The sequence below is a fragment of the Microtus oregoni genome, unplaced genomic scaffold (assembly GCF_018167655.1).
Source record: "Microtus oregoni isolate MIOR12 unplaced genomic scaffold, Mior012 000012F_ref0000307, whole genome shotgun sequence".
In the NCBI taxonomy this organism is placed as follows: domain Eukaryota; kingdom Metazoa; phylum Chordata; class Mammalia; order Rodentia; family Cricetidae; genus Microtus; species Microtus oregoni.
In genome coordinates this window covers 46,828,328-46,891,728 of record NW_024543071.1, presented here as the reverse complement: position 1 = coordinate 46,891,728, position 63,401 = coordinate 46,828,328, and the positions used below count along the sequence as shown (strand labels likewise).

The 63,401-nt window shown below is 39.9% G+C and overlaps 2 protein-coding genes across 2 annotated transcripts; both read left to right on the top strand.

Moving 5' to 3' along the window:
- Positions 1–26,370: 26,370 nt before the first annotated feature.
- On the top strand, positions 26,371–45,449 carry LOC121454608 (membrane-spanning 4-domains subfamily A member 4A-like). The gene is made up of 7 exons (XM_041662022.1): positions 26,371–26,528; positions 32,004–32,166; positions 37,574–37,702; positions 39,511–39,567; positions 40,910–41,068; positions 43,232–43,333; positions 45,123–45,449. Exons 2-7 carry the CDS (start codon positions 32,020–32,022, stop codon positions 45,183–45,185), a joined length of 657 nt encoding a protein of 218 aa, XP_041517956.1. The 5' UTR covers positions 26,371–26,528; positions 32,004–32,019; the 3' UTR covers positions 45,186–45,449.
- Positions 45,450–51,295: 5,846 nt separating this feature from the next.
- Positions 51,296–61,767, top strand: LOC121454645 (membrane-spanning 4-domains subfamily A member 4D-like). The gene is made up of 6 exons (XM_041662064.1): positions 51,296–51,430; positions 53,205–53,327; positions 55,333–55,389; positions 57,107–57,223; positions 59,682–59,783; positions 61,424–61,767. The coding sequence occupies exons 1-6, from the start codon at positions 51,296–51,298 to the stop codon at positions 61,550–61,552; spliced, it is 663 nt and encodes a 220-aa protein (XP_041517998.1). The 3' UTR covers positions 61,553–61,767.
- Positions 61,768–63,401: the final 1,634 nt, after the last annotated feature.

The following is a 63,401-nucleotide window of genomic DNA, read 5'->3' as shown; positions in this document are numbered from 1 at the left end:
AAAAAACAACTGGTGTGTGTGTGTGTGTGTGTGTGTGTGTGTGTGTGTGTGTGTGTGTCTAGACCTGGCATTACTAGGCATCTGCAGCATTCTGTGACAATGTGACACAAATCTTAAACTGTCATGTCAGCCACCACATAACTCAACACAAGGTGCTGGCACATGTTGCTGCTGGTTGGCCCCAGCCTGCAGGCAGCAGCGGGAAGCCACATTTCTGTAAGCTGTGACCCACTTGAGAGTCTGTGGGACTAGGAAGCTGTGTCTGGCTCCTTGTTTGTGTGTTTGGAACTTTTCTTTTAAAGATTTCTCAGGTCCTATGTGGAACTACTTGCCCCCGTGTTGGACGACATATGTTTTGAGTCTTTCCCTGCCCCACCAGCCAGCACCCAAATAATGACACAGAGGCTTCTTATTAATTACAAAAACTCAGCCTTAACTTAAGCTTGTTTCTAACTTGCTCTTAATGTAGCCCATGTCTATGACTCTACATGCTGCCGGTGGCTTGTGGCTTTTATCTATCCTCCTGCATGTCCTGCTTCCTCTGCGTCTGGCTGGTGACTTCCCCTTTCTACTTCCTAGAGCTCTCTCTGTCCAGAAGTCTTGACTATACCTCCTGCCTAGCTATTGGCCATTTAGCTTTTTATTAAACCAATCACAGTGGCATATCTTTACACAGTGTAATCAAATATCTCACAATATTAAATCATTAAATTTTATTTTATCCATGGATATGGAAAATCATTATTTTGGTTATTTATTTTGTGTTTTTCTTTTCCTTGGGTGCATGGAGTTTCCTTTTGTAAATTGCCATCTAATAACAAGAAATGTAGAATTGGTTCCCTCTAGAAGTAAGGGTCAGTATCGCAGGCAGAAAATTTAAAACAAGCTTTCTGCCTTTTAACATTCATATGTAAATGATTCTTAACAACACTGGGAATAACAGAGTTCTTGTTTGGGTTCAGGCTTCACCCCAGCCCCTGGCATTCAAACATCCAAAAAGTTTGGAATGTTCAGGTGGAAGTTCCATCCCAAGCCTCCTCCCCTGGGAGTTGCCTCAGTCCAGACTCCACCCCTGAGAAAGCCTGCCAAATGATGACCCCTCCCCAGAGATGCTCAAGACCACTCCCACAGGGCATTTAAACTGCGCCCCAGAGAACAAATGTGGGGTTTTCCAGTCTTCCTTTCCCAGCTTTTCTCTGCGGGACTAGAAAGCCATCTGGGAGCATTGTTATCCATTAAACCTGGGCTTTTCTAATTCGGTTTGATTTGGTCTGATTTGGATTACTGTGTTGGTGGACAGGTTTATCAGGGTGCGAAAACTTTTCATTTGGAGGTCCCACCGAGAAAGCTGTTTCTCCCACTGGCCTGGGGCCATGTGTTGGGAAAACACCCTTCTGCCCACACCTGCTCTCTGCTAGGCTAAGATTGGCTTTGCCAGGATAAGTTCTGAGTCCCAAGTCATTGCCTTAGAGGCCCAAGGCCTCATGCAATTTTTTAGCTGTCCTGTGAAAGATGCAGCCGCACCAGGCTCCCGACCAGTTACCAGGACAAGGACCTGCGTTATCCCATGGGAGGAGAGCCTGCCTTGTCCTGTGGGATCCCTTATTCAGGAGACATCCTGTTCAAGGTATTTCTCACATTCCTCTGGTTTTTTGACCTAAAATCTACCATAATGGACACATTGCGCTAGGCTATGTGTCCAGACATAAACTTGCTAAATAGAAACCTGATCCCCAAATGCCCTTGGGCTTCCTTTTGCAAAATCTTTTAAATTGGGGATATTTGACACTATATGTCCCTTGCTACCTAAAGATTTTTGCTGGCATGAACAAGTAAATAAACCCCACATATGCCCATGGCCTGGCTACTGTGCTCCCGCTTTTCCTCCCTAACCCCTCCCTGCTTCTCTCACCCTTTGCTGTTTGTCTGCATTCCTGGCACGATTCCCCTGTACTCCCACTCTGAGCTGCATGGGTGTTCCGTCCTTGTGTTTCTGTTCTCCCTCACAGCATCTGCTGAGCTGGCTCTCAGTGGGATCACCTGTGTGCTCACCCGGCTTCTGCAGCCTACGCCAGGATTTTTAAGTTGGCCAGCTGACGCAGTTTCCTGAAAAGAAGTTTTGTTCATCTGCCTGTTAATATATGTGTGTAAATAATGTGGCTACAGTATGCGTGTTTTGTGTCTGTGTGTGTATATGTGCTTGTTTTAAAATCCGGAAAACTTGTAACCCCAGATTACAATAGCTCTGGGAAAATGCAGACAAGTGGACAGCTGCCATTACTGGTTGTGGTCAAAGTCGAAACCTCAGCGCCATCTTCCGTAAGAGTACCCACACGTGCTGAACCTACCAAGGAGACATTCTGCCTCTAATATACTTCGGCTTACTAAGATATTCCTTCTAATCTTCTTACCTCTACTAGCATTAGTAAGTTGTAACTGATTGGGTAAACTATATGTCTAAATTTAACTTATGTCTAATTTGAATATACCTGACAGGTAATGGTACCCTGATTCTCAAGTGCGTTTATAGATCTGAGAGTATAGCATTTAACAAAAGAGTTTCTTGTGACAGAGAGACATGCCAGCTCCTGCAGCATCCTTTAGCTCCTCCAAGAAGATGCGTGGTTACAGAAGACCTTCTGCCTGGAGGCTTGCCTTTGGATATGGCAAAGCCACCCACACAGCAAAAAAGTTGCCTTCCACCTCATCAGCTTCCTGGACACTACACGGGGATTGATCATCTCATCCTGTCAAGACAGGTAGACTGAACCCTACCCCCACAGAAAAATCTTCGGGCCTCCTAGGCTCAGCAGTTAAAAGCAAGTACTGCTTCTAAGACTGGTATTTGCCGAAGACTATGGAGAGACTTCTGATTGCCTGCCAAGCTAAAAATAGCTGTTTCGTTTCCGCTTATTTAGTTATCCCTCTTAGATCTGTCTGATGGCATTTGATGGCTTAAGGTACTAGTATTTTGTACTTGATTTGTTAAGTTTCCTGCTAAAAATACAGACATGTCTGCCTCTTTCACAGGCTTCATAGTCCAAAATTAACAGGTTTCATACATATCTTCAGAGGTACAGAGTTTCCAATTTCCTTTAATTGTCTTCTAAAATGTTCATGCCTTTTTAACCTAAAGCCATAATCTGTTGCTATGACACCAAAATGTAAATCTGTTCCAGCTGTCTTATTGACTATATAAACATTCAATAATAGACCATACTCCTCCATATCAGATATGCAACTGACATACAAGGATTAAGAATGCAACTATTAAAATAGGAGAAAATAGGAGTTGGGAGGGTGGCTAAGTAGTTAAAGACACTTGTTTTCACAGAGGGCCAGAGTTCCATTCCCAGCACCAGCATCAAGTGGCTCACAACTGCCTTTAAATCTGGATCAGAAGGATGTAACTCCCTCTTCTGCTTCTGGGCATTTACACTCACATGGCACGCACACATTTACACATAAGTTAAAACTAAATTAATTTTTATTATTTTCTACTATTCCAGGAAGAAGATAACCCTAGTATTGGTGTTTTCTGGGTCTGGGTCTTCAGAGCATACTTTTGACAGAGAATCTCTAGATATATAACTGTGATTTCCCATCTCATCATTCAGCCTTCCTCAGTTGTCCTGGGCATGCTCCAACCCTGACAGCAAGATACCTGAAGGGACCCTGCAGCACATCTGTAATTGCCGTGACTGAATGGGCACAAACAGCACCCAGCTGGGCCTAGGTTTCACCACTGCCCCAGACTGACCACGCATGTGACAGACAGCATCACATCTTCTCCTTTGGAACTTGCACTCCAGCCTCTTTCTGCTGATCTTGCAATGGGAGCAGTGTTGCATGCCTTGCTCCAGCTTCCTCAGCTCTAATGACTTCCACATCTTGACTGTTACCCTCAGGGCCCACTTAGAGCCTTTCTCTGTGGATCGTCCTTTCTGGCATTTTAAGATACACCACCATTTGTTTACCTTATATTTACTATCATTTTCTTTCAAATCAATAGACTTAGACTGCAGACACCTGATGCCCCCTGCCCAAGCATGTGATTAAAGTTAATGTCAACAGTGATGTTTATTGTATCCACATCGAGAAGATAAGCATGATGTCTAACCCTATAGACCAAGTGCATGCACACCTTCCCTCCCAGAAGTCACTCAGTTCTATCACCCACATGTATGAGGCTTCATCCTAGGAAGTTCAGTGCCTTACTCTATGTCTGCAGAATTCAGCCAACTTGAAGGCAGTTCTCCAAGTAATAGAATGAGGAAAGCATACACAAAGCACTGTATGGCACAGGAAAACTCTTATCTCTTCCCCCTCTCTCCCATCACCATACATAGGTACAATAAGCATCTACAAGATCACTTACACAACTTTCTCATGCACTCTTGTTAGGTCAAACAAGGAGAGTAATACATGGTACAAATCATGTGCCCTAATTCTTTATAACTTTGATAATATGGCATTTCATCTTTCTGTTTTGTGTGCCCATGTGTACTCATGTACACACACGATCGGAGTGCTACCACATATAAGTGTTCACCCCAATACCCCAAAGTTCAGAGACTATATGCTTTTCTGCACCCTTCATGAATTGTTGTTGTCTTTACAGCAATTACCCAGCAGATGGTAGCAAAGCACCTTGGTACCGAACAGTCATTTCTACTTTATTCATACAAGGAAAGAGAGAAACTAGAGGCCTGAGTGTCCATCCAGATAAGATAGTACACGGGCAAGAGACTGTTTAGTTTTACCTGAGGTCCAAGGACAATATACATCAGGACTGGGTGAGGAATGGGTGGAGTCTGTTCATTAGCTTTTTCTGTCACCTCTTCCACAGGGCTCCATGAGCCCCGAGGGGAGGGATTTGATGGAGACATCCCTTTTATGACCGACTGTTTCAAGATATCTCACTCTCTGCAAAACGTCTGGCTATGGGTCTCTGTATTTGTTCCCATCTGCTGCAGGAAGAAGCCTTTCTGATGATGGCCAAGCAAGGCCCTGAATATAGCAGGAGGTCATTAGGAATCATATGTATATTAGAAACGTGGCATTATGTTTTATTCTAGTTCTCTGGGCTACATAGGTTCTGGTTCTTGATTACTCAAGCAGTGTTGGGTATGGGGTTCATCTTGTGAAGTGGGCCTTAAGTCAAATCAGATATTGATTAATCAACAAAGGAAGCTCTCGCGAGCTTTGTGCCACCATTGTCCAAGAACACCTCGCATACACAGAACACCATTGTCAATCAGAAGTTTTGTGGCTGGCATGGTTTTACTTTTCTTCTTTGTCATCCTGCAGAGTACTTTTCTGTACCAAAGACATTAAAATGTAGGGTTGAAGGTTCTATGTCGGCACCAGCTCAACTTGTCTGTGTTCAATGTGTTGCATAGTTCGTTGCCTTCCATTCTTCTACACGTGGACATCCAGTTTAACTAGCACCATTTGTTGAAGATGCTATCTTTCGCAGTGTGTATTTCCAGCTTCTTTATCAAAAATCAGGTGTGTGAATTTGTGTCTGAGTCTCCAAAGGATTTCATTAATCAGCTTTTCTGTTTTTGTGCCAATGCTATGCTATTTTTATTACTATAGCTTTGTAGCCATTTTTATCACTATGGCTTTATTGCTATAGCTTTTTTTTATTACTATCATTTTGTCTTTCTCTGAGATAAGGAATGGTGATGCCTCCAGCAGATATTTTATTATTTATGATTGTTTTAGCTACTTTTGGGTTTTGTGTGTGTGTTTTTCTGTATGAAGCTGAAAATTGTCCTTTTGGATCTATGAATTGAGTTAGAATTTTGATGGAGGTTGCATTGAATATGTAGATTGTTTTTGTAGGATGGCTATTTTTACAATACTAATCCTACTGATCCATGAGCATGGGAGATCTTTCTGTCATCTGACATCTCCTTCAATTTCTTTCTTCAGTGCTCTAAAATTTTTATAATACAAGTCCTTTACTTGCTTGTTTAGAGTTAGCCCCAAGAGAGTTGAAATACCTTGGTGGAAGGTATTGCTTCCCTGATTTTCTTCTCAGTCCATTTGTATATAGGAAGACTACTGATTTTTTTTTTGGGGGGGAGGTAATTTTGTGTTCACCTACTTTGCTGATAGTGCCTATCAGCTTTAGGAAATTTTTAGGGTCACTTATTATACTATCATATCATATGCAAATAAAGATACTTTGACTTCTTCCTTTCCAATTTGTAGTATTCCCTTGATCTCATTCAGTTGTTGTATGAGTTTAGCTAATACTTCAAGTTATACTATATTGAAAAGCTATGAAGAGAGTAGACAATCTTGTTTTGTTCCTGATTTTAGTGGTGTTGCTTTGAGTTTCTTTCTATCTAAGATGATGTTATCTATGAGTTTCCTGTAACTGCCTTTTGCTATAGAATATCATTTTAAGATGTATTACATTTGTTTATACTGTGGAACATTTACTAAATGATGCAAAGATGTGTTGCATTCTTTTATGTTGTATTTGTTCAACTCTGCAAAGCTGTGTTACTTTGCCTGTCTAAAACACTTGATTGGTCTAATAAAGAGCTGAACGGCCCAGCTGTAGCAAGGAAGAGAAAGGATAGGTGAGGCCGGCAGGCAGAGAGAATAAATAGGAGAAGAAATCTGGGGAGAAAGAGATCAAGGAGCAAAAAAAGGAGGAGAGGAGGATACGAGGGGCCAGCCACACAGCCAAACACAAAGAAAGAAGTAAAAAGAAGGTATAAAGAAATAGAGAAAGATATAAAGCCCAGAGACAAATGATAGACGGGATAATTTAAGAAAAGTTGGCTAGAAACAAGTGAAGACAAGGCCAGATAAAAAACGAACAAGATTCTATGTGTGATTTATTTGGGAGCTAGGTGGTGGGTCCCCAAAAGAGCAAAGAGTCAAAAGAGTAAAACAAAAATGAAAACAAACAAGAAAAAAACCCAAGAAAACAACCTACAACAGTCTTAATTATGAAAAAGCATATCTCTTGTATCTCTAATCTCCCCAGGACTTTTATAATGAAGTGGTATTAGATTTTGTCAAGGCCTTTTTTGCATCTAATAAGATAGTCATTTGGTTTTATCTTTGATTTGGTTATATGGTGGATTATGTTTATCAATTTACGTTATGTTAAGCGATTCTTGCCTCCCTGGGATGAAGTTTGCTTGGTAATGATGGATGATCTTCATATGTTTTTGGATTCAGTTTGAAAGTATGTTATTGAGAATTTTTGGATCTATGTGCATGAGGAAATATGATCTGTAATTCTTTTTCTTTGTTGGATCTTTATGTGGTTTAGTTTATATGGCTTGGGTCCTGTGCCCTCATAAGCTGGGAATATTCCTTCTATTTTATTTTGTGGAATAATTTGGAATGAACTCTTCTTTCTGTAGAATTCTGCACTAACACCATCTAGCCTTGGGCTTCTTTTTTGTTTAGTAGAATTTTAATTACTACTTCTGTTTCACTATGGGTTATAGGTTTGCTTAAACTGCTTATCTGATACTTTTTTAAATTTGATAATTGGTATATATCAGGAAAATGATTCTTTCTTTTAGATTTTCCAATGTGGTGGAGTGCAGCCTTTTAAAGCATGTCCTAATGACTCTGGATTTCCTCAGTGTGTGTGTTACCCTTTCATCTCTAGTTTTGTTAATGTGGATATTTTTTCTCTGCCTTTAACTTACATTGGCCAAGGTTTTGTCAATTTAATGATTTTCTCAAAGAACCAAGACTTTGTTTCATTAATTCTTTTTTTTTTTTTCCATTTCAAGACAGGGTTTCTCTGTAACTTTGAGCCTGAATTGGAACTCATTCTGTAGACCAGGCTGGCCTCATTCTCACAGAGATAAACCTACCCCTGCTTCCTGAGTGCTGGGATTAAAGGCATGGGCCACCATTGCCTGAGTGTGTTGTTTGTTTGTTTGTTTTGTTTTTCTATTTTATTGATTACAGCCTGAGTATGTACTGTTATCTACTTATTTTTTAGTGCAATTTCTTGTTTTTGTTCTAGAGCTTTCAAGTGTGCTTTTAAGTTTCTAGTATGAGATCTCTTCAATTTTTTAAGTAGGCACTTGGTGTTATGAACTTACTTCTTCCAATAGTCTTCATTGTGTCCTATAAGTTTGGGTATGTTGTGTTTTAATTTTCATTGAGTTCTAGAAAGTCTTTCATTTATGTGTTGATCTATTTTTCTTCCTACACTGAGTAGTTAGGTTTCCATGAGTTTAAAGCTTGTTGTTGTAGATGACCTGCTTTAATTTGCATCTGAGCATCTATAAATGTCTTTTACATCTATTTGATTTGTACATCAGTTAGTTTTGGCATTTAAATCTTTCTGGTCAAATAGAATGCAGAGAGTTATTTCAATTGTCTCGCATCCGTTGAGACTCGCTTTGTTTCCAAATATGTGGTCAATTTTGTAGAAAATTCTATGTGGTGTTGAGAAGAAGGTATATTCTTTTGTATTTGGGTGAAATGTTCTGTAAATATCTGCTAGGTACATTTGCTTTATAACTCCAGTTAGATCCAGCATTTCTCTGTTTAGTTTTTTTCCTGGATGACCTGTCTATTGGTATGATTTGGGTATTGAAGTCTCCCACTATCAGTGTGTGAGGGTCAATATGTGATTTAAGCTGTAGAAGTGTTTGGTGCCCTTGTGTATGGGGAACAGATGTTAAGAATTGCAATGTCCTCTTGGTAGATTTTTTTCCTTTGATGAGTATTTAATGTTTTTTTTTATCTCTTCTGATTAGTTTTGATTTGAAGTCTATTTTGTCAGGTATTAAAATGGCTACTTCAGCTTATTTCTTATGTTCATTTTTCTTGGAATATATTCCCAACTGCTTACCCGGAGGTGATATCTATTCTTGATGTTGTGTGTTTCTTACATGTGTGAGAAAGATGGATCCTGTTTTCACATCCATTCTGTTAGGATGTGCCTTTTTATTGGGGAAATTAAGACACTTAATGTTGAGAGATATCAAGGACCGATGGTAATTGATTCCTGTCATAGTTGTGTGTTTATTCTTCCCTTCTTTTGATTTGCTGGTCAGTGATTATTTATTCCTTTTGTTTCCTTGGGTATGATTAACCTCTTTAGGTTGGAGTTTCCCTTCTAGCATCTTTCATTGAGTAAATTTATACATAGATATTGCTTAAATTTGGTTTTTATCATAGAATGTCTTATTTTCTCCATCTATTGTAATTAAAGGTTTTCCTTGGTATATTAGACTAAGCTGGCAATTGTGGTCTCCTAGATTCTGCAGAACATCTTTCTAGACCCTTCTGGCTTTTAGAGTCTCCATTGAGAACTAATTGGCTTGCCTTTATATATTACTTGGTCTTTTTCCTTTACAGTTCTAAATAATTTTTCTTTGTTCTGTATGTTTAGTGTTTTGAATATTATGTGTCTAGGGGACTTTCTTTTCTGGTCACATCTTTTTGTTGTTATGTAAGCTTCTTGTGTCTTTATAGGTATGTCCTTCTTTAGGTTAGGGAAAATTTTCTATGATTTTGTTGAAAATATTTTCTGGGCTTTTGGCCTGGATTTCTTCTCCTTCTTCTATTACTATTATTCTTAGATTTGGTCTTTTAGTCTTTTCATTGTATCCCAAATTTTCAGGATGGTGTGTGTGTGTGTGTGTGTGTGTGCGTGTGTGTGTGTGTGTGTGTATGTTTTCTTTGAGGTCCCCATTTCTTGTGTCTTCAATGGCTCAGATTCACTCTTCCATCTCTTGTATTCTGTTGGTAAAGTTTGCCTCTGTGGTTCTTTTTTGAGTTCCTAAATTTTTCATTTCCAGGTTTCCCACAATTTGAATTTCCTTATTTTAGGCCTTGAGCTGTTTTGTTCATTTCCTTTCACTGTTTGTTTGTATTTTCATAGATGTCTTTAAGGGATTTATTTTCTCTTTAAAGACCCCTGTCATATCCATAAAGGCTTTTTGTTTGTTTGTTCTTGTTTTTAGAGACAGAATTTCTCTGTGTAGCTTTGGAGCCTGTCCTGGAGCTTGACCTACAGCCCAGGCTGACCTTGAACTTACCGAGATCCACCTGCCTCTGCTGGGGATAAAGGTGTGTACCACCACTGCCCAGCTCATAAAGGCTATTTTAAGGTCTTTGTCTTGTGCTTCAGCTATGTTGTAATTCTCAGACCCACTGTGGTAGGGCTGCTTGGACTACTGAAGACATATTATCCTGGCAGTTATTGTGTTTTTATAATGGCATCTGTTTATACTGGTATTGGGTTTGAAAAGATTGTAATTCGAGGTGCTGATATCTGGTCTTGTCTTTATTGGGTGGATGTTTTGTTTCTTACTTTATATTGCCCTCTCTTATTCTTAGCAGGGAATGGTGGCTGTGTGTTTCCGGGTAGGGAATTCTTTTGGAATCCTGATCATTTATGGCCACTGGGGTTCTGGGTACAGTGAATTATGTATTAGGAGCTGACGTTTCAGAATGGGGATGGGCTAGAAGGGATGTCTCTGGGAGTCTACTAGATGGAAGAAAGCAGGATATTCTGCCTGATCTGCTTAGTCCCCTGGGAATGGGGGCAGAGAATGAGAAGAGGCTACAGCAGGTAGACAGGTGACGAGCTTGTGAGGAGACTGGGGGATTAGATTGGGAGGAAAGGATGGAGAGTGAAAGTCTGAAGTTTGCCTACATGCTTTTGTTGGCCTGCTAGCTTCTCTAGCAGGTTTAGTTGATAGGTTCTCATTGACTGCTTCCTGGAATTGGGGCCTGGGAAAAAGAGATGCCTTGGGGGAAATAAAGGTTGAAGGGAAAGATCTGTATGATCCCCCAGAGCTGGGGAAGGGGAGCAGAGGAGGCAGTATGAGGTGGTCTGCTAGAGAGCAGGGAATGAGATTAGGAGGTCAGATTTGAAGGACTGGAGGGAGAAGTGAAGATCTTCAGTAAGCCTACCTGTTTTCCTGACCAGAGTGGCTTTTGGGTTTCCAGGGAATATCTGTTGGAGTTGGAGACTGGGATAAAGCAATGAGCGAGCAGTGGTGATGATGGTTTGGAGGAGGAGATCTGTGTGATCCATTGGATGCGGGGGTGGGTATGTCTCTTGAGTGTGCTTATATGTGTATGTATTTAGGGTTGATCAGTTACAACTGGATAACCTATCAGGGAGCTTGGTCTTAGAGAAGACTGAACCTCTCTCAGCAACCACTGATAGCCTGTAGCCTTTATCTATGGGTGGGGTCTTGTGAAATTTCCCCTATCCACTTTGGTATGTCATCTGGTAATGTCTTTTTAGCCTTGTTCAGGTACTCATAACGTAGAAATTTCATGGGTACAGCTTTCCTGTCATGTCTAGAACTATCTAGCAGAAAGTGTCTTGGTCCTCTGATTCTTTTAATTTTCTGTTCCTTCTTCCATAATGTTCCCTAAGCCTTCCGTATAGGGACTGGGTTATAGATATATTAGCTTATGTTTTGTACATTACATCCAGTTGTTCTCTGCAGTTTGACCAGTTGTAGTTTTCTGTAACAGCTTCCATGTACTGCAGCAAGTAGCTTCTCTGTTGAGGGATGAGAGCTTCATCTACATAGAAGAATAAGAATATGTATTTAGAATGCAGTCAGAAATGACGCTGCTTTAAAATTTTTAAAGTTGATTTTCTATAAGCTTGAAAAGTGATAATCATCTTTATTGCCAATAACCAAATACTTCCTTGTGTTATTCACTAATTCTTATTGTTTCACAGAATAATTTTTGCTAAGTCAGTTGCATGGCAGAACATTTATGATTTACACTGTTTTACACCGCATTAGCCAACAGTGAACATACCAGAGAGAGAGAGAGAGAGAGAGAGAGAGAGAGAGAGACAGAGAGAGAGACAGAGAGAGAGACAGAGAGAGAGACAGAGAGAGAGACAGAGAGAGAGACGGAGAGAGAGTTGTTCAATCTGGCATGAGACAAATGCACCTGAGTGTAGAACCAGAAAACCTAGGATCAAGTACTAGAGCCTATATATTTTTGCCTTTTAAGTGCATTTCCTGAAGAGAGGAAATGTCCTCAAGGCCCTTGGTTAAGCTTTGAATTACATATATCTTCTCCTTTTCCTTTAGATACAAATCTAGCCATGAGGAAAGTCATTGAGAAGTTGTTCTCTCTCTCTCTCTCTCTCTCTCTCTCTCTCTCTCTCTCTCTCTCATGCATATACACACACACACACACACACACACACACACACACACTGAGACTCAGTTGTGTCTGAAAGATGCTAACAAATGCTATGAATAAAGAAGAATGGATGGAAAGAGAGGGAGGAGTTACATCCACACACACACACACACACACACACACACACACACACACTGAGACTCAGTTGTGTCTGAAAGATGCTAACAAATGCTATGAATAAAGAAGAATGGATGGAAAGAGAGGGAGGAGTTAGAGATCTCCATACATCCTTTCTTACATTACACTATGATAAATTATGGTCTGAGGAAAGAGAGTGACTTGTGTGCTAGGAAGACAATGAGTGTTTGTGACCAATCCACTGTGCCTGACTCTTTTTGTTTTCTGTTTCCTTTCCGTATACCTGACATTAATGTGAGCCACAGGAAGGAGGTGGTGGGCAAGAATATGTGCTCTGAATCCTCAGTCAACCTCTGGTGCTCTGGGAAGTTTTCATGAGAGGCATGAAGACATGAAGCCTTGGCTCTGGGCAGAGGACTTCTCACATTTGGGGAGAATGTTACAGATAGATTAATTAAGTTCATTGAAACTCGGTTTTAAAGGTATTGCTTATGTTCAAAGGAGCTTGTGAGAACACTCGAGAATGAGCAAACACTTAGTACAGATATTATCAAACTACGTATGATGATGACAGATACAGCTGCAACCTCAAATTCAAGGACTGATTTTGATTCCTTCCACCTCCATCCCATTCTGAACTCTAGGTGAAGATAGGGGAATTTGCTTGGTAAAAGTAGGGGGTTTTGTCTCTTATTTACCCCTGTTCCCTTTCTCTTCTTTAATGTTCTTATGGCATGGGTGCTAGACACTGAATTCTGGTCCTCTGTAAGAGCATCAAGTGCTGCTATGAACATAGTTGAGCACATGTCCTTGTGGCATGATTGAGCATCCTTTGGATATATACCCAAAAGTAGTATTACTGGGTCTTGAGGAAGGTTGTTTCCTAATTTTCTGAGATATCACCACACTGACATCCATAGGGGCTGTACCAGCTTGCACTCCCACCATCAGTGCAGGAGTGTTCCCTTTTCCCCACAACCTCTCCAGCATAAGTTGTCATCAGTGGTTTTGATCTTGGCCATTCTTTCAGGTGTCAGATGGAATCTCAGAGTTGTTTTGATTTGCATTTCTCTGATGGCTAAGGATGTTGGGCATTTCCTTATGTGTCTTTCAGCCATTTTAGATTCCTCTGTTGAGAGTTCTCTGTTTAGGTCTGTACTCCATTTTTATTAGATTATTTGTTCTTTTGATGACCAATTTCTTGAGTTCTTTGTATGTTTTGGAGATCTTGGACACTCTTCTGAGCATGTCACTGTGCAATTCCACGTCCATAATCACTACAATCTGCCACCACTGTGTCAGCGAAGAATCTGGGGCTTCAAAGTGTAAAAACAGGAGCTAGGAACCAATCTGTCTTCAGAACAGGACACCCACAAGCCTGACCACTCTGTTATTCTGACCTCTTTTTCTTCCCCTTTTGTGACCACAGAGTAGGGTATCTACACAGTTCACTACAGTCGCCCATGTTGAATTCTTTCTAATGGATTTAGAGTGGCAATTGTGGTATCCCTCAGGCTCTGACAGGTGGGTGCCACCCAAAGGAGCTTCTGTTCAATTCTGAGAACTAGGATGGCATTTCCTTTAATCACCTTCCCACTTTGTCATCTGTGAAATATCACCTTTTTCTCTTTGATGTTGTACGGCTGCACCAGTTGCTTGTTTCTGTTAGCTTTGCCTTACGCACTTTCCACATTATATGAAACCTATAAAAATGTCTTCACAAGAGTTTAGTTTTTTTCTGGTTTCCTGTTTTTCCTATAGGTACTTTAATATTTTTGTTATGCATCTTTCACATTCTTTCTTAATGATGGTCCTCTGAGATGTTTTATATATCAGGATGACCCCATTTTGCTAACTTAATCAAGAGTCTCTATTCTTAAAAAGTCAAGCACACACTAGCAATTTAAATATTTGCATAATTTATTTATAAAATTGTTTTTACTAGTCATCTTGCTTCGTTTCTAACAGCTTTAATTAGTTTTTAGTTCGTTTTCGATGTTTGTCATATAAGTTTCACTCATATTTAAATAGTAGCAACTTCAAACATTTAGTTAAAACCTTTTCTTTAATCTTTGCAGAATAGCACATGGGATCTCTCCATTTTAATACTGATTTTAATTTTAATATAACACATTGACTATTTCCCTTTAATTATTTAGTTATGATAAAGGGCTTCAGATCAAGACAATATGCCCACACAGCATGATTAATGTTATTCTTCATCTAAGTTTAAATGAATAACAATTTTGAATAATAATGAGGGTTTAATTAGCATAGTAAGTAACTGTATCAAGTGGCCTATAACTTTTTCCTTAATTTCTTTTTAAAAGATTTATCTTATTATTTTTAATTTGTGTGTTGATGTGTATCTGTGGATACATATCTGCACGGCTGTAGAAGCCAGAAAAGGGCAGATATGGGTCTACTGACATGTCTGTTGGGAACTGAATTCTGGTCCTCTGCAAGAGTAGCAAACCCTCTTAACTGTTGGGTAAACCTCTCAAATCCCACCCTGAGTTTCATAAATTTCAATAGGATGTCCACATAATAAATATTTGTATCATCAGTATAGCAAAAGACCATGCTAACTTGTGAAGAGAGAAGCTTTGTAGTTATCCACTTCCCCTAACTCTTTTATTTATTTTTTGCTTCCTCTTTCATAGTGTTCTCCGAATCTTGGGAGAAGGGCATATGATACAGACAGCCCATTTAGAGTTTGACAGTCTTCAGTTCCATTTTCTTTGCACACTGAAAAGTTGTGGGTCTTTGTCAATCACTGTCTAATAAAAAAAGATGCTTCTCTGATACGGACTGAGACATGAACCCTTTTCTCTTTGTGGTAGAACTACAGTTAGAAGAACAAAGAACACAAAGTTGGGTAGGTAGAGGGAGGGAGTGGATCTGGGGGAAGTGGGGAGAGGAGGTGAATACATTGTATGAAATTCTGAAAGAACTAACAAAATGAAGAATGAAGAAAGGGTTTTTCCCCCCCTAAACTCCCAGTCATCAGTCCATTATGATGGGGATGGTCTATCTCTGACCACACTTCCTGCACACAGTCATGTGAAGCAAACTGTTGACTCTGTGGTTGGGAGGTCGGAGAGGAGGAAAGATGCTAGTTGCACTACCCGTGGTCTCAGACATCTCACTAAAGCCACTGTAGCACAAATTCTTTTTTTATTAAATTTATTTTTTTATTTACATTACAATTTATAACAGTAGCAAAATTACAGTTACGATGACGCAACAAAGATAATTTTGTGGTTGGGGTCACCACAATATGAGGAACTATATTAAAGGGTAACAAGATTTTTTTCCTTTTTTTTTTATTGAGAAAAGGAGAAAAAAAAAACAAGTTTCCACCTCCTCCCAGCCTCCCATTTCCCTCCCCCTCCTCCCACCCTTCTCCCCCTCCCCCCACTCCTTTCCCCCTCCCTCTCCAGTCCAAAGAGCAGTCAGGGTTTTCTGCCCTGTGGTAAGTCCTAGGTCCTCCCCTCTCCGTCCATATCGAGGAAGGTGAACATCCAAACTGGCTATGCTCCCACAAAGCCAACATATTGAGCAGGATCAAAACCCCATGCCATTGTCCTTTGTGTCTCATCAGCCCTCATTGTTCGCCATGTTCAGAGAGTCCGGTTTTATCCCATGCTTTTTCAGTCACAGTCCAGTTGGCCTTGGTGAGCTCCCAATAGATCAGCTCCACTGTCTCAGTGGGTGGGTGCACCCCTCATGGTCCCTCATGTTCTCCCTCCTTCTGCTCCTCATTGGGACCTTGGGAGCTCAGTCCAGTGCTCCAGTGTATTTATTTATTAAAGATTTCTATCTCTTCCCCGACACCGCCTCCCATTTCCCTCCCCCTCCCCCAATTAAGTCCCCCCCCCCCCTCAGCCCTAAGAGCAATCAGGGTTCCCTGCCCTGTGGGAAGTCCAAGGAACCCCCACCTCCATCCAGGTCTAGTAAGTTGAGCATCCAAACTGCCTAGGCTCCCACAAAGCCAGTATGTGCAATAGGATCAGAAACCCATTGCCATTGTTCTTGAGTTCTCAGTAGTCCTCATTGTCCGCTATGTTCAGAGAGTCCGGTTTTATCCCAGGCTTTTTCAGACCCAGGCCAGCTGGTCTTGGTGAGTTCCCAATAGAACATCCCCATTGTCTCAGTGTGTGGGTGCACCCCTTGCGGTCCTGAGTTCCTTGCTCGTGCTCTCTCTCCTTCTGCTCCTGATTTGGACCTTGAGATTTACGTCCGGTGCTCCAATGTGGGTCTCTGTCTCTGTCTCCTTTCATCGCCTGATGAGGGTTAATATTCAGGAGGATGCCTAAATGTTTTTCTTTGGGTTCTCCTTATTTAGCTTCTCTAGGATCACTAAATTATAGGCTCAATGTCCTTTGTTTGTGGCTAGAAACCAAATATGAGTGAGTACATCCCATGCTCCTCTTTTTGGGTCTGGCTTACCTCACTCAGGATAGTGTTTTCTATTTCCATCCATTTGCATGCAAAATTCAAGAAGCCCTTGTTTTTTACTGCTGAGTAGTACTCTAATATGTATATATTCCATACTTTCTTCATCCATTCTTCCATCGAAGGGCATCTAGGTTGTTTCCAGGTTCTGGCTATTACAAACAATGCTGCTATGAACATCGTAGAGCATATACTTTTGTTGTATGATAAGGCCTCTCTTGGGTATATTCCCAAGAGTGGTATTGCTGGGTCTAGGGGTAAGTTGATCCCGAATTTCCTGAGAAACCATCACACTTCTTTCCAAAGTGGTTGCACAAGTTTGCATTCCCACCAGCAATGGATGAGTGTACCCCTTTCTCCACAACTTCTCCAGCAAAGGCTATCATTGGTGTTTTTTATTTTAGCCATTTTACATACCTTATTCCAGTTCCCACTCCCTCCCCGCTCTTATCCCACTTTCCTCCCACTCCAGCCCCCACCAACTCCTCAGAGAGGGTAAAGTTTCCCAATGGGGAGTCAACAAAGTCTGACCCATCACTTTGAGGCAGAACTGAGACCCTCCCCCCTATATCTAGGCTGAGCAAGGTATGCCTCCAAAAAGAATGGGCTCCAAAACAAGCTCATATTATCACTCCTCCCTCTCTGGACTGGTCTCTGGAAGCTTGGCCCAGTGCCTAGCTGTGGATCTCTGCATCTCATCCCATCAGTTGCTGGATGAAGGCTCTATGATGACAATTAAGGTAGTCATCAGTCTGATTACAGGGCAAGGCCAGTTCTCTGCACTCTCTCAACTATTATTTAGGGTCTTAGATTTCTAAGAATTTCCCTAGTGCCAGGTTTCTCACTAGTCCCATAACAACTCCCTTAATCAAGACATCTCTTTCCTTGCTCTCCCTCTCTGTCCTTTCCCCATCTCAACCATTCTGTTCTACTCCTCAACCCATCTCAACCCCATGTTCTCCTCCTCCCTCTCCTTTTCCCCTCCTTCTGCTCTTCCTTCTCCCCTCTATACTTGAAATTTTCTCAGGAGATCTTGTCTAATTCCCCCTCCCAGGGGAATCCATGTATGTCTCTGTTAGTGTTCTTGTTACCTAGCTTCTCTGGGATCAAGGTCTATGGGCTGGTTACCCTTTGCTTTACATCTAATATCCACTTATAAGTGAGTACATACCATGTTTGTCTTTCTGGGTCTGAGTTATTTCACTCAGGATGTTTTTTTCTAGTTCCATCCATTTGCATGCAAATTTTAAGATGTCATTGTTTTTTTGCTGCCAAGTAGTACTCTATTGTGTAAATATACCACATTTTTTTTTCCCATTCTTCAGTTGAGGAGTTTCTAGGATGTTTCCAGGTTCTGGCTATTACAAATGATGCTGCTATGAACACAGTTGAGCAAATGTCCTTGTGGTACGAGTATGCATTCTTTGGCTATATGCCTAAGAGTGATTTTGCTGGGTCTTGTGGTAGTTTGATTCCCAATTTTCTGAGAAACTGCTATACTGATTTCCAAAGTGGCTGTATAAGTTTGTACTCCCACCAGCAATGGAGGAGTGTTCCCCTTACTCTGCTTCCTCTCCAACATAAGCTATTATTGATGTTTTTTATCTTAGCCATTGTGACTTGTATAAGACGGTATCTCAGACTCATTTTGATTTGCATTTCCCCGAGGACTAAGGATGTTGAGCAATTCCTTAAGTGTCTTTCAGCCATTTGTAATTCATCTGTTGAGAATTCTGTTTAGATCCATATTTTTGTTGTATTATTTAGTATTTTGATCTCTATTTTCTTGAGTTCTTTATGTATTTTGGAGATTGGTCCTCTGTCTGATGTGGGGTTGGTGCTCTGTAGGCTGCTGCTTTGTCTTATTGTTTGTATCTTTTGACTTTCAGAAGCTTCTCAGTTTCTGGAGGTCCCATTTATTAATTGTTTTTCTCAGGGTCTGTGGTACTGGGGTTACATTTAGGAAGTGGTCTCCTGTGCCAGTGCATTGAAGGCTACTTTCCCACTCTCTCTTCTATGGGGTTCACTGTGGCTGGATTTATGTCTTTGATCCATTTGGACTTGAGTTTTGTCCACGTAGCACGAATTCTAATTGGTCTAATAAAAGCCCAGAGTGAGATATCAGAGGGTGAAAACAGAGAGATCAGAGAAACAGTGCAGCTAGCCACTAGAGAATTCTTACCTCTACCAATGCTCCTACCAAAGGGGTGATGATGTCTTTAGGAAACCTCAGACTGCATGCATGCTCAGATTGCATCCTCAGACTGACTGCTCCAGACTGCTGCCTCAGACTGCACTGAGTTCCTGTCTCCTCCCAGCTTATATTTTCTCTGCCCAGCCATATCACTCCTGTCTTCACCTCTCTAGTGCTGGGATTAAAGGTGGGATCACCTGTATGTGAGCTCTGTTTCTCTTTTAGACAGATTCAATCTTATGTAACCCAGTGTAACCTTGAACTCACAGAGATCCATCTGCCATTCTTTTGCTCTCTTATGTAGAAACTAAGATTTTACTTTGACATCAGGGAACAAACACATTGAATTTTTTCCGTTGACATTAGGGAACAAAAGTATCAATTTTTTTTTCAATCCTTTCCAAAAATTCTCATGATTTGTGCTTGTTTGATAGAAACTTACTGAGAAGTGGCTCACTCATAGAGGTGGTATACATCCTATCCAGAGGCCCCACCTACTCTTTATTTATATCATAATGGATAAAGAACAAAGGACATCCCCCTCCCCCCTGAGTACAGATCAGGGAGGAGTTCACATCCTAGAAGTTTACACAAAGTGCTGGACTTTGTTTCTTTTTACCATAATTGTTCCTGACAACTTAAGAAATGTTAGTGGTCAAACTCCTTTATCAGCTCATGCACACTCATCTGTCCCCGAGACAGCCAGCAGATTCTCATGGCTGCCAGAAATAAATAACATTACACACAGAGTTATAGAAGTGGAAATGGGAAGAGACCCGAAAGTAGGTCATAGCAAAATATGTCAGGTGTCCCAGGCATTGCAGGTCCAGTATGAAGAAGTGACTAGGAAAATCAGAGAGTTGGTCTCTAGTCTTGTTTCGCACAAAACCAGGGATAGATATTACTCAAAGCCAATAATAAAATGATAATGGTGTGATGAGACCATTGCACTAACTTACATCAATTTGTGACTCTTTGCTTCTTTGGGGCACTCAGGCAGTGCCATATCCCATGCCCCTGCTAACCTGTCCCTTGGAGGAGGCTGATGAAATAGTTGTAAGCTTCCTTCCTGATTTCATGGTTCCTGGGGCAATACAGACCACACTGCTTCCTGAAAACACAAAATATTTTCCTGATGTGTACAGGCTGTTGAACATATAAACTCAGGTAGTTGTGACTGCATGTACAAGACTCATACAAGATCAAACCAAGAAAAATTCCATCATGGAAGTGGGAGGGGCTTATGAAGTCTCACCTGTAGCACAAATAATAAAAAATCAGAGACAGATATTGGGGTTCAGCCTAAAACTCTGAAAAGCAAAGCAGTCAAACCACTAGAGAAGTCTTACCTCTACCAAGGCTGGACCACTGCTGACTAAGCAGCAGAGCCTCTCTCTCCTCCCACTTTATATTCCCTCTAGTGTTGGGATTAAATGTGTGTGACTCCCTAGCACTGGGATTAAAAGTGTGAGCCACTACCACCTGGATTTGTTTCTACATTGATCTTACGTAGCCCAGAGTGGCCTTGAACTCACAGAGATCCATCTGTCTCGTCACCCAAATCCTAGGATTGAAGTTATGTGCCACCACTGCCTGACATCTAGTGGCTTAGCATGGCCCTTCTGATCTTCAGGGAGCTTTATTTATTAAAATACAAATGAAATATCACTACACCTGAGGAGCTATTGGCAGTTGATGGCTTCTAGGGAACAAGGATCACTTTTCTTCAGGTCTGAGTACTCTGAGAGGCTATCTATCCACCCTCCAGAACAATCTACTGTACACATAGACAGTACCAAGTGGACTCAGTGGGTTTAAAAAGAGAAAAATGTAAGAAGTTTAGAGGGAAAAGTGATAGGAGAGTTATGGAAGAATTGGAGGAGTGTGGCAAAGGGCAATGGATTGAATAAAAATGCATGCATATTAAGAAATTCTCAAACAACAGAAAATTTGAAACTAGACATTACCAAGCAGGATGCATTATTGCTAAGGCCCAGAAAATGATACTCTGAAATCTGGTGCCGTGGGCATTCTGAAGTAGACAAACTGTTTTAGAATTTGGGTCTCTTTGTCCCACCTGTTTCCCTTTATCTGAATCATGTCTGACTTGTTTCGTCTTCCTTAGAAACACAGGAAACACTTAGCTGACCACGGATTTCCTCTTCCCAGAAGGAAAACAGTTCTTGTGAAATCTTGTTAGCCAGCAAACATGAAGTGAAAATCAAGCGTCACATCTGGAGACGAGCAGAACTTGTCTTTTCTTTGACCCATCTATCTCCCCTGAAAGTCAAGACGTCAATCTGACCTCCACCCTCCATGTTCTCTCTCGCTTGTGGAGAGTATGTGGATTTCTTCATCACAGTAGGTCATTAGGAAGTCAACTCCTGTGGCACTCCTATGTACGTGAGTCAATTTCTCCTTGTTTTTTCTTGTGCAACAAAACATAGCTGTCAAAGTTTAAACTTTTCAACATAATTTTCTTCTATTACTAGAATTCCTACACACATGACTGAAGAGGGATCATATATATTTAATATAATCCATGAGGATTTTTAATACAGGATCTCCCAATACAGATCATACAGGCCTTGAACTATTAATCCTCCCCCATCTACATCAGATGAGGCTGGGATCTAGCTCAATCCTTAAGGTTGTTTTTCTTAGTTGTATGTTGTCCAGGAATGTAATATAATAATATCAAAGAGAAGATATAAAAAGATACATGCTAAAATGATTCCATTATTAAAACATCAAACCTAGGTGAAACGTCACAGGTATTAGAAGCTGAGACTCTACTCTTGATAGCATGGGAAAGAGCAAAAAGGAATCATGTCTTCAGAACATCAGGTGTCTTTTAATTTATTTTTCAGTCTTGGAAGTAGACATGTAGACATGTTTATTTTGTGATAATTAATTGAGTTACACACTTACAGTGTCTATGCTTTATGTTTTTCACCTAACTGAAATATTAGCACTAACATCTATCTCAGGCTTTGATTTTGTTTAAAGAAAGAACTCAAACTGACAAAAAAATGCTGCTCAGAAAGGTTTTCCATATTCTTATGAAAACTAATTATGTAGAAGCCACACTGATCTAAACGTAACACATGCTGATTTTTTTAAAGCATTGATCATTCTTTCAATTATGCCTATCCAGGGACAAAACACTGAAATTCAGGTTTTATTTCTAGCTAAAACAGGAAGAGGTAAGTAATGCAGAACTGAAAGGATAATGAAGTAGAACATTACGCATTTGTTCTATGCCAACCTTGTTTGGAACCCTTTAGGGTTCTGCTTTACTGTAATTCAGTTGAACACTACTACATATACCAAACTTCACCCTTCTCCAAATCCTAAAATAAACTCATTTCTTCCTTTGATTAGATACCTATTTGTTGTTGCTATGGTAACAAGACAAGATTCTAGCTAGGATATATATTTGTCCTTCAGAGGTTTATCAGATGAAAGTAGGATGATAGCTATTAATCTAGACAGAAAACACACCTCACACAACTACAGACATGTATACTACCAAGCCATTTCTAAAGTACTGACTCCAGGAAGATGGTTGACAAGAAGTTCTTAGACCTCACCCTTCTTACAAAAAAATACCTAAACAATGAATAAGCAAATATATTTTCATGGAAACATCTAAAAGAGAACATGGAGCTACAGAACAAGGCTGTTGTAAGTCATAAAGAGTACAGTCACTCAAACAACTGTATTTTGTTTTGGAGGGGGTGTCAATGAAACCAGGACCTTCATGATTTTTGTTGCCCTGCCTTTACAGGAAATGGATCCCTCATTGCATATACAAAGCCTTGCCTCTTAGGAGTTAGTTACCCTGTTCTCCACTCTGGGGTATGGAGTCTTGACAAATCAAAACAGCTATCTGTCCCTCCCAGTGCATGAATAGACATAGTGCCTTGACTACTTGGGAAATGGTGCCATGGTTGAGTCAAGCAGTAGCACCTCTAAGAGCCTTCTCCTACTGGAGAACTATAGGGCTAGCTAAAAATATGGTCATTGCTGTGTTATAGTGAAGGCCCATTAAGGGTACACTCTTTCCTTCTAGTCAAGAGAAATGCAATCTCTGGCCTGGGTAGAGGCCTAACACCCTGAATTGAGCAGATTAATTTCCAGGCAAGGGACTATTCCTCAGGAAAGTAGGATCATCTTATGATGTAGGATTCCCCTCTGTTTGCTGTGATTACCATTAATGAATAAGTAAAGCTGGTTTGAGCCTATAGCAGAGCAGAACAGAGGTAGGCAGAGAAAACTAATCTGAATGCTAGGAGAAAGAAGGCAGAGTCAAGAGATAGCATGTAGCCACTGCCAGAGACAGACATACTGGAGCTTTGCCAGTAGGCCATGAACCTTGTGGTAAATATAAAGTAATAGAAATGGGGTAATTTAATATGTAAGAGCTGTCTAGGAACATGTTATAGTGATTGACCAAGTAGTGATTTAAGTAATATGGTTTTTTATGTGGTTATTTCAGGTGTCTGGGCAGCCAGGAAACAAACAAGCAGCCTCTTATAACAAATTGGTGTTCCAACATGTGCTAGTTAAATCTATAAAACACCTGAGAGAGCTTGGAAAAGAATTCTAGACACTAAAAAACAAAGTTTAGCCATGATTGATTGATTTATTTTTTTGCATGGGCTCTACTTGCTGGCGGCATGCTGCAGCTCCTTTAAGAAAGGCCTTCCTGATTCAGCAGTAGCAGAAAAAAGAACCCACATGGTTCTTAAAATAATATTCTCCAACAGCAAACAGCCAGCACACCTTGCCTTGCTATAACGGGAATAGCTGCACTTTGGCTGTAGTAGTAAGCAGACATATCACTGAATCTCTTGTTTTTTTGAACAGGGCCATAATGGTGTCATACCTGTCTTAAAAATTGGATTCCTGTGTATCATAGGTCTTGGATCCTTGCCTTGTCCCACCGTAGCAGGACTGAGAATCACCACTGAATGCTGCAACATCCTAATATGTTGCTATTGAGTCTTCATGGCTCCAGATCCAAATTGCAATTGCATCTGGATGCGCTGAGCTCAACCTTCTACTTTTCCAGAGCCATGTGAATATTTTGACCCTGCTTCCAGAGTCATAATTATAGTTAAACTGTTTTCTGAGCTTCCAGCATGCTTCAGAACCACAGATCCTAACTTTGTGTGTGGTTGATGGCCACCATGATAAGAGACTGAACATATGCCCCAGTTTCAGGCGGAAGCACGACTGTCCGGAAAGAAAGGAAAATGTTTTAAAGAGACACTTGTGCTCTTTCCTTGACAGTTGGACATTTGAAATAGTGGTCCTCAGAACTGAAAAATTTCCCATGAATTTTCTGCTGGTCAAAAGAAGAAGTGAAGCCCTGGCACAAGCAGAAGAGGAGTCTGTCTCCTGCAAAGAGATATCTTTCACCTCGGGCAACTTGTCAAATCACCTTGCAGGAGAGAATGGAATCAAACAGCGAGGAGTCAGGGCAGGAACCACACACCTGGGCCGGGACTGCTTAAATATGTGTTTTCCTTTATTTCAACTTAAATCTCATGTGGAGACCCTGACAAAGCACTTAGTGGCAGGGGAGCTCATCGGACCTCTTGTTTTCTCAATGCAACTACATGGAATGAATCTCCTTCCCCAAGTTTTTACTATTAGTTGTGTCTTTAATTGGTCCACTGAAAATCAACCGTGTGTCTAGCTTATTAAGACCACATGGGCTCTAGCCCTAATGACTCTAGTACTAAATAGAGTTTTACATGTCACTAAGCCCAAGGTCCAGGACCCACAGGACTCTGAGAATACCTGCTTTGTATTCTACCCCTGCTGTGACTGCATCTGGGTTGGGTTAGATTCATCCCTTAGAGAGGCCATTACAACTTATTCTCACCAGTGTGGAGAAAATGAGAATAGAATATCCGTCCAACCACTGCTCCTAAGGAAACCTTTGTCCCCCTGCCCCAAACCTAACCAGTAACTTCTAGAGCCTTAACTATGGAGGTATCCTCAGCCATGGATGACATTCATCACAACTGAAGAAGCCACACCGAGCTTGCTCTCCAGCTCCAGTAGCCCTGGAACCAGAGAATTGCCACATTCTCTCCAGTCCATCTGTTGGTGAGAGTTTTGCTCAGTTAAAGTTTGAAAGAATGGCTACTGAATCAGTACACAAGATTTCCCTCCATCCCCAACTCTCTTACATCTGGTTATCACACCCAACACCTTCTGGATGTTGTTGCCTCTGGAAAGACTCCTCCGTATTTCCAAGGCTGGCGTCCTATGAGGACTCTGTTCTACATTACCTTGTGGAGACCTGATAAGCCAGGATTTTAACAAGCTTTTCTGTGTGTTGATTTGTCTGAATTTTCTGGTAGCTAATAAACTCCCCAGCGGCAAAGTTTATTTATATCCTTCTACGCCATCTTATCCATGGCACATTGCTAACACATGGAAAATGGTCTTTAAGAAATTTTTGAATGAGTGAATATTGGCAACCTCTTTCCTCTCCTTTCTGCTGTGATTTGGATGCATCTGCCTTTCAAAGGGTTCATGAGCTGAAACTGTGATCTTCAGTGGTGAAGTGTGGAGGGAGTGGAAGTTTTATGAGGTGTGGCCCAGAGGTGAGTCAACAGATCATTATCTTTTTGGGTGATTGTCACCTCTGAGCCACTTTTCCACCATTTAACCCCATCTTTCTTGTTGTGTTGTACCCAGAGAGCCCTAACTAAAACCAGCAAGTGCCAAGCCTATGCTTCTGAGACTCCAAAACTATGAGAGAAGGAAATGCATCTGTTATATAAACACCAAATATTTTGTTGCAGTCATGGAAAACAGACTAATACTTCTTACATTAAGTCGAGGATTATTTTGTCAGTGGGCAGTCCTAGGTTCTGGAGGATGACAAGATCATGTAGTAAATTATTGCAACTGAATTTGTCATAAATGTTTCTTTGGCTTAGAAAAGGGGTTATTTACTTAATAATTGCAAAGTGTTATTTATTTCTTCGCAACCAACATATTGCCACTTGACGGACATTTATAGTGAGTCCCAAACAGTGGAATTTCATTAAAAAAAAATCCCCCATGAAAAGTATGCTTAGATAGCTTTCTAGGAAAAGAAAATGACATGAAAATATGTGACACTGTCATAAACAGGCATTTGGTAGTTTTTGCTATTTTGAGAGAGGCTCTCTTTGTGAGGCTCAGGCTGGCTACAAGTCACAGTCCTTCAGGCTCAGACTCCTGTGTAACAGGCATACACCACCAGCCTTGTCTGAAATGGGTGACAACTGTTTAGGACATACACTGCTGTGCTGTCGTTTCCATCCGAAAGATTGTGACAGACACTTTTTTTCAGGGTATTTCAAAAAAACAGCACGCACATATCAAGGAAGCAGAGCCAATGGATACTTCTGCTAATAAAAGGGGAACTAGTTGAATTTTTTAGAGATCCTCCTCAGAAACCTTTAGGATTTAGAAAAAGGACTGAACTTATGGCACATGGGTTGTGGGCAAGTCATCACATCTGAACCCGAGGCACGAGCCTAGAGACTGCTCTTCGTCTGACACACAGCAGACTTTCCAGCTGAGGAGAAAGGTGAGTGCACACTTGCCTTCCACAGCCTTTTGTGAGGGTGGTTTTCCATTTCATGTTCTAGGACACTTAGGAGTAGAATAAGGAAACAAACAAACCAAAAAGAGGTCCTGTTCTATGGCAGAAGCCGCTGTTCTGGATGAAAAGAGGAAAGAATGCACTTTGACATGTACTTTGGGAGCAATCTGTGCTGCAATGCTGGGGGGGGGGGCAAGAAAAAAAATAAAGGCCTACTAAAAGCCAAGAGTGGGTTCTGTATGAGATTTTAGCTGCTTTTGTTCTTAAAAATAGAAAGCAGTTCCTTTGCCTCTGACCACTTCATGCATTCTGAATGTCCCTTCTTCTACCATGTTTGTTCTTTTCTCATATGAGTTATTTTTGCAGTTCATCAGTTAAGAAACTGCCTGCCACATGCAGAATGTGGTGGGGATGGTGTAGGAGAAAGTCGAGACCCAAGTCGAACATTCTTAGCCCAGTCTTGAGATAGACTGTGGCCTGATGCACGTCCCCACTAATCTTTGGCACAATTCATGCACGGGGCACTCATGGCCATAAACTTAAGCTTCCCATAGGAAATCTAGAACTGGAAGAGGCCTTGAGGATCGAGCATGTGGTTATTGGTGAAGGGTCAGAGGAAACTGAATGAAACTTTTTCTCAGATGAGATGGAGCACACCCAGAAGGAGATAATGACTAGAAACTTCCATGAGCTTGAACTACATCCCACACTTACTGAATCTTAGTCCAGGACTGTCCCAGCCCCGGTCACCTTCCCACATTACCACCACTGTCTTGTACAAAGAACCATCTAGGTTCAGACATCCTGTTGAATCTCCACGCTATTGTATAATTTTGTCCTAGGAGAGGTTGGCCCTTTAGACCACATTCTTCACGATTCCTTCTAGATCATTCTGACTGATGAGAGAGATGTTCATTTAAAAGTGAGGAAGCATGACTAGTTTTGGTTCTTATCCACAAGGAGTTTGGTGTTATTAGGACTGGGGCTGCCTGTATTTCTTCATCTCTGTACCATGGATAAAAAAATAAAGACACTATATTTACCAAAAATCTCATAAATGTCATAGATAATGTAAAACATTGGCATATCTCTCCCTAGCCTGGAGAACTACCCTTAAGTCCACGTAATATTCTTTTGTTTTATATGAAAGTTGGAGCACTGAGCTCTAGGTCATAAACACACATTTTTTTGTCTTTGAGAAATGTATTTATCTTGTGTCAAAAGTATATTTTTGTGGTATGAATGTAGGGACCAGCGGCATGAATTTACTTAGACAGCTAACATCAGCCTCAAATATCCAGAACATGGCCCGTTTTACCAGAGAATTATGGAAACACGATAGGGGGGACTGTTGATACAGAGTCTGTCCTGGAGAAGCTTCCAGTCTAACTAGAAAGGAAGCCAAAAACTCAGAAGACTCCCCAGGGCTGTTTGGCCCTGTTGCCATGCCTCAGTGCATTGTCAGACACTTGAAAAGGTCAGGGCTTGGAAGATCAGTTGTTAGAGCAAGAAACAAAGACTGATTTTTGGCAGCTCAAGGAAGATGATCACTGTTATCAACCAGGCCATCTTCTTATGGCTCGCTCACACAGACTTACATAGGGGATCTGTTTAGATATATAATATATGCGGGTGACTCTGGAGTGCTCTGCTTTGCTGATACACTGCAGCTCTTGCCTGAAGTTGTCCGACGTGCTGGGCTTTGGAAATGTAAAGAAAATATACTGAAGGTTAAGCGTCTATGGTCGTGTCATTTTAGGTTTCCCAAATAACTAATCTTATAATGAATTATTAGGGTTAAAAAAATCTCTCATCAGAAACTGGAAAGGTAGTAAAAGGCAGCATTTCCCCAAAATCCGGGGAAGCAAAGAATTGGCAATATTCACCCGAGAGCAGCTGTTAGCTCCTTAGAGAACACCAGAAAGAGGTGTCAACTGCTGCAAAGATCGTAGGAGACTAGTACTGCGCTGCTCAATGGCTTGGCTTCAAATACAGTGATTTCCAAAAGCAACCTGAAGCAAATGGGCACTACAGTATTTATTTAGTGTGTGTGGACATGTGTGTGCATGCACGTGTGTATGATTGATGATGTGTATGCAGGTGAATGTGTGTATGCATAAATATGGAAGTCAGCAATCAACCTTGGGCATCATTTCTCTGGTATGTATAATTGTTTTCTTGATACAGGGTTTTGTTCTGGTCTGGAACTTGCCAATTAAAGTAGGTCAGCAAGCCCCATGATCCGCCTGTCTCTGCCTTCCCAGCACAGAGATTACAAACCCATGTCACATGGCTTTTTAACTTTTGAGTGTGGGTGCTGGGGATCAAGTGAAGGTTCTCCTGCTTGCCAGGCAAGCATGTTATGGACGGAGCTCTCTCCCTAGACCTGCTTAGGCTTTACTGGTTACAGTTGGATAGAATCTTCATTTTTTATAACCTCCGAACATATGTCTGGAAAAATAAGCACAAAAATAATTACCAAAAACAAATAAACCAAAGTACACATTAAATTGGGCTGAAAAGAAATATCTGTTGCTTCCACAGCACCTTTGTCTTCTGTTGTTTATGAAGAAAGTCACACGGAGTTTTCAAACACGTCCATGCTCTTGTTGTCTGAGTAACTCATGTGTGGCGGGGCATTGTCCCTAAAGGAAAGCAGGGCACACGTGATACTATCAGTGCATAAGAAGAAATGAGAAGGGACGTTTGTTGTGGTAGAGCAGAAAGGGGATGTGGGAGAAAAATACTGCAAGGTGGCTGACTGTGCAGGCATAAAATTGTTGATGTAGGAAAACTGAAATATATCCAGTATATTTGAGCCTCCAAAAATCAAAAAGGGAAAAAGTAAAAATAATGTTAGAAATACAGATTGGGGTTAAAATGTGGCACACACCTTTAATCCCATCACTTGGGAGGCAGAGGCAGACAAATCTCTGAGGTTGAGGCCAGCCTGGTCTACAGAGTGAGTTCTAGGGAACCAAAGCTGCTACACAGAGAAACTCTATCTTGAAAAAGAAAAAAAAAGCAAGGGGGATAAAATATGAGTTTCTCTTTATAAGAAATTAAATTAAAATTTTGTATTTTAGAATGACCAATGTGGTTATTAAGTGGGGTAAGATTAAATTTACAAGGATCAAATTGACTCAAAGGAATGCTTAGAAGTTATCATATAGGACGACAAATTTCTCTGCTAAAGTAGAAGAAATGTAGATTTGGGAACAATGATTTATTGAACATAAAAAAATCAGTTTTCTAACATGATTAACTGAGTTAATTGCTGGGCATTCCATGAAGGAAGGACATGTATATAGATTGCCACAGCACTTTTAGGGTTTTTGATATCTCTGTCTCTTGTTACTTTATTTTTGGGGACACTGCAAATACAGTGGTTTCCAAAATCAACATGAAGCAAGTGAAACCAGCAGATTTATTCAAAGTGTGAGTACGCAAATTGTGTGCATGTGCACGAATGATTGCATGCATATGAGTGAAGTTGTCTGAGTTTTATTAGGATTTAAATTAATGCCACAGAAGTTAAATTTTCACAAGCAAAAAACCCCCAATGCTGTATGTTAGATTTTAGACTATTCTAACTTTTACAAATTTAGACTTTGTGTTCTGCTCAGGGGATGATAAAGTTTATAGATAGGCTGAAATATCCCTATTCAATAATATATAATAAGACACCACTTCACAACCCCACAGTTCCAACAGCCTCCACCAGATACACAGACACAAATGTAAGGATGTTAGAGAAACTGAGAATCAAGAAAATATGAGTCCACCAAGAGCATACATTTATTCTTCAATAACAGATTCTACAGGACTAGAAATACATGAATTGCTTAACAATGAATTCATACCATGTTGAGGTTCACCAATCAGCCCCACATTGGGCGTCACTTTGTTATGGTCCAGGGCCAGCCCAGACCTAAATTATTTATGAAACCAGAGGGCAGGTGTGGGAATAAAGACACAACTCACATGACTTTATCAAGAGGGAGTTTTCAGGGATCCTTCATGAAATCCTGAAAATTCCTCACGTTTATTCTCCACACAGCTTTTATACCAAAACATAAGCTGAAAGAGAAATTCATTAGCATTCTGTTTCCTAGGTAGTGGGGAGAATGGCTGTGGTCACGTCCACACCTTTCTATGTCCATTTTGTCACATCTTCTTATCTATCTTCTTGCTCTGTACACATGCTCTGTCATGTAGACTGAATCAATGCCTCTTTCCCAGGTGACCTCCCAAATTACAAAGAAACAGAACAACACTAGCATATCCTGACTCTTTGTTTTGGATGGCATCAGTTTGTTTGTAAAGGCTAGTTGACCATCTTCTGTGTGACATGTGAAAATTGTGGCTTGAAATTCTGGTCACCATACAATGTAGAAATATGGGCCTATATTATATAGCCCTACAATACCATATTATCCCAATGAATTCAGTAAAATACAAAAGAGCACAGTTGTACAATTCAATGCAACAAGGAAATTCATGACAAGAAAAAAATATTTGACAAAGATTCATATCACAAAAAACAAAGTTTGAATACTTCAATAAATAGAATTAAGATACAATAGTTTCAACAGCAGACTACATCGAGAAGAAATTTTAAAAAAAATCTGAGAACATAAAAAGTGATTCTTTTGAAATTTTCTATAGCAGAAAAAAAAAGTAAGAAAGGAATTTGAAAAGTGTGAAAAGACCCTAAGATGCTGGTAGGATGTCAATAACAAATAAATTTTCTTATTATAAAACTAGAAGGAGAAATGATTTTAAAAAGTAAGAATGAAAGGTTTATTTAGTAAAACAGTTGGTGAGAACCAGGAGGGAAGATGTGAAAATCTAGGTCCTATAAGCGCAAGCGTTCCAAATGTAATTTCTCCTACTATAATGAAATTGTAGACAAAATCAGAGACAAGAGAACTCTCAAACCATCAAGAGAAAAACATCTCACATACAAGGAAATCATGATCAGTCACAATCAGTTTTGCAGTGGATTTTTGTTTTCCAGCAAATTATGCTGTGGTCCAGGAGACACTAAGTTGATATACTCAAAGTGCTGAAAGAAAGAGCACCTGACCATGTATCTTTCAGAATATAGGAAAAGCAAAATGATTTCGCCAGACAAACACAACCTAAAAAAGGAAAAGGCCTATGACTATGGACTAACTTTACTGAAAATACTAGATGGAGATATCCTGTCATAAACTAAGTAATAATAATTATGAGGAATATAAATGCAAGAATTCACAAGTAGATGTAAGTATTCATAACCAATATAGAAAACGGAGTATGCATTAATATGACATTAACTAGAATGGTAGCATGGAATTTTCTTAATTTTTATGCCCTGGCATATTTGACCCATTTGGTATATATGTGTCATATTGTATTTAGACTCGATGTTCGTGGTTTCCAGGAAGTCACCGTAAGTTACATTTCTTCTTCTAGTACTGTTTCTGCCGCCATGATAACCATACAAGGAATAGGACAGACTGCATCGGGAGCTGCCTATGATGCTCAGCAGCTGGGACAACAGTCTTTACATATGAATTCCCACGCGTGGAAAAGGATGACAGAGAAGTTCTTAAAGGGAGAACCCAAAATCCTTGGGGTATGTGATTTTGAGGGAACAGCTGTGCTGTAAATCCTCAGATGATCAATGTGATACCAACCACCATGTCCTGCTAGCCTTTTAATGCATCAAATGGAGTTATTGGTGTTTAATTTGTAGAACTTACCTTCTCAAAAAATAGCATTATATTTCGTTAACTTATATTCTCATTGTAAATCTGTCCAAAAGTCAGCAAGCAGTATCCATGTCATATTCTGAATGTATGTTGTCTTTTCTATGCCAAGTTAATTACCCTATTGCTTTTGTATCTAGCCTCATTCAAAATCTTAGAACATGGAGAAATTGTAGATACATTTTCCCCCCAACATATAGCACACGTGGCTTCTACGTTCCTGTCAGAACCATCAGTTAAGCTTGCTGTACATAGTGATTTAGGCTTTCAAAACTTTTCCAAATTTCTCCTATAAGCCAGTTCCAAAGGGAAAGTACTACCATGGCCAGGTTTAATCACTTCTCTGGTATCAATTTTGTTCATAATTTTTGCATCACGATGGCATGTGTCACTAGAAAAAGCAACGTCAAGGGTAAAAGATTTGCTTTGATCATGGTTCCTGAGCCTCAGTCCATGGTTGTGACACTCCACCTGCTTGACTCAAACATCATGGCAGCAGGAGCATATGACAGAAGAGCTTGTTTGCCTAATGGTGTACAAGAATATTACAGAGACACAGGTAAGTGCAAAGGAGGATTTCTACCCTCAATCAATTAGACCACCCATCAGTGAGTGAGCCACTTTTCCAAGTAAACCTCCCCTATAAAAATTCCAGAACGTCCCACAACAGTAAGCTCCCAATCTGGGGAATTCAACACACAAGCTTGTGGAAAACATTTCATATTCAATCCATAGTTCCAGCACTAATATCCTCGTTGCTGTCCTAGCCAGGGTTTCTAATGCTGCGGCAAAGCACCATGACCAAAAAGCAAGTTGGAGAGGTTTATTTGGCTTTACACTTCCACAATGTAGTCTATCACTAAAGGAAGCCAAGACAGGAACACAAACAGGGCAGGAACCCAAAGGTAGGAGCTGATGCAGAGGCCATGGAGGAATGTTACTTACTGGCTTGTTCCCCATAGCTTGCTTAGCCTGCTTTCTTATAGAACCCAGCATATTTATCCCAGGGATGATACCACCACAATGATCTGGGACCTCCCCCATCAATCACTAATTAAGAAAATGCTCTGCAGGTTGCCTACAATCCAATTTTATGGAGGCATTTCCTCAGTTAAGGCATCTTCCTTCCTTCCTTCCTTCCTTCCTTCCTTCCGTCCGTCCGTCCGTCCGTCCATCCTTCCTTCCGTCCTTCCTTCCTTCGTTTTGTTTTTTTGAGACAGAGTTTCTCTGTCGCTTTGGAGCTTGTCCTGGAACTAGCTCTTATAGACCAGATTGGCCTTGAACTCACAGAGATCCACTTGCCTCTGCCTCCCTCCCGAGTGCTGGGATCAAAGGCATGTGCCCTCAATTGAGGTTTTCTTCTCTCTGATATCTATAGTTTGTGTCAAGATGACGTAAATCTAGCCACCACACTTGCCTTTAAACTTTCCACTTCCTCTCATTGCCATGCGGGGGTGGGGGGGATAAGCTTCCTGTGGCTGAACCTCTGTGTTACTAACTTAATCTGAACCCTGGCATTTTGCAAAACTTGGTTTCCAAAGGAGATGCCTGATTGCTCACCCTGCATGTGATTGTGCCATCTTGAGTATTTCAAACAGAAGTGCTGAGAGTTACTGTGGCCCCATGCTGACCTGGAACTCACTATGTAGTAGCCCATGCTGAGTACCGGTTTTAAAGACCTATAACACAAATTACTGGAGTTTTGAGTTTCATTAAATTTCTATGTGAAGATGAGGAGAATTGTTATTGCTTTTTTATGATATTGTCTTATTAGCCATTAACATTCTCACTGTTTGGTAACTTAGGTCATCAGAGATTTACAATTTTCTGTATAGATTTGTCTATATACTTTGTCAAATTTACACTTAACAAATACCAAATAATAATACTTAAGTTTATGAGTCTATATTTTTTGTCATTTGACATCTTTATACATTTATATGCTAAATTTTAGCCATTTTCATGTTTCCTTTATTTTTTAAGATTATAATTACATCATTCTCCTTCCCTTTTCCCCTCCAAACCCTCCCATATACTCCTCCTTGCACTTTTCCAAATTCATGACCTCTTTTTCATTGATTGTTGTTACATATATGTATGTATATAAGTGTATGTTCCTTATATATAAGCTGCTCAATCTGAATGCTTACATGTATCTTCTCAGGGTTGACCATTTGGTATTAGATAACCAATTAGTGTATTCCTCCCTGGGGAAGACAATTTTTCTTTTCATATCAATTGATTCTGTAATAACAATCCTTCAACAATCCCACCCCCACATTTTTATTTTTTTATTTCAAACATTTTATTTTATTTTTTGCTTTATAAATAATACCATTCAGAATTTCCACTTCCCTCCTCCCATTGCCCTCCCACTTCCCTACTCACCCTCCCCCTCCCCCTCCAGTCCTAAGAGCAGTCAGGGTTCCCTGCCCTGTGGAAAGTCCAAGGCCCTCCCCCCTCCATCCAGGCCTAGGAAGGTGAGCATCCAAACAAACTAGGATCCCACAAAGCCAGTACATGCAGTAGAATCAAATCCCAGTGCCATTATTGTTGCCTTCTCAGTCAGCCTCTATTGTCAGCCACATTCAGAGAGTCCGGTTTGATCACAGGCTCGTTCAGTCCCAGTCCAGCTGGCCTTGGTGAGCTCCCATTAGATCAGTCACACCATCTCAGTGGGTGGACGAACCCCTTGCCATCCTGACTTCCTTGCTCATCTTCTCCCTCTTTCTGCTCTTTCACTGGACCTTGGGAGCTCAGTCTAGTGCTCTGATGTGGGTCTCTGTCTCTATCTCCATCCATTGTCAGACAGAGGTTCTATGGTGATATTCAAGATATTCATCAGTGTGGCTATGGGACAAGGTCAGTTCAGGCACCCTCTCCTCTACTGCCCAAGGACCTAGCTGGAGACATCCCCTTGGACACCTGGGAACCCCACTAGAGCCAAGTCTCTTGCCAACCCTAAAATGGCTCCCTTAATTAAGATATCTTCTTCCCTGCTCCCATATCCACCCTTCCTCCATCTCAACAATCCCACTCCCCCAAGATCTCTCCAATACGCCCCTTCTCCCTTTTCTTCCCCCCTCCCCTTCCCCCACCCCTCCCCACCCCCATGATCCCAACTTTTGCCCAGCGATTTTGTCTGCTTCCAATTTCCAGGAGGATCTATATCTGTTTTCCTTTGGGTTCACCTTATTATATAGCTTCTCTAGGATCACAAACTATAGGCTCAATGTCCTTTGTTTATGGCTAGAATCCACTAATGAGTGAGTACATACCATATTTATCTTGTTGGGTCTAAGCTATTTCACACAGGATAGTGTTTTCTATTTCCATCCATTTGCATGCAAAATTCAAGATGTCATTGTTTTTTTACTGCTGAGTAGTACTCTAATGTGTATATGTGCCACACTTTCTTTATCCATTCTTCCATTGAGGGGCACCTAGGTTGTTTCCAGGTTCTGGCTATTGCAAATAATGCTGCTATGAACATAGTTGAACAAATGCTTTTGCAGTATGATTGGGCATCTCTTGATTATTTTGTTATTTAACAGGTTTCTACAAATCTCTTTCCCACTATTTTCCCTTCCCCTTTTCCTTTCAACTCCATCTCTCATCTTACCAATCCAATCCGCTTCTCAGGGTTGTGTCTTCTGGTACCCATTCTGTTTAAACAGGGTCATCTGACTTACACATATGGCCTGATATTACTAATGGGTGATCTCAGTCTTTTTTTTCTTACCTAGTCTGGTTAACAGATAACAGATTTATTGTATCTCTTCAGTGAAAAACATAACTATAGATTTTGTCTTAGTTAATTGGTCTTTTATCATTACTTCCCAAGTCTGTAAAGTGGGTAATACAGATGAAGTAAAAGCTCTTTGAAAACACTATTTGCCAAAACTCAAAACCAAACAAAACAAAAATCCTAGAAAATATAAAGGAGCTGATGTCATCAGATAAAATAAATTAAAAATTGGTAATATTCTATGTTGTAATAGGCCGCTTATTGGTTCCCCGCTGCTGTGCTCTGAAATAATCACCCAAAAATTGTATTAATTAAATCATTCCTTGGCCCATTAGCTCTAGCTTCTTATTGGCTAACTCTTATGTCTAAATTTAACCCATTTCTAGTAATTTGTGTATCATCACATGGCTGTGGCTTACTGGGTAAAGTTCCATCCAGCTCTGGGGGGCGGGAGGCTCCATGGCTTCTCTCTGACACTACCTTCTTCCTCCCAGCATTCAGTTTACTTTCCCCTGCCTACCTCTATTCCCTGTGCAAGCCCAAGACAGTCTTTTATTAACCAATGGTATTCACAGCATTCCCACATTAATTCTAAACTAGAAAACGGTGAATGCAGAAATATCTGAAGTGAATTCTATCAAATTCCTGATTTCCATTCTAAAATTCATTTTTCCTTTTTGATTCATTTTTGTTTCTTGAGTTTGCAAATATGAACACTTAGGTAGTTAATGTTAGATCTGTCATCTTATAAAAGCACATGTATTATGGAAATATTTTCTTTCTTGAATCTTTCAAGTTTTTATAATATTCCATTTCTTTTGTATCCTAGTATATTTGTAATATAATACCCATACTTTTAAAATGGATTTATTTGTTTTGTATGTGTGTGTGTGTTGCTTATGGAATTCAGAAGAGAACATTATGTTCCCATGAACTAGAGTTACTGAAAGTTACAAACCTTCAGATATAGGTGCTGGGAACAGAACTCTGCTTCTCTGCAAGAGCAGTGTGTACACTTACCTGCTGAGCCAACTCTCCAGGCCTGTATTCCTCCATTTTCAGGACTCTTTATTAATATTTTCCCCTGCGGTCCCAGATCTTAAGACAATGCTCTATTTACTCTTCTTTTTCTTCACACCATCACTAGCTGTGCTTCTTCAAGTTACATCTTCTTCTTAAAGTAATTATTTACTAATTCCTGGGTGACTCTTGTCTGAGCACATGACTAAGGAGAGCAGCTATGGAAGTGGCATCTTGAGTATTAGAAAATGCATCTTGGAAAAGGCTTTGGAATGTTCCTTGTAGCTTTAAAATCACTAGCATAGTGATGGACTTTCTCTGGGGCAATTTTGGTAAGTTATTATGTCCACAGCTCCATGGACAAAGTAAACCAAGAGATTATCTAGAACTTCATCTTAATGTATCAAAGATGAAGAGTGAGAGTAACTTAGTGATTGTATGAGTGGTGACATGGGCACTTATTTGTGGTAAGTGATTTATTCTTATTTCTTTACTGTCACATCTAGGTTGTGCAGATTGTGATTGCCCTCATGAACCTCACCATAGGAATTATGATGATAAGTGCCACTGTGACATCCAGTGAAATGCCCCCTGTTTCAGTGTACATAGGGTACCCAGTTTGGGGGTCTCTCATGGTAGGTTGGATATCTTATGTTATAAATGGGTCTAACATAAGACTGTTTTTAAGATTCTGGATTTATTTATTAATTTATTATTGGGCTCTTATTTCTTTTTATTTATTTCTTTTAATTATTTTTAAAAATAGTTGATAAAATATTTGTATGTTGTATATACTATACTTATATCTTCCCTCTGACTACCCTCTCTCCTTCCTCTCCCATCACTACCAACCACCATCCCCTAACTATTTTTCCTCGCACCTTATGTCCTCTGTCTCATTCTTCCTCCCTCCCTTTCTTCCTTCTTTCTAGGCCCTGTGTAGGATTTCACAGCTTCCATGTGTTCATGGTTGCAATGTCTACGCTCTATCCAGAAGACTATCCCCATCACATTCCTTCCCATCCATTAGCTCCTGCAGTCCTTCCATTCAGTCTTCTGTGGTGTTCACTGGGCTCTTGCTTGCTCCCTCCCTGTCTGTGTCTTTGACTCTTTCTCTGTCTCTATGTGTGTGTGCATGTGTGCATGTATGTGTCATATAGTTGTCCATTTTGGGAACCCAGCATTAAACAGTCACTTGTTCTCAGCATGTTGGTCAGTTCGAATACTTTCCTTGACTGTTCTGCACTGGGGAAAGAAGTTTCTATGATCAGGGATGACAACTTTAACAGATTGTTTACTCTGACATTGCATCTATAAGGTGTGGTGTCTTCGACAATAGACTCTTACTGTTTAATTCTGGTGGGTATCCAAAAGCAATGACTATAGCCTGCATTACTTTGGAAGCTTCTGTGGGCTCCTTGGCCAACAACACATGGAATCCTGTCCTATCTACTATTTCTGCAATTCTGAGAAAAAAAGTGAAACTAGGTGAGTCCAAATGTGTTGACAATGGCCATTTCAGGCAAACTGAAACACTTGCCAAGTTGAAAGAACCCAATGAGCCCAAAATAGGCTCGTCATCATCCCCAAAACAATTATTTTTTTCCTCTGCCACGTTTTTGTTTATAGTATTTAGTAACTATTCTGCATTATATTTTTAAAACTCAAGGACGATTTTAGCAGTTTAGAAGAATAACCCCAGGAAAGGCAAGCTGTAGATCCCAGAAGTTGCTGAGAGGAAAACAGAGGAGGCAATAACAACCCATGCCGCTCAAGTTAAGTTAACATGAGTGTCAGCCATGTAGTGCTGAGCAGCCACCTGGGGAGGGATGTTTTAGAGAAAAAGCAATGAAGCTCAATGTACCAAATTAAAAAAAAAGTAATGGTTAAGTCTTTTCTAAGTCAGGACACAGACAGATGGACAGACCTAGCTGAACTATATGTTGGTCCCTAGGAAGAGCACCTGAAGGGTCAGGATTCTGGGAAGGAAAAGCACAGTATGTCATTAAAGGGCTAGCTCTTTCTTCTCCCTCTTTAGCATGATTCAAGTTGAGTCTAGACTCCTGAGAGGTGTTCCTCTGGCTAGATGACAGACCAAGCCAACTGGATTAAAGTAGCTATTTAAAATGAGAATAACGTTTAGTTTCTTCCTTGATTTAATAAATCCCTAAATTTTGTCTCCATTGTAAACAATAATTCACTTTAGAAATTTATGTCCCAGAGCTCTAAAAGAGTCTTAATAGCAAGTTTGGGGTATGCGTGCGTGTGTGTGTGTGTTTATAGTTGAAAAGGCGGAAACTTCCTTAACTTTTGTGACTAACTTTTAAGGTAGTCAATCTGTTTCACATATATTATCAAATTTAGGAATAGGTGTCAATATGTTGTAATTTTCAATAATGTATAAAGTATTTTATTTAACCTGGATTTTATCTCTTATTTCTAGTTTATTATTTCAGGCTCATTCTCAATTGTAGCAGGAAGAAGAACTACAAAAGGCTTGGTGAGTTTTTTTTTTTTGTGTGTGTGTATGAGTGTGTTATTGGTGTCAAAAGAGGAAGGATATAATTCAAGTATCTGTTCTGCCAGGATGTAAAAAAAAAAAAGTAATCTTAACCTCTAAGAAACAAAGGAAGGGAGTTTGTATTTCATCTCAGTCCTGACACGAGGTTGAATATTGTGGCAGTGATTTTCAGAGAGAATCTTGGTGCAGATGTGGAGAATTCAGGAGAAGAAAAGTCAAGGATGATGAATCAAATCTACCTTGAACTTTGCTATCTACATTCATGACCAAAGCACTAAGCACTTGAGTGACATAGCATTTACTGACTGATTGAAATGTGTGTTTTAATTGTATCCAGAAAATATTTTGAGCAGTCAATAAAACAAATTCACAATGAGTTATTTCTCAGGAACAGACAAGTATAAAATGAAACATGCCAGGATATCTGTCACAAAGCTAAGAGAAAGGCCCCAAACCAAGATCTCAACAAACTTGACACTGTCTAGGACAATATTTACATTATCCTTACTCAAAAGAGACACATGTTTAGTACGACATTTCCAAATCTGTGCCCCAGCATGGCCCCTAGCTGTGACTGTTAGTGTTTACCGACCATGCTACCTCCTTACCAAATCATGCAGACTTTTCTGGCTTCTTATAAAAAGCTGATATACTTTTGATACTAGAAAAGAACTGCAGGAAGTAGAGAAGGAAATGTGCAAAGGGAGCGGGGTGATGAGAGGCCAGCAGCATTTATCCAAGCAGGAAAAGTCAGGGAATCTTGTAGCCGGTAATGGTAAGAGACCAGCACATAGAGAGCTCCTGCTTCTGCTGGAGTATAATGGAAAGTCAAGGGAGAAGACTCAGGAGGTGAAGATGTCAATCCCGACAACCTGAGTTTGAGCCTCAGGACACACAGGAGGCCAGCTGGGCTCTGCAGCTTCAGAAATAAGAAAAGACATCCTACCCCAACATGGAGGGAGGAGAGAGCTAGCTTCCAAAAGTTCTGTGAGCCCTACAGGCACACACATCAAGATAAATAAATAAACTTATTTTAAAAGTATAATAGTTTTGAAATTCCCAATAGGAGAAATTTGGAGTATGTGTCATGTATCTATAGAAATAATATGAAAGATTTAATTGTAGAAATGACAGTCACATTTTTTTTGAGAAGAGCTTTGAGTTGCAAACAATGGTAGAGACAAATTGGGATATTTCTGAGTTAGTCAAAACAAAGAGGATGAAATATATAAGGGGATAATTGAAGAGTTTGAGGTGATGGGTGGAGACAGACTTGAGGATATTGAAGAATATTGGATTAATCAAGTTTACTCCTTTCTAGGTTCGAAGTAGCCTAGGCTTGAACATCACCAGTTCTGTGTTTGCCTTCACGGGGATCATAATCCACTCACTGAGCCCAAGCATTTATTCTTACCATTTATATTACTGTATGTATGGAAACTATTCAGAAAGCTGTCACATGACCATATCCATTTTAATGGTGAGTGGTTTCTGTTTTCAAGGAATTATGGTTGGGGCAAGGCTGGGGCAAACTGACTCAACAAAACCAAAAGTAACACTCCTCAACTATAGACTTGCCTTGAGAGGTTAGAAGCCATGAAGAAATAGATCAAGCCTTTAGTTAGGAATGAGAGTTATATCTCACATTCCTGGATACAATGAGACCAAAAGAGAAGAAAATACAGGTAAATATAGGTAATCAAGATTCTCACACCTTATGCAGAATAAACTGCATTGTCTTTATTTCATTCTAAGTTAAAGCTCATGAATATTGGACCCTGTTTATTTATATCAAAACAATTGCATGAGGAGCATCGATAGCTAACTATCTCCTCTTGAATATTCTATAAGTCTTTATGGTGAGCAATTCAATTTCTAGACACACAACCAAAAATGAGATACAAATGTTTAGTGGATGAAATAGTTTTCCAAAGTCACTCAGAATTTGGCAAAGATAAGTTCTGGAATTTCATGCCTATAATTTACCTATTCTGTGTAGTTTTCCTCATTAAGAACCTTGCTTGGTATTTCTGAAGGCCTGTTACCTCGTAGCCATCCAGGGTGCAATGATAGGAGCACAGCTATAGAACTGAAAGCTGTGTCAGGCAGCTTTCTTGCCCATGGGGCCTGTGACCTCACACAATGCTTCAGGCTTAAAAGAGCTCTGTGTTTGCTGTGAGCTCTGCAGCTGCTCTCTTCACTGTATATGATGGAATCATTCATTCATCTCAATCAGTCCTCTCTCTGTTAAGTTCACAAAGTCTTCTGAATTGTGTGAGTCTTTTTTGTTATTCCTACTTCATCTTATGTCAGAGGACCTCTATTAGGAAGGGACCCATTCAGCTAGAAGTGTCCAGTATGTTCGTATCTGGGAACCAGTGACATTATTTCACAGACCTTGAAGCACACACATACTTCCCCCCCATGTTTGTGTTTTGTGTGCTGTGCTTAAAAATGATTGTGCATGTTCTCACGGGTGTCTCTGCATGCATCAGTGTGTGTGTGTGTGTGTGTGTGTGTGTGTGTGTGTGTGCATCTGTGTAGGCTAAAGGTCGTCCTTAGGTGTCTTTCTTGAGAGCTTTCCACTTTGAGGCAGGATCTCTCACTTTAGCCCACAGCTCTCAGATTCAACTCATCTAGCTATGCGTTTTGTTTCAAGGATCCCCTGAATGCATGTGTGGATTGAATGCAGGCCATCATGCCCAACCGGCATTGATGGGGTGCTCTGGATCTGGCCTCTGGTCATCATGTTTGCATAGAAAGTGTTTTAACAGCTAAGCCATCTCCCAAGTCTCTGGAGCACACAGTTTATGAAAGATCTCAGGATGAGTACTAGAACAGTTAAGAAATAGCTCTCTTAGTTCAAGAAGCTCTCATCTTCTTGGGGGGGGGGAATACATTATGACATATGGAATTATAAACCAGGAAGCCAGATAAAGCAAGTTCTTTGTAAAAGAACAGGTAGAGATCTACTGTGTGAAATAGCTGGATTGTACCACATCAAATTCACAAGAATCAGTTACATGTGTCCTTGAAAGGCCATAGTTTCATAGTGTTTAAACTAATATATGTGCTTCAAAAATGACAGAATATGCAACATTTAGAACTGGCTAAGGGTCAGGCTGTACCAGGAGCCATGTTCCTAACGTCTTGGCCAATGCCTCCACTCTTTCAGTGTAGTGGTGCGGGAGAATTGTCTGTATTCTGTCAATCATGTTTTAAATAAATGCTGACAGGAAGTAGACAGGAAGTATAGGCAGGAAAACCAGACAGGAAGTAGAAATGATGCAATGAGAACAGGAGAATTCTGGGAAGGAGGAAGTTGATTCCTCCCAGTCCTGCACAGACCACCAAGGAAGTAGGATGTGACCTGCTAGCTGAAAAAGGTACCAAGCCATATGGCAAAAATAGATCAGAATAATGGGTTAGTATAAGCTACAAGAGCTAATAAGTAGCCTGAGCTAATGGGCCAATCAGCTTTATAACTTATAGAGATCTCTGTGTGATTTTCTTTGGGGCTTGCCAGCTGTGGGGTACCAGGCGGGACAGAAACCCCAACTAGCAGGCCCTCTTGTGTTACATAGAAGTGTTTGGAATGTGTGACTCCCACTTCTCACATGTTTGTATTATGATTTGTTGACAGGGTCTGGATATTGTGTTAGTCATTCTAAGTGCACTGGAGTTCTGCATTGGTGTCTCTCTCTCTGCCTTTGGATGCAGAGTGATGTGTTGTAACCCTAGTGGGGTAAGTTTTGGTTTTCATTTGAGCATGTCTTTCCATCTTTTCTGTCACTCTGTAATAAGTCACACAAACCTGGAAACTGAACACAGTTCTCACTCATCACCTCTTAGCTCCCATGGGTGAAGTTTGAGTATAGCTTCTCATACTCTGTTCAATGATTCACAAGGTCATGTTTGTGCAGTTGGATCATCTGTGGAACCAGTAAAAGCTTCAATCTTATCTTACATAGTCATGTGGCACAATTCATATCATCTTTAGTACAGAAATTAGGGCACATCTTTGAAGATACCAGAAGAACTGATGTCTTGAGTTCTTTTGGTTTACCCAAGTTGAACAGATTCATCTAGAACATTGCCAATTGACTCAAAGTCAACTGACCTATGGCCTACTCACAGGAATGCTATGCTATTCTGTTCTTATGTCTCATCTACTCACAAGGAGAGGGTCACCGAGAGACATTCAGGATTTTTGTTTTTATTATGGTCAAAGTAATAAAGTCTTACCACTCTTTTTCTTGCAAGTGATACCCCCTTACAGTCCAGACCAGAGAACAGTTCACATCTTAGAAGTCCACAGAGGGCACCAGATTTACTCCACTCTCTTATCATAGCAGCCTTCCCTGGCTATAGAGAAACACTGAGGATAAGACCTCTCTGTCACTGTACCCACTTGGGCATTGTCTTACCCTAATACTTACAGCAGAGCCTTCTGGCTTCTGTTCAGAAAGATGATCTCACAGAGTGGGGAATGGGAATGGAGACAGAAGTAGGCAAGGACAAGAGTATGATCATTGTGTTCTTTAAGTATTGAGGGCTCTAGATTGGGCTAATAGCTAGTAAAATCCCACGACTGCTGTAGTTTCATTGCCTATGGGACCAGTGATGGACAGGCCTCACAGCCAATAATAAAATGATAATAAAATGATGAAATCACTAAGTGTTCATCTACATCCTTCTGTTGCTCTTTCTGGGAGCTCCCAGGAAACACCACATTAACACCACAGGCTCAACCTAAAGAAGAGCATTGGACTACTTCATAGCAAAGCTTATCATGGGTTTATAATTTTGTAATTAAAGGCTCTAGAATTGGAAGTTTATTGGGTATCACTGAAGTTTTTATGATTTCACCGAGTGATGAAACGTTTTGGGATAGGTGAATTCCTTCAAGCCTTTCAGATCTTAGTGCTTACTATATGGACATCAGTGTTTCTTGTGAACTCTAGAATACTAGTAAATCTGAGAAGTGTTGCCTCCAATGCTCTGAGTCCAGAGTTGCTATGGGACATGTCATACAATGCAAGGCTAATAATCTCCAGGATCTTCAGCTATTCCTGTCAAACTCTATGTCACATGACTTTTCAGAACAAGGATGAGAATGGTTCATGCTTTCAGGGTGCTTCCTGCCACTCTAGGCCAGTCCGGTTATCATAGTGTTTTACTTATGACAACTAAGTCATGATTTGTGTATCCTGCTGCCACCAGCCCTCGCAAATTAGTTTGGGAAAAGAGCTCTGTACTTTCTATGAAACATCACTCTAGGCAAACTCACACACACCTCATACTGTTCACCTCTAAGACTCAACAGCAGCCAGAAGCTTCTAAAGGGTAAAATTCTACAACTGAATGTGTGTTCTAGGTACAGCCTGATCTAAGGGACGTCCTAGATATAACCTGATCTAAGTGGCGCCTTAGAAGTCCATCAGATTGATGTGCTGGTGGCAATATGAGAGTAAAGAAAGGAATCCCTGAGGGTCTGTAAAAATATAACAACATTTATATGATTGACTTTACAGGTCATAATAATTATGCCGTCAAGTCCTCCCACAAAAGAAACAACATATCCTATATCACTTTAAGAAGATTTGGTACCACCAGTTCACCAAGAGAAAAATGTACCAGGAAATCTGCATTGATTTTTTACTCAAGAACCATACATGGGGAAGCTCAAGACTCCAGCTCTGATGTCGATGCCATACTTGTGCATGCATGCATGAGTGTGTGTGCATGCATGTTTGTGTATGTGTAAATTTCTAATGACATTCTCAGGTTTCCTCAGGAATTTGGCAAATCATTCCACTGACTCTTCATAAGATTATCAGAATGGAATAAATAAACCATCCATTTACTAGCTAAATATCATTTGAACATAGTTTGTTCATACTTTAGATAATCTAAAAGTGTTTTAAAGAAGCAAAGTAGGTTTAAAAGTCAACGGGTGAGAAGATTTTAATCACATGGTATTTTCAAAGTGACTACATAGTTCTACTACTTTGTCTAATGTTTTTCTTGACCATCTAACTTTGGTTTTTTTGTTTTTAAAGAAAGAAACAATATTGAGGGTGTATTATTTTTCCTTAAAGAAGTGCAAAAACATTTTTGCTTTTTCTTTTTGACCTACTTCTTTTGTAAGCCACTAAAAATGTTCCACAGAATAGCACAGTCAATGTATCTCATGTCCAAGTGAGTGTCTGTCCAGACATATGAAAAAGATTCAAATGATTTTTATCCCCCCTTCCTCCTCTTCCTGCTAAGCAGGACGATACCTAATGAAACTCCTATCTGGTGTTAGGTATGTCAGGATATGACTAGGTATATTTATTAGGTGTGCAGTAAACATGTTTTATTCTTGATTGCAGAACAAACTTAAGTTAGAAAGCTTTGCATCCACGTGCCACCTACTACATTCGCATGTGCTATTAAAGAAAACAATCTAATCTAAAAAGCTAGGAAATAGAGAAAAATGGCATACAATGGGGGATTTCTGGTACATCACACCAAGAATTTTCATCTTGAGAGCCCCCTCTTTCTCACTTCTACCCTGAAAACCCCATAAATACAGCAAAAATCTTCCTGTAGCTCACATTTCTTCAGGAGATAACTAAGAACCTAACCCACTCACCTGTAGTAATTATTTGGTAGAATGCAGGTAAAATAGCTCGTGCACTGGCTGCACATACTGTGACTCAAAGGTTTATTTTATGTATTTTAACAGTTAGCATACAAGGTAATAGGCTTTTTTGTGGCACTTTCGTACATACTTGGCTCCTATTCATCTTTCTCCCCACTCCCCTCCCTTTCCCTGATCCTCCCCTTCCCTCGTTTTCTCCCTCAGTAGCTCCTATTCTGCTTTCGTATCACATCTCTTCTATTACCCTCTCCCCATCTTTGTGCAGTGGATGGTGATTACTATGGAGACTCTCAACTGGTCAAAGTGCATAAAACAAATGTCTCAGTCATAAATAGAACATCTGTATCACACTCCTTTCCACCAAGGCTCAGGAAACACCGTGGAAGTAGGAGCAGGAGACTATGAGGGCCAGAAGTCTTGAAGGACTGAGGCAAAATAGAGTCTTCTAGACATGGCCAGGCTGTAGCACTCATGAGCTCACAAGAGCTAAGAGTGCCTGCTAAAGACCTACATGAGATCAAGCCTGTCAGCACTCCAGCACATATTGGGAAAGGGCACTCAATCAAAGCTCTTGCTAGCAACTCATGACTGACTACAGAGGGAGAATTATTTTCCCCCAGGGATGAGTCTCTAATTGGCTATCCAATGCTAAGTGGTCAACTCTGAAATCATATACATACAAGCAACACTAAATGGAGTTGACACATTATGTTTATGTATTTATGCTATATTGTTACAAAAACAATTATCAAAGAAAAAGAGACCATGAATTAGAGATAGAATGAGGGGAGCAGCAAGAGGATTGGAGAGAGGGAACATTCGAGGGGTTAGGAGGAGAGAAGAAAAAAATAATGTAATTATATTTTGATTACAATATACATACAAATGAGTAAATAATATTCTCTGATGTGGAAAATCAAATCAGGAACAAAAACCATATATCTTGCCAGGCGGTGGTGGTGCACGTCTTTAATCCCAGCACTCAGGAAGCAGAGACAGGATAATCTCTGTGAGTTTGAAACCAACCTGGTCTACAGAGCAAGTTCTAGGGCAACACAGAAAATTTTTGCCTCAAACAAACAGACAAACAAGCAAGCAAACAAAAAGTATATATTCTGCACAAAGAAGGAAGGAAGGAAGAAAGAAGGAAGGAAGGAAGGAAGGAAGGAAGGAAGAAAGAAAGAAAGAAGAGAGAGAAAGAAAGAGTGAAGAGTGCTCTGGTGAAAATTGAAGACGTCTATACTAGTCACTCTCTTATATGCCCTAGCAGATAAACAACTATAAAAGTATCTGACTTGAAGTGCCAGATCTAAGTGAGAAACCCTCACTATGAACTGAGTAGAACATATATATGTCTCTATACACATACACATTCACATTATATGTGTGTTTGGATATATAACTGTGTGTTTCACAATAATTAAAGAAGTCACAATTTGATCGGGCATGGCAGGGACATGAGAGGACTGAGAAAGGGGGGGAGAAATAATATAAATGCAGTACTGATGTATGAAGTGAGAAGAATGAATGTGGATTAAAAAAACAAAACAGTCAAAAATGGTCATGGAATCCTTGACAATCTGATTGTAGTAGTAAAACACTCATAAAGATATAATATTAGGGATTTCCATGTGAGCTGAGATTGCAAATTTGTGTTCTTAATGCCTGTGTTATTATTTGGCTAAGAGAACAAATTATCCAGATGTTCTGTCATCCCTACAGAGGACATATCTTTGGCAATATACCTATATATCAGATCTACTTTGAAATATCTTTATTTGACAATGAAAGTGGAGTTTCATGCACACTTAGCATATTTAGATGCTGTATACACAGCCCTCTAGAAAAACACAGTAATAGCAATGCGTAAATTTTTGCAAATAGATTTTTGAAAAGTCATCTAAATTACATTAGTCCACGCATGCTAAGTCTTTAGAATTGTATATTTGCTATATTTTTGTATTTCTTCTTTACTTAGTTTTGATTTTGCTCTTTATTAATTTAAATACACAACATAATGGGTGATACAAAATTTTCATATAGCATTTTGCTTATATTCCTTTGGCAAAGTTTTACAAACAGTAAATCTTTACTTATCACCACAATAAACATTCTTTTTTTCTTGTGGAAAAACCCTGTAAGTCATTCTTTTTTAATATATTTCGTAATAAATATACACACTCTAGCTGAGAAATCAAAACTCAGTTAATGGTTTTATAGAAAAAAAAGAGGAAGCTGATATTTTCAGAAAGTCATACCACACCCTTTATGATCTAGAAAGGTGATAGAAGAAACATGCAAATTTCAACTGATTGCAGAGTGGGTGTGGGGTGGGTCCCGAGTGTGGGCTGGGTCCTGGGTCTGAGCAGACTGAGGCTGGGTGTGGGACGAGTCCCGGATCTGGACAGATTGAGGCTGGGTGTGGGGTGAGTCCTGGGTGTGGGTTCGGTCCTGAGTCTGAAGAGACTGAGGCTGGGTGTGGGATGGGTCCCGGGTCTGGACTGACTGAGGCTGGGTGTGGGTTAGGTCCTGAGTCTGAAGAGACTGAGGCTGGGTGTGGGATGGGTCCCGGGTCTGGACAGACTGAGGCTGGGTGTGGGATGGGTCCTGGATCTGAACAGACTGAGGCTGAGTGTGGGTTCGGTCCTAAGTCTGAAGAGACTGAGGCTGGGTGTGGGATGGGTCCCGGGTGTGGACAGACTGAGGCTGGGTGTGGGATGGGTCCCAGGTCTGGACAGACTGAGTCTGAGTGTGTGGTGGGCCCTGGGTCTGGACAGACTGAGTCTGAGTGTGTGGTGGGCCCTGGGTCTGGACAGACTGAGGTGCTCTCCCAGAGCCTGGCCTTCATCAGACACAGACAGCAGGCATTGCAGGCTGGAAGAAGGTAGGTGCAGACATTTGTCTTCTCAGGTTTTTGGCATGATGGCTTTTAATGTACTGGACATCTAGATGGAAAGATGAGATCACTACACACACACTAGTATTTTGAAGTTGAGTTGAGTGCACATCTAAACGCACCTTGGGAGGCAGTTTTTGATGCAAAGAATAAGGACAATGAAAAGACAAATGCTTGGTAAATTGGCAGCAATATTTTCTCCTCCAGGGTCTATGACCTCACCAGGCATGTGGCTAGGTTTAATAGTAGCAGACATTAATTTCCTCCTATTGAATATTCTGTAAGGCCATTTACACAATGCTTGGCTACCCCCAAGATATAAGTGCCACTTTTGTACCCTTGAGGATATTTTGCCATATTCACCCCTAGATGAAGAACTATAGACAAATACTGACTGTTAAGAGAGGCAGAATCTGTCTTCTCTAACAGTGAACTCCCAGATGGGTTATCCAATCCCAGGAGTTTATCCCTAAACAATATACATATGAGAAACACTAAATGGACCTCACAGGTTGTATGTTTATATATATTCATATTGTATATTGATATATTCTATATAATCACATGCATATATAACAATAACAAAGAAGAAGAGATCATAAATATTTCTATTTGGTTTTTCGAGACATGATTTCTCTGTAGCTTTGGAGCCTGTCCTGGAACTAGCTCTTGTAGACCAGGCTGGCCTCGAATTCACAAAGATCCACCTGCCTCTGCCTACAAGTGCTGGGATTAAAGGTGTGCAACACCACCTCCCTGCGAGGTCATCAATATTTAAGACTGTGGGGAACATGGGAAAAAGTTGAATGGTAGAGAGGATGGGGTGTAAATGATGTAAATACAATACTCAGTTATGACATTCTCAAAAATAAAATAACATTTAAAAAGGAATATAAAAGAAAAACAAAGGCCACACCTTAAATTGTTGGCTGCAAATTTTGCACACGTTTAATAATCTTCTACCATTATATTCATCTCTGTCTCCTAAATATTATCTTGATAATCCATCAGTTAAGACAATATCTATTCCATGCAGACTTAGTGGAGATGCAGAAAATGATGGAGCCTGAGCTACCAACCAGATATGCTTAGTCTGCTCCCAAGATGGACTGTGACCTGGACTAGGTTTCCAAGCATCTCTGGCTTCATTTAGGGGACACATAGGCCATGAGCTGAAGTTGCTGATGCAGATGTTTATCAGTGGAAGACACAGGGCAAACTTTTAGCAGTATAAAGATCAGAAAGAAGCTTGGACCAATTGTGCCCAATGCGCTCTTTACAGGCGCAGTCATGGTAACCCAGAGACGGTAGCCAGAAATTCACATCTTAATGAAAGAGCTAGAAGTAGACTCCAGATTATCGGGTCTTAGGCCAGGCTTTTCCCTGCTCATATTTCATTTCTCGACAACCATCAAATACCAACAAACTTGAAATTTAGGCTGTGTCTGTGTGTGTTTTCTATTTGACAAAAGAGAAGCTCAACCTTTAGGTTCCTCTATTCTTCCTCGTTAGTAATTGGCTCATGAGGAGAATATTAATAGACATCCAAGAACTCAGCACACTGCAGAGGTCTGAAGGTATTTCTGAGAGGCACGGCAGAAGCCCTTTGTAAACAGAGAATAAACTGCATTGGAGAGGACTATTCTACAGCTTAGGTTTCCTTAAGAACACCTTTGCCTTTGGAGCACAAAAAGGAAGTACCAAAGGCAGGTTGAATCCTCTCTTGCATTGCAGAGTGAGTAGTATACAGAAGTGGGGAGTTGTATCTGATGAAAGCCGGAGACCATGTGAGAAGAGTGATGGGTTACTTTGCTGAGGTGGAGCAGATAGTGAGTTGGGGGAAATGATGTCAATGGAAATAAATTCAGCTTGTACAAAGGCTCCAATAATCTATTTGAAAATGATGTCCAAAACAGCCATGGCTATCTAAAAAAAGTTAAGAGCACTCAAAAATAAGGCTAAGAAAATAGAAACAGGAGAGCTTCTCTTACCAAGAGATTAAAACTATTTTTGTAGTTTATCTATGCTAAACTTTTTGTGTTAACATGGGAGGATTTAGTTCAGAATTTACCCATAAGCAGGAACCTGGCATTGAGTCATTTCCAGGAGTTCATCCAGAATTTCAATTTTATTTCAGCACTGTTTCTGTTACCATGGCAACCATGCAAGGACTAGAACAGACCACCATAGATGTGGCCCCTGGAGGTGCTCTGCCTTCAGAGAGGTCTGTTGTAAGGTCACAACTGTGGAAAGAGAATGCAGAGAAATTCTTGAAGGGGGAACCCAAAGACCTCGGGGTAAGACATTTCTGGATCTGAGGGGAGAATGGTTTTGTAAATATCTAAATGATTAACAAATAAAAAAATCTAACGCAAGTACTCTGTCCCACTAACCTCATGGTCTCTCAACACTTCCCATGGTCACTAGCATTTGATTTTCAAATCTATCATTTGAAAACGGATATGTTATTCTGCCACATCAGATTTTCAATTGAATTATGTTTCAAATAGAGAAATTTCAGGTACATTCTGGGTTGTGTGTTATCCAAGATGACCCCATCCATTTCAGTGCAGACAGAAACCTATGCAAACTGCTGCTGCGCTCCAGTCCCAGGCCTGCCCAGCAGCAGGGAAACCCATATTGTTCTCAGACGTTTCTAGTGCTTTTCCTTCCTCTGCTGATCAGATGAAGAGAAATCCCCTATTTTCTGCATTCTTCTGTCTGCAGAAGACTGTGCCAGAAAAAAAAAATTAGGGAATTTCAAGGAATTACATGCTACGCAGGTTAAAGGTCACTAAAAGCAGAAGGAATTCACTGGCACAACCTTCCAGTTTCTTTTCTACTTCACTGTTCTAGTTCTTATAAATATTGAAAAATGATCATTTTTTTCATGACATATCTTTTATGTTCATGTGGAATTTGTATATCTTAAATATGTCAAGATTCTTTTTGCTGCTGAAGTACTGTTTACTATGAGTCCCTCTGCTTGCTAACTAGGCTCCAAATCACGACTAGCTGAAGAAGCCCAAGAATCCAAAGAAATGGGATCAAACTAAAGCAACACAGATTAGTCAGAAGCTGGCATTTCTAATTTTTAATTACATTTCAGAATATCACACAATTTTGGCAAATAATAATGCTTTTCTTTCACATGCTCTCCAAATATTTAATTATGGTATGTTCAAAAATGTATCACTTTAAGAGAGTCCAAGTTTTGAATGAGACTAGTATACCAATAGTTAAGACACAAAATTAAATTTAAAAAGCGTTGAGTTTTATTCTGTTTGGGGCTTTTCGAATTTCCAGTGATCACATTGTCCCTATCTTCCACAACACCTCCATAATCCTACCTCCTCTGAGAGCTTAGCCCAGAGCTCAGTGCTTCTCAACCTTCCTAATGCTGTGGCCCTTTAATTCACTTCCTCATGTTGTGGAGATCCCTATCATAAAAGTATCTGGTTGCTACTTCATACCTGTGACTTTGCTACTATTATAAATTATAATGTGAATGTCTTATATTTCCAATGGTCTTAGGTGATCCCTGTGAAAGGGTCATTGAACCCCCAAAGTAATTAAGACCCACAGGTTGAGAACCACAGCCTTAGGTCTCCAGCTTTGGCTCTGGGAACAAATCATGATTTAATGTGAGCAGTTTGATGATACAGGATTGTAGATTATTGTCTTGCACTCCTATGCAACTTCCCAATGATTCCCTGCCCTTAACTCAAATATCTTCTTAGTCTGATTACAAGCCAGTACCTACCTCCATAAATTCCCTCTAAATTTGAAGTTACTGATACAAATAAATGTGTGTGTGTGTGTGTGTGTGTGTGTGTGTGTGTGTGTGTGTGTGTGAGAGAGAGAGAGAGAGAGAGAGAGAGAGAGAGAGATTACAAGGGAAATATATATATATTAGTACATCCCATCTGTTTATGAAAACTATTGTCAGAATAATAATTCAAAATTCATCTGTGTATATTAAACGTGTGGATGAAGGCAACTTAGTGGTTTGATAGCACTTAGTACAGACATCATTTTTGTGGTGATAATGTGTCACTTTTCTGTGTCTAGGTTGTCCAAGTTCTGATTGGTCTCATAAACCTCATTTTGGGTATAATAATGATAAGTGGAAGCCAATTCCTCCACCCAGTAATTTCAGCGTTCGTATATGCTCCAATTTGGGGTTCAATCATAGTGAGTAACATACCATCTTATGTAACTGGAGATAATAACACTCTGTTGTGACTCCACTAACCTTAGGGGGAATCCTCTCTTTACTCTTTCAAGTAGTCCATAAGTTTGAGAACAGTATATCAGTTTTTTTCAGTTTTTTCTTTGTTCATGTTGCAATACCAATATACCCTTCACATAAACTAGGTGGGTTGTTTATTTAATATGGCATTTAGGATACTGTGTCAGCATGTATTCATGTACTCCCACAAGAGTTACTTAAGCATTGTCACAACTAATTTCCTCAGGAGTCCAGAGGCTAGTCATTCCTAGTGGTGGTTATTCGGTGGTACAAAATGTCATCATGTCTTGATGACAGAGTAACCTGATATATTGATGGAGCTCTTTCACTGTTCACAAAGAGTTTACCAGTCTATTTTTAAGCCAAGGAAAATGAACTTGCATCTTTAACTTTTGGAAATTGAGATTCACTTCTCTAGCTGGGAAGGGATCACTGAACTCTGAAGCTCATGAAAGAATGAAGGAAATGAGGGACTTGTTAGCAATGCAGAGGAGGCAAAGCTGAGTAGGTGGTTAGCAGTGCCTGGCTAATCAACTCTCAGTCAATGCTTAAGAGAATAGAAAACCTAGGTAAATTCTGTTCCAAATCTTAAAGAAAGTAACTAATAAAAAAATTGAAAAAGAAATTTTAAAAATTAAAAAATTTCCTCTATAATAAAATTTAAGAAAGTTTTGTAGAGAAAAGAGTGTCAATTAAGTATAAAATATCAAACATTTTCTTACCTATATATTGTGAGCCGACAAATGGAAAGTAAAATGCAAAAAGTTGGTTATTTTACAAGTGAGAATTCCATTAAAAAATGAGGACTCCATTTATTGATAAACTTGACAATGAGAAAATTTAGTGATGTTGTAGACCTGGTACCTTAATTTTCCCTTCCTATTTACAATAGATGTTTAAGATTTGAGAAATGCCACAGACTCCAATACTTTTCAAAGTCACATGACATTTGACATATCAATAATAGTATCAATGATTATGATAATAGTAGTAATAGCACCCATAACACCAGTAATAGTTTTCATTGCACTGTAATCTAAGAATATTGCTGTTTTGTATGTAATGTTCCTCCACTTCAATCAATCACCACAACTTTTGAGAAATTTGTTTTCATTGTCATTGTATAAGTGAAGAAAACAAGACTAGGAAGGTTAATATACCCAAGATGCACGCAGCCCATGAACGAGGACTCAGAATCTCTCCTATCTCCCCACCCCTGCTTTCTTCTTCCATCTTTATTTTCTATTAAGTACTATCCTGGAAACCAACTCCTATAGTTCTTGATGGAGAATTGAACCTAAGGGCTCAGCCCTGCATGGGAAGCAATTGGCTGAGAGCTATCTCCCCAAACTTATATGTATATGTTGATTTTCATTTTAATGCTGTGATAGTGCTGATGCTGCTATAACTTTTAAATCTTCTAAGCCAAGTATGGAAAGCAAATGCAGACATCCGTATAATAGTTTAAAGTCACTTGAGTCAGGTTGACAGCAGTCATTTAGAAGAAATTGAAAATAATTGCCAAATTGCAGGACTCAAATGAGCTACAGCATTCTAGTATAATTTTTGTCATTATTTTATTTACAGCTTTTGATATATCTTCAACAAGAATAATTTCTGGTCTGATTTTGTGTGGCTATCTTCTTCAGTTTCAGGCCATGTGTGCAAAAATCTAATTATAAGGATTGGGGAGTTTTATCCTTCATTGATCTTAAACAATTTTGTTGGGATGACAGTTTCATAATTTTAAAAAACCTTGATGATTCTTCCACTGACTCCCTTTACCCCCTGTTCTTCTGGTAGGGGAGGTATTGTGACAGCTGCACTGCCTTTAAGATCATTGGCCACTTTAGTAGACCCAGCTGACATAGAAGTGAGTTTTAGTATGCTATGATTTATAAAAGCTATTTAAAAAATGTTAACTTGAAATTTTCCTCTTATTATCAGTTCATAATCTCAGGATCCTTGTCAATTGCAGCAGGAATGATAACTACAGAGGTCCTGGTAACTATTTTCTCTTATTTTGCCATTACATGAGAATGATTTCGTCAAGTATGCATTCTGCTAATATGTAAAAGAGGTTGGTTCTATTTTCCTAAGGCCAAGGCTCTGCATTTTAAAAAGATCTGACTTTCAAAGGTGTAGCTGAGCTACTTGTTCATAAAAGGTCTCATCATATCTGAGTGGATGGTGTGTCCAGGCAGTTGCGGAGAGAATCTTGGTCCTGGTGAAACCGGAGAAATGAAGTTAGACACGTGAGCCTTGAAGCTTCAGATTGTGCCCATGACAATGACACCAAATATTTGCAGTGGCAATAACATCATTAACTGACAGGTTAAAATGGTTTCTACAAATGTATCTAAAATAACATTTAAAAAAAAAATCACACCTTTTGTCCCACACTGCTATTTAAAACAAAATAGAAATTCATTGTAATTAACTGCCTGACAGTATGATTTGGCCAGATGGAAGTCCTTGTGGGGTAATCACAAGAGGAACTTTTACAGAACAGATTTGCAGGTGCCTGGTCTTGATAGAGCATAGTCCTTTAAGGATTTATGACAAATTAGGTTGGTATTGCAGGTGTCTGACCTTGTTATATCATAGTCCTTTGAGAGAGCAATAGGACCTATGTGGTCCGAAGTTCTCTTGACCAGCATCTCTCTGCTGTCACTCAAAACAGCAATTAACACTTTGTACTAGCTTTCGATGCAATAGAATAACTGTTTCTGTTTATGTCTTAAGATTTAGGTAAATAAAAATGCTGGTTATTGACTAAGAATGAACAAATATTATTAATCACACTTGAGAAATGTAAAATAATGCATGTATTCTTTGCCTTTTCCTTAGATCTCTCAATGGTTTAGTTTTCTGCATTTTGTAAGCTGTAGCAGTCTTAATACGAGAAGGCTGGAACCTCCTCATAGCTGCAGCTGTGGTCAGCTACAAACTAGATACGTTTTGCTGCATATCTTCAAAGAATGCCTCTGTCCCTGAGAATATTCCTTGCAGTATTTTTATTACTAACAAGTTGTTAATGAATGAATTTATATATGGTTTGGATTTTGTGATGGCTGAGGAACTCAGACACCACGTGTGTGAGTTCATTCCCTTACCTCTCAGACTAAAAATTGTCTAAGTCCCTCTCGCTATACTGAGACATCCTACCTAAACCCCGCGAGAAAGCCTGCAGATCAGGACTCTGTTCTCTTTCGATTCTCATATTAGAGACACAACACACTTTCAGTTTCCTGAGTAGTTTTACTTCTCATAATAAAGTTTGTTTTATTGAACCTTGAGGAAAGAAGTGTGAAACCAAATCTACAGCATAGGGGGAAATATGCCAGAGGGCCATGCCGTGAGTGATTATCAACATTTATACAAGGAAAACAGTCAGACGTTTGAAGAATGTGGTAGGTAATGACAGGCAGGGCCTTCCAGATAATGTGTCAAGATCACTATGTTTTCACTACAAAATTCAAAGAGCATGTTGTGCCCTTGAGTGTCATCTCAGGAGGACAGGGGATTTCATCTTAGGAAAACGGCATAATGCTTTTACATTGTCAAAGGACTGGAAGTAAAGATACCTTAAGGAAAGACACAGATTGTACTTTTGGCAGAAATAGGATGAACTGTATTAATAAAATCATGCTGCATTTCAAATATTGATGGCGCTACACCAAAGATGCTATTGAATTAACTGGTTCCCATTTCTTTCTAGGTTACCATCAGCCTAAGTTTTAACACCATTAGCTCTGTGGTGGCTGCAGCAACAAGTATAATCAGTATATTCAGTGTGGTTTTAAGTGCAGTCCAATTTCAACATACAATTATTGTGGTGAGTATTTCCTTTGATAGTGGGCTTCCACTGTGGAGACAAAAGCTTTTTTACTCTTGCAAAGGTAACAATTAACGCTGTAAAATGTAACTGTCAAATCTTCTTTAGGGAGCCGTGAATGACTGGGAAGTAGAACGGTTATCTATTTAGGGGTCAGGTGACAGTGGATTACTTCCCTTCTGTCTATAACCAAGTAAATAAAAAAACCCATTAATGTAGCTAGTGCAGAGACCTAGGGCCCATATGTCCTGTCATCTTGAGTTGGCATCCCAGAGAGGCCTAAAATAAAACCAAGTTCCTAAGAGTGGAAGGTTCCAAACCTCTAAGGAGAAAAGATATATTGTTTAGCTTATGATTTTACAAAACAGGTTTAAAAGAGTGAGTTCTTTGTACAAAAGAAAAAGCCATGTGGAATTATCAGTGACCATTCAAGGTGATCTAAAAAAAATTCCTGCAGCTTAAAGTTGTATATTATAAACTTATATACATGTTCTACTTCTGTTGAAAGTCTTCCTTTTGTTTATGTTGCTGTTTTCAGTCTGTGTGTTTGTTTGATATTTCTGGAGATGTGAATCTTGCTATATAGCCTGGGATTCCCACAGATTAAAAAACACCATCTCTTCTCAGTGTTGGGATTCTAGTTGTGAGCTACCAGGCCCAGGCTCTACTTGTTTATGTAAATTAAATTATGTTATGTGAGACTGTTTATAAATTATATGAAAGTGATTAAATTGTAAGGAAGGATATGAGGCATATAGACAGGACTTCGGTACTCTCTGATGCTCAAAGAAACTCTTATCTAGATGGTCACATTTCTGAGGACAAGGCTACCATCTCTTCTACTTGTTATTCTCCACTGTGCCTGTCACAGTGCCTGAGACACAGAGGCTACTGGATCTGTTGAGGCAGGAGCAAGGAATATCTCATCACAAAACATGCAAATCTTCTCAGAGCCTGCTGAATCAGTATCTCTCACATGCCAAGGTTCTGATCTGTTGACTAATCTACAGTAAAGGGAGCATTTCTCATCAATGAGAGAAAGAGACAGAATATTCAAAGCCAACAATTGCAGGCAAGAGAAATTCAAAACCAGTTCAAGGCAAGAGAATTCATAACAAATGTGCTGCTTCCTTTTTCCTCCATTTTGATCCTGTGGCTTGGTGAAGAATCAGACAAAGCCAAGTGCACTGAATACTAACGAATGTGTTATTTAACACTCCAATCATTTACCATACTTGCGACAATTGCTACCAAATTAGCACATAATCCAGATGTATTACAGGATGACAGAAGTTCAAAATGAATCTCAATTGCATACAATCAAAATGTTGACAGGGCTGTTGTCCTTCCTGGGAGACATAGGGAAAGGTAATTTTCTTGTCTTTTATGTTTCCACCTTCTGTCTGCATCCCTTGGCTCATCATTCTGTCCTCTGTTTTCTTTTTTTTTTTAATCTCTTTATCTCCTTGAACAACAGGATTTTTTTTATTGAGAAAAGGAAGAAAAAAAAAAACAAGTTTCCACCTCCTCCCAGCCTCCCATTTCCCTCCCCCTCCTCCCACCCTTCTCCCCCTCCTCCCATCCTTTTCCCCCTACTCCCAGTCCTTTCCCCCTCCCTCTCCAGTCCAAAGAGCAGTCAGGGTTCCCTGCCCTGTGGTAAGTCCTAGGTCCTCCCCCCTCTGTCCATGTCTAGGAAGGTGAACATCCAAACTAGCTAAGCTCCCACAAAGCCAGCACATTACGTAGGATCAAAACCCCGTGCCATTGTCCTTGGCTTCTCATCAGCCCTCATTGTTCGCCATGTTCAGAGAGTCCAGTTTTAACCCATGCTTTTTCAGTCACAGTCCAGCTGGCCTTGGTGAGCTCCCAGTAGATCAGCTCCACTGTCTCAATGGGTGGGTGCACCCCTCGTGGTCCCGACTTCTTTGCTCATGTTCTCCCTCCTTCTGCTCCTCATTGGGACCTCTGTCCTCTGTTTTCAAGGCAAGTACGACATTCTCTTAGACTTTGATTCTTTTGCATCTTGCTTCTACTGGTGAAGACACTATGGTAACTTGGACAGCCCGCAGAGGCCAGGATGGTCAGCCTATATTATCTAATAAACAACCTCTGTTCCCAATGCAAACTCAGATCTCGCCATTCCAGAGTTCGGTTCGAAAGCCAACCTGCAAGCCTCTTCTCTTCAAAAGTAAAATAATATTGTTTTCTCTGTGTAAAATTTCTAGCACCATAGATTTGAAGCCTCTTGGGTTTCTGATAATTTTTATTAGTAAAAAAGTGAGAGAAGAAATGGTATTCAAGAGGCCAGAAAATTGTCTAAGGTTTGGGCCATATCAAAAGCTAGATTTCCAACCCCCTGGCCAGGGTCTTTCCTTTTTTGTCACGGTAGTGGGGGGCATATTTCAAATTTATAATCTCTACTCACTATTTACATTACTTCATATAAATCTGTTTTTAGGGTATAGATGCTTTGATACTCATTTTAAATGTGCTAGAATTCTGCATCGCTGTGTCCACCTCTGCCTTTGGATGTAAAGCAATCTGTTGTAACACCAGTGAGGTGAGTAGCAGTCCTTGTTGGATGGTGTTTAGTAGGTCTCTATCGCTCTAGTAAGCAGTCTCACAAATCTAATAGCTTACAAAGACATCTTCATTGCTCTTAGCTCCCGCAAGTCCAGACCATCCACACGTCAGCTAGGTCCTAGCTCAGACTTAAAAGTCTCTGTTATCAGGGAACTGAGGCACCCTTTGGGGTTCTTAGTTTCATTAATAAAAGAGTTTAAACCCAGACTAGGAAGGAAGCTTAAGAGCACTTTCATGATAGTTTGAGGGACAGACAAGGTGGAAATTCCTACAGCCTTCAGAGAGAGGGAGATGGAGAGAAATACTTTTCAGTCTGGGAAAATATGTTAAGGATTGCCAAGCCACAGATCTGAGTTCAGAGGTTACCCAATTCCAGATCCTCGTTTTACAAAGCAAAGGACTGTTCCAGGGACTCATGCTTAGAAACTAAAACAAAGTCCATTTACTAAGAAAAGCATTTCTAAGGATGGAAGTGCATTTGTGAGCTGTAGAAAGAACCTGAAAGGTATCCAGCCACAGAATGTAGCATCCTTTACAGGACTGTTTAGACCCTGCCTTTTTGTTTGTATCGCATTGATCTATTGCCAATCAGTCCCACCTAGCATGCTCTGTTCCTAAGATGAAACCCAGCTGAAGAAGGGTTTCTAGTCTTCTTCTGTGTTCAGACTTCTTTCACATGCTAATGTTTTTTATTGTTTGAAAATACCATAACTGCATCTTGTATGCTTTGATCAAATCCAGCCCCATTTTCTCCACCCTGATTCCTCCTTTCAAGGCCCCATTGTCCTGCATAATGTGTGCTCAGGGAACTGACCGGGTTGTTGTTTATCAGAAACTTCCAGCTTGTGCACATCTGGCCATTGTCTTTCCCCAAGGACTGCTGCAGATGTTCTTGAGGACTGGGCAGGAAGAAGGTCACATAGGGATAAGAAAGTGGGAAACTTAGGAGTAAAAAAAAAAAGACCAGAAGTAGACCATGAGGATGATATGCCAGGAGTGTCTTCAAAGATTCAAATTTTCAAGTAGAGAAAGTAGCCAGTGAAACCCAGCAATTGCTCCCTAGAGCTGAGTAATGCTGTTCCTGATGATTTCCTGTTAATCCACCCCAGCAGTGGCCTAGGGCATGTGATGCTTAAGTAGCACATCTTCTTCATGCTGCCACTGCCCCACATCACTTGAGCTTGTGAAGGACAGAATTTTCCCAAGTCTCATGATGCTTCTGCCATTCTAGGCCACTGTCATGTGTGCAGAACTTTGTTCACAGCTGACACACCAAAGTCTGGATGTGATGCTGTCAGCAGGAGAAAACCACTTTGGAAGAACGCCATTGTCATTTTTCTTAACACCTGTTTCGTTAATCCATTTAAATGTAATGGAAAATCGATTCTCCAACATGCAGCTGCAAATATCTAGTTCTCTTGTCAACCTCTGCAATAGAATGAATGTCCTATGTGTACAACACTTGATCCAAATGGTACCTAAGACACCAAGCAGGGGGAGGTGTGATTCAATTCAATAGTGACAATGTAGATACTGGTAAGGGGGACATAATGGGGTAAGGAATAGGAAGCTCTGGGTATACTGGATGACTCAATGACATTTTGATTCATTTCACAGGTTGTTGTAATTCTACCACAAAATCCTGCTGTGTCTGCAGCGGCAACTCCCATGTTACTTCAACCATTGGCACCACCAGTATACCAAGAAAGAAATGTTCCAGAAAATATACATAAGAACTACACTTGAGAAAGAGTCTAGTTTTGACTATGTGTGTGTGTGTCTGAGAGAGAGAGAGGGGGAGAGAGAATGAGAGACAGACAGACCGATAGACAGACAAAACGCACATGCTCCTGCATGTACGTGATTTCAAAATCAAGTTCTCATTGTTTGTTTCCCTATGAATTTAACAATTCATTGCACTGGATGTTGGAGTATCAGACCTGCTATAAATAAATAAACCTAAGCATTTTCTTGGCTAACAATACCTGGATATCTTTCATTCATTGTAGGTACAAGGGTATTGAATTGGCAAAGAAGTTTTCAATGTGGACTGAAAAAAAAATTGTTAGTGAAATGAAATCTCCAAGAAGTGAAGACTACAGTCCACATTTTATTTGGTGTTTTTGCTAAATAAGTAGATTTGACTACTCATGATCATGTAAAGACACATGAAGTATGCAAGACAACATGTGCATTAAATCACTAATTATAGCAATCAGCAATCAATTTTAATCTCTGTGTGCATGTGCATCACATAATACCAGAGTGTATAGTGAAAAATTATAGTGAAGACAAGTAACTGAAATCAGAATACCTGATCCCTAAATACACACACACACACACACACACACACACACAGTGCGTCTCTCACTATATATGTTTTATGTATATATATATATATATGAGTATACATAGTATACGTATAGTGTAGATACAGAGAGAACACACACATATATGTATGTATTATATATAACATAAAAAGCAGTTTCTTATTGTTGTGGATTGAATCTACAGTGTCCTCTACTGGCTCACATGTTTGAACACTTGGTATTCAAGTGATGCCACTCTTTTAGAGTGATTGCTGAATCTTCCCAATATGAGGTCAAACTTGTGAAAGTAAGTCACTGAAGGTTAACTCTAAAGGTAACACTTATCACTTCCTGAGGGTGGCAGCCTCCCGACAGCACAGGGCTCGAAAGAAATCCACAGTATCAACATATACTAGAATTTTCTACCTGATTTACACTCCTTCTTAATGGTATCCTTCTTCTTTTATTCCTCAGTGTACTTGTGTACTTCTTTCTACAGCTTATATATCCCAACGAAGTTTTTCAGGCAATGTATGAATCATAGTGTGTTTACACCATATTTTTCAGAAGAATTATTATAATGAACACAGGTAATCTCCTTTACATGATTGAAACAAAGTCACTCTAACAACCCATATACATTTACTTCTAAGCAACTTGTTATAGATTAAGAGATCATGAGCAAGCAGAATAGTATTTTTTCACAGACAACTCTTTTGTTGGCAGGCTGCACATTGTGGGTACAAAGAAAGAATCAATCATTTTAGTATTCATCTTGACAGTTAATCTTATAAGGAGTCTTAAAGGAATCACAAACCTAATCTTTTACACATGAAAACCAACCAGTCAGCTGTACTTTAAGTCTTTAGGGTGCATACTCACCCATTGATAGTTTCTTATATCAGGAGATTGAGGGCAGGAATGAGCACAAGGAATTAATCATCACCTCTGATCACCAACCAAACCTACCCAGGAAAGTATGATCAGTTAACAACAGTTGGGTTGAGTTGCGTTTTTGACCCTAACTTAATGAATCTATAACTTGGCTCTGTGTATTTGTGAACTTTAGATTGTTTCCTGGGCTTCTTCATCTCAAAACTATTATCAAAGCATCTGATCTAATTTGAAATTATTTTAAAGTTTTGTTTCAAGGAATGATGCACATAGATACCTGTGACTGTATCTTTCAAGATTAAGACTTAAGGAATTTGAGCCAGTCTGGTCCAGGGACTCAAATGTTTTTCTTAATCATTAACTTGAGCTACATCTTTGCAGTCTTTAAGTGA

Bases quoted from the DNA above. Each gene is read 5' to 3' on its own strand.
- LOC121454645 (XM_041662064.1), top strand. From the start codon at position 51,296: ATGCAAGGACTAGAACAGACCACCATAGATGTGGCCCCTGGAGGTGCT. The intron at 53,328-55,332 runs GTGAGTAACATA...TCTTATTATCAG, and splicing joins CAATTTGGGGTTCAATCATA to TTCATAATCTCAGGATCCTT. The intron at 57,224-59,681 runs GTGAGTATTTCC...ATCTGTTTTTAG, and splicing joins TTCAACATACAATTATTGTG to GGTATAGATGCTTTGATACT.
- LOC121454608 (XM_041662022.1), top strand. From the start codon at position 32,020: ATGATAACCATACAAGGAATAGGACAGACTGCATCGGGAGCTGCCTAT. The intron at 41,069-43,231 runs GTGAGTGGTTTC...ATTTGTTGACAG, and splicing joins TGACCATATCCATTTTAATG to GGTCTGGATATTGTGTTAGT. The intron at 43,334-45,122 runs GTAAGTTTTGGT...TTGACTTTACAG, and splicing joins TGTGTTGTAACCCTAGTGGG to GTCATAATAATTATGCCGTC.